Source organism: Mustela erminea, chromosome 17 (genome assembly GCF_009829155.1).
Source record: "Mustela erminea isolate mMusErm1 chromosome 17, mMusErm1.Pri, whole genome shotgun sequence".
NCBI lineage: Eukaryota > Metazoa > Chordata > Mammalia > Carnivora > Mustelidae > Mustela > Mustela erminea.
Genome location: NC_045630.1, coordinates 50,690,845 through 50,762,933, shown reverse-complemented (window position 1 = coordinate 50,762,933; position 72,089 = coordinate 50,690,845). Strand labels below are relative to the sequence as shown.

At 34.5% G+C, this 72,089-nt stretch overlaps 1 protein-coding gene across 1 annotated transcript; it reads left to right on the top strand.

The window, feature by feature from the left end:
- The first annotated feature begins 42,744 nt into the window (after positions 1-42,744).
- RGS21 (regulator of G protein signaling 21) lies at positions 42,745-67,143 on the top strand. Its single transcript, XM_032319039.1, has 4 exons — positions 42,745-42,755; positions 47,843-47,919; positions 52,723-52,889; positions 66,940-67,143. Exons 1-4 carry the CDS (start codon positions 42,745-42,747, stop codon positions 67,141-67,143), a joined length of 459 nt encoding a protein of 152 aa, XP_032174930.1.
- Positions 67,144-72,089: the final 4,946 nt, after the last annotated feature.

Genomic DNA, 72,089 nt, shown 5'->3' with positions numbered 1-72,089 from the left:
AGTTGGATACTAATTGATCCACTACACTGTATTTGTTGATTATGATAGAAATGTTATCATAATTCAATAAATAATAGTTTATATTAATTAATCAGATTCTATGTGCATAAATATATAGGTAAAAAGGTATATAGTTTGTCTTTGTCCAAAATAACAGAAATATCTGACCTCTAAGTTTGTATCTCCTTCTAGGAAGTCATGCTATCATCTTCCAGGTGTTGAGAAGCAAGGGCATTTCCAGTGGAAAGAAGCTGTAGGACTCAGGTAATTTCAGAAATACTGAAGCTGTGTTAAGGAGAGGAGGGACTCTGTTCCAAACTCTGACAACATTCTGGAGAGGCAGGAGATGCTGAAGGGAAGACGGTGAATTCAAACAACTGAGAAAGATAGAATCTGGGGAAGCAAGACTCTTAGCACCAGCAAAGATGCCCAGATCCATGGCATGGTGACAGAGTGTGGCCACACTACAGAAGGCTGGCAATAGACAATGGGCACTCGCCCAGCTATGTTATTCAATTTAAGATACCCTGACTTCCTCCACTCTAGGTACGTGGAGTGAAGGTTGAAAGAACTTTGATATGAATGAAATTAAATTATTCAATAGACCATGGATTGAGGCACTCATTATTAAATATAAATTAATTTAAAGGAAATAAAGAAATGTGATGGCTGTGACAATATTAGGTTGATTTATTACTAAGAGTTGCATTCACAGTATGGGTTGTTTTGGTTTCTATTTTTAGATGTAGAACATGGTGTAGAGACTGGAAAATTTAAGAAGCTTTTGTATTTATACAACTTGTAAGTGCTTTTCACATCCAGATCTCTCTGAATCCACATCCAGATTCCTTTATCCCCTAGTTCTACTATTTCTTCTTTAAATTATCATCACAAGGCTAAAAACAAACTCATAATGGAAGCCCTGAGGAAAAACTGAATAACAGAAATAAAACTGCTAAGTAATAATTGGAGCAGGTTATTATAGTCTGATGAAGGTATTTCTTGTAATAATACAAGAGGTAAATTATTGGTATAGTTCTTACCCGATCTGAACTGAATAAAGACCTACTGTAATATCAACTAATATTCTTAAATTATTGTATTATGCATACAAGTCTTTGAATATTTAGTCCACATCATTTTGTGTGGCCCAAATTTTCCATTATTTTTGTAACTTTACTTTAGAATTATTGAATAATCTCTTTTTTTCAAAATTTTTTGTAACACACAATGATACATTAGTTTCACTTGTACAGCATGGTGATTCAACAACTCTATATGTTAGAGCTCGCCACAACTGTAGCTACCATCTGTCATTATGTAATTCTATTATAATACCACTGACTATATTCCCTATGCTGTTATCATTTATTCACATGACATTAATTCCATAACTGGAAATCTGATTGAATAATCTCTTGATTGTGATGCTTGTGTAGTCCAATATATTTTTAAAAGCATATTTGATTAAAGAAATATTTATATTATTTTTAAGTCACAAAACATAAATTGATCTCTGTGAAATATAACAATATGTCTTAGTGTTAGTTCTTTTTGTTTTTTGTTTTTTTTTTAGATTTTATTTATTTATTTGACAGACAGGGATCACAAGCAGACAGAAAGGCAGGCAGAGAGAGGGGGAAGCAGGCTCCCCTCTGGGCAAAGAGCCCAATGCGGGGCTTGATCCCAAGACCCTGGGATCATGACCTGAGCTGAAGGCAGAGGCTTTAACCCACTGAGCCACCCAGGCACCCCTTATTGTTAGTGAATAATATGCAGCTTAGCTGATTGAAAGCCTTCTCATATTGATCAAATTTCATGTACAAAGTCCGCCAAGATACCAAAGACAATAATATAAATCTCCACAGAACTTTTAAAAAATCAAACAGATTATTAAAAAATATATTATTTGGTCAATTCTGATAAAAATGTGTACTATAATTATTGGCCTTTGGATACAATTTAGAAGAGATAATTTAGAAATTGATAGCTTTAGACATCAGAAAATATCTGTATACCAGGTCAGAATCAATGATACTGATCCTGTCTTTATTTAAAGTTTCATATTTTGTTCATTATTGCTTTTTGTATTAATTTTATTTTTAAAATATTGCATTGAAATATTTATTTTGATTGGTGAGACTTTTTTTTTTTCTGTGTCCTTAAATTTTACACCTGAGACCTCACTCTCCTCACCCTGGCCTTGGTCCTCACCACACCTGCACTACAAATTCTAGAATGTTGATTCCAATGCCTAAAGAAACCATATGAGGAGATAAATATCTATTTGGCCATAAAAGTCTATAAAACGATAAGACTATGCAAAACTGGAGCTAGTGTAATAAATTACATATAACACAGCATTCATTTTTTGACTAGAGACTCATTCTCCAATCTCTCTCCCTCACACACACACATAAATATACAAACTTATTAACTTATTTTTAGAGTTAGCACCAATCTAAGAAGAAACTTGAAATGTTTTGACATATTTTTAAGCTTTTCTATTATTATCCATCTAGGATTTAGAGATTTTCTCAACAATAGTTAACTGAACTATTGATTGCAACTTGTCTGAATATTCATTACTTTTATTTTAATAATTCATTAAAAGTCCAATTAGCATCTGTATTTGGGATTTCTTAGTTAGATGACAGCTGTAAAGTATACCACATGGAATTTTTAACCTTTTTTTTTTTTTTGTCATTTCTATACCTTTTGTTTTGTGATCATGCAAGTACCTCACCAAATAGTAAGTCCGAAGGATGGAATTTGGGAATTTATATAATTCAGTCATATCCTCAGTAATTACCAGGAATCAAGGAATGAGACTTTGTGAAATAGAACATAATGAAAGTCATACCAGGAAAATCATGCCAGGCTTCAAGTAAAAATACATTCTGAGTGTATTTAATCACAAACAATAATACTGCACATTTTTTTTTTTTTAAAGATTTTATTTTATTTATTTGACAGAGAGAGATCACAAGTAGGCAGAGAGGCAGGCAGAGAGAGAGAGAGGAGGAAGCAGGCTCTCTGCTGAGCGGAGAGCCCAATGTGGGACTTGATCCCAGGACCCTGAGATCATGACCTGAGCCAAAGGCAGCGGCTTAACCCACTGAGCCACCCAGGCGCCCCAATACTGCACATTTTATAGCACACTATGATTCACAACTTAGATTCATTTCTTTCACCCAAATAAAAGAACAAGTTTAGAAGTTAAGTTGTGGGTAACTTACAACTATTTTACTCAAGAGAACGCTGGCAGGAAGCCTACTGAAGACACGTTGTCTTACGTTCTCTACAAAATGTGAATCAACATTTTTATTAGATGCTGTAATGCCAAACTGGCAGTTGTCCATGCAGTAGGTTCAATTCCCTAATCTGCAAGAACAGCCCAGCATCTGATAAACTATAAAGATACATAGTCAAAATGTGAGGGTTGAGATGCTCCAAACCAACCACGTGCTGGTCTCTGTATTTCCTTAGTTCTAAAACTACAGGCAGAATTCTAGCATAAAAATGTCTCTGGCTAAATAAAAAATTTTTGTGGAGTGAAGAAGGAAAGCCCTCATGCAGTCTTCTAGCATTAATATTAACACAAGTTGGCTCATGTAGTTATCTTCTTTCACCTTGAAACTTGAGACCCTGAATAGCTGATGGGAAGACTTTCAATAACATGGGGGAGAAAACAGGGGTGACTTCTCCGGGCCTGTCCAGGATGAAGCCATACCGCACATTTTGTCCAAGACAGAGGAGTGACAAGGTGGCAGCAGGGGAAAAAAAAATTATCATGGGTCAATTTTGCAGTTTCGTCAAGGACTAATACTGTTCATATACTCTGGGCAATTAAACCTTCTGGATATTTTCCTTATTAACTTAAAATATGATTTTTATTCCTTCTAAAAATTTTTTTAATGTCTACAAAAGCATTTAGTCTTCCATTGTATCCCCAAGAAAGACACATGGCTGCTTCTCTTTTAAAAATTTATTTCTTCATAATCTGTACTAGATTTTTTTTCTTTTTTTTAATTTATTTTTTAATTTATTTTCAGCATAACAGTATTCATTATTTTTGCACCACACCCAGTGCTCCATGCAATCCGTGCCCTCTATAATACCCACCACCTGATTCCCTCAACCTCCCACCCCCCGTCCCTTCATAATCTGTACTAGATTTAATCTTATCTTGGATGATCATGTTTTATGTAAATTATACATTATTCTCAGCCATGAAAGTTTAAGATGTAAAACTCATCTATGCTCTTCCTTTTTTTTTTTTTTTTTTTTTTTTTGGCCCACAAGTAATATGCTAAATCCTCTCCTTAGTAAAGTCTGGGCATTTTGTTTTTTTTATTTACTAATAACCTCATTCCCAAACTCATTACCTTAAAAGGATTCCCCATAGGCTATTGTAATGGGCATCTTTGCTTGCTTTCCACCATGTCTATTCCATCTCAATCCATTTTATATTACACAGCTGCCATGTTTTCTTTATGAAACACAATTTTACTTACGTCATGTTCCCATTCAAAAACCTTGAGCAATTTCCCATTGTCTGAAGAAAAATGTACAATTGCAGGCTTGCATTTGCAGAGATTTACATTTGGACATCCTGACTTTCCCATCATGTTTCCCATTGTTTTCCCATTCACTATGATCAGGGTAAACAGATTGACTTCTCTACATTTAAAAAGTCTTATACATTTGCTCATAAGATTCAATACTCCTGGAATTTCTCTTGTGACCTTCTTTTATGAGGTAATTACTACTCCATGTTTTAAGACCATTCTCAAACAAATGCCATCTGAAAGGGATGCTTTCCCTGATGCCATGAGATCATTCCTTAGAAATTACAGTGTATTGTTTATAGAATATACCACTTTCAGCCTTTTATCATGGCCATTTATACATTTCTTATTCCTCCCACAGAATTAGAAAATTCTTAAAGAGAATTATTTTTGCTGATTTGTTTTTAAATATTCCAAAGTGCCCAGAATGAAATCATGGACCAGATGTAAATCAAATGGAACTTGGTTAAACTTCTAAAATAATCACCTGTTATATCATACATGAGTTAACACAATCAAAGTGATTTCTTTGCAAATCCTCATAGCATTGAACAACTTATATGTGCTTTCTTTCATTCACCCATTTGTTAACTCTGCATGTTTTGAGAACAGAGTACGGAGCAAAACAATTGTTGGCTTCTAGAAAGAAAGGCAGAAGGAAAAAGAGGAAGGAGAAGTAAGTCCATTAAATTGCCATTTATATCACAATGGTGAAAGAAATGAAATTATATTCTGCCACAAAGCAAGATTCTAGATTCTGCTCACAAACACAAGATAGCAACTAAACGATATACATTTTAAATCGAGATAGACACAATATCTTATTTTTAATATAGAATTAATTATCATAATATTCTAATAAATACATAAGCAGAGATGTTGTTCTTCACCTTTCTCACCCCATGTGAGATTAACATAAACCCAGGATTTGGAAGCAGAGAACAAATGGAAGCAGAGTAGCGGAATGGTCAAGAAAGGCTATAAAGGCTGAATAATAAGGAAAAGTCATGCAGTTAAAAAATGTCTAGAGTCTGAAGGAATAGCATCTGAAAAATTTGGAGAGAGCAAGAAAGGTAGTGAGTTTTTAGAAATGAAGTACTTCCACTGGCCACCCCTTAGAATGCAAAGAAGAGAATGACAGAATGTGACATTATACCAGGGCACAGAACTGGCAGACCTTGGTATTTGTCTATGGGAGGAAAGAAAAGTAAACTACACATCGGTGGGGGCCGGGGGGGCAGGAGCTGGTGTCTTTGTTCGTACAAATGCACATCCAGTTTATGTTCCCATACTCTTCATAGCATCTCTCCAATGAAATATGATAAAACATTAAAGTTCTTTCTTCCAGACAAAAATAAATAAATAAATAAATAAAACGATTTCAAGTCTCTTTCCTGCTACTCATACTAACCTATTACTGCATCTTTTCAAAATGTACATATGCAAAAATAGGATGTCATTTTTCACTTGTTGTATTTTGATACATTTTTATTCTCATATTATTTATCCTCAATAACCTCTTTGGGAGCAGCAATAACAACAAAAAGTTTAGTATGAATTTCTTAGAATAGGAGTGGCTTGGTGTATTGTTAGAATTCCTGCTTTCTTCCAAAAAGGTATTTAAGAAGTCCCACAAGATATATTTCAGTAGTGTTCCCTCAGTTGTCTTTCAAAAGTGGTGCTTCCCTAATTTAAGGGGAAGATAAAAACTAAAGATGAATGTGAAGATGGAAAATTATCAAGACTGTGATACCTGTGACACTACATACATCATCTGGAAGAATTTGCAATGAAATGTTAGTTTTATAGAATGAATTACCCAATTGATACACTAGAGTAACAAAGATATTTCAGAATTCAATGGCACAACCAACTATGAGGCTCCCTTATCTCTCACGTTATCAGTCAAGAGACAGGCAGCTCAAAATCTATTCAGAATCCTTTTTCACATCATCCTGAGATCCTGATCGATTTTCTCTTGTTCCCCAGGCTTGTCACATTTACAATCCAACCAGTTAGGTGAAAAGGGAAAAATCGGAGGACAAGAAATTTTCTCATAAAGTTGTGATCTAGTATTCTTACTTATTATTTCCATTTATATAGTCTTGACCTATTTCCACTAACATGGCTGCACCTATAGCTGCAAAGATAGCTAGGAATGTGCTTAGCTAAACCTCTGGGATTGCATTAACAAAGAAAAGGAAAGGATAGTGGTTCTGTGAGGCAGTTTGCAGACTCTGGCACACAATTGATATCTCAAAAAAATTAAAAAAAAAACTATAGGAAGATACAGCGATGTTCTATAGATGGTCAACATAAATGCATGGGGGATTTGAGAGAAAAACAATCCGAATAATAGTTATATGATGATGGACTCCAAAGCTATTGATTTTTACTGAGAAAAAAGTAGAAGTCACTGTAGCATGCTCTCTGAATATATCAGTGCAGTATGGTTTTCTGACTAAAGAGATTTAGAACACCATGAGCAATGAGAAATAGAATTTAATTTTACCTTTAAAAGAAAACTTCTTATACTGAACAATTGAAGTACCAGAAATAGTGATGCACCTTAGAATCGTGAAAGGGAGATAAATAGAAAAGATAAAAGAAGTACTTTGCATGAAGGAGAGAAAATTGATAGTGCTCGTTATTCCAAAATTGAAAAAAAATTATGTTCTATAATAATGTCTATATAGTAATAGATGATATGCTTAGAACAGACTATGTTAAAGGAAAATTAAGTGTTTGGGGGGAACTACTGTTAGCATTTTGAGACTGTCATGGGTGACTTCCTCAGAAAGAATACTTTCAAAATTATTTTCTTAGTACCTGTGTGAGAGACAAATATTGAGTTTCATGAACCCAAACTCTGATTTTAAGTTTTAAAGATATTACTAAAGATTGTGTGTAAGTCAAAGTCCCCTCGAACACTCACCTGTATCATTAATTCTGTTATAGTCAATGTTTTGCAGACAAAATGAATGTAAAGGATATAATTAGAAACTCAAATCTTAGATTTTTCTCAATCTAATATAATAAATTCCTAGTGTTCTATTAGAGATATGCTACCTCCATACAAGTTAAACAATGATATTGACACAAGCAAATTAATACTATCTCAAAATTTCTAAGAACCTATCCCTTAAATGAAAAAAGGAAAGTGTATATATGTATTAATCATATCACATTTCAACTGAAGTAGTAAAGTCCTACAGTGAAGTTCAAGGACAAGTTTTGCATCTTTTTTTTTAAAAAATATTTTATTTATTTATTTGACAGAGAGAGAGAGAGATCACAAGCAGGTAGAGAGGCAGGCAGAGGTAGAGGGAGAAGCAGGCTCCCTGCTGAGCAGAGAGCCTGATGTGGGGGATGGATCCCAGGACTCTGGGATCATGACCTGTGCTGAAGGCAGAGGCTTTAACCCACTGAGCCACCCAGGCGTCCCTTGCCTGCTTTTCTAATGGGTAAACCAAGCCTCAGAAATGGCTGTACAGTTTCACATCATTCAGAGAGAAGCAGCACAATGAGGATGTTAACTTATGTCTTCTAAGTCTAGTGAAATTCCCACTACATTAGCTTCTCCTACATAAAAACAGTGCTTTCAAACAATGTATCTGCCTTCCCTAGTTTTAAGAGTGTCTCTTCTGTTTGGTCTCCCAACTGCCTTTTGCAGAGAGAAGCTCACCAACTCAAATTTCAGAGAGCTCCAAGAAGCATATTTTCTATGACGGGGTCTTGACCATTAAATTACCTTCACTTTTCTTCTGACAAAATTCAACTTTATTAAGTTTCAAGATGTTGCCCAAGGACTATGGCTAAATATAAGAGAAAGATTTATGCTTATAAACAGTTATTTTTCCTTTATTGTGTAAGAAACCTTAAGAGAAACATCACATCAACCTAGAGAACAAGATAATGAAATTTTAAAATAAAGTATGAGTTTCTCTAATAATCTTCCTTACTTCCATTTTTCAAACATGCGTACATGTGCATGTGTATGTGTGTGTAGTATTCATAAAGTGTATATATATAAATGTAAATTATATGTATATACTTGCATATATAAAACTATTTACATGTAATTTATACTACATATGCGTATCTACCTCCCTTTCTTGCATTTATGTCATTTAGCAACACGAACAAAATCTAACTCTATAATTGTGTGTCCGGGTTTTGAGCAGAGAAAACTAAGAAAATGAATGTGAACTTAATCTCTGCTCCCAAATGCAGTAACAACTCCGTGTCTGAGAATGTTTCTAATATTAACATTTTATCCTCTTTGTATTCATCAACTCAGAACATTTCTTCTAAACAATGTTTTCAGACCATAATATTGAAAAATTTGAGAGCTATGAAGCTATTCAATCCTTATAATACATAAGTTATACACCTATTCATCTCCAGTGTTACCTACAGTGATGAGAAACTCTAGTCATCATTATTAACGCTCCTGACAGGGGGCCATGTTTGAGGAGGAATAGCCTGAAGCTCACGTCCTGAAAATCTGTGAACGACAGCTACAGATAATTATTTACATCCCTTCGATTATGAAAAATGAAAAAGATGTGGTTTGGGGCTAAGGCTAAATTATGTATTTTTTTCTCCCATTATCTTAGATGTAGAACTTAAGCAAATAGAATATTTAAAAAACAAAACTGGCCAATAAACTGAATATAACCTAAGTGCTGTGTGTGTTATTGAGTGAATATCATGCTAAAAGAAAATGAAAAGAAAATGTGGAAAAAGAGTATGAGAACCTCATTTTTAAATAGAAAGACTCTATTGCTCATTATTCTTTTAAGTGTTATTACAGAAAATATAAAGAGTCTGTATTTGGGCAGCTAGGTAATAATTCTTTCCAAAACACTGTTGGAAAGAAAGATGTCACTGTTGGGAGTGACATCTTTTGCAAAATCCTTAGAGAAACATTCTTCTCCAGGGAGTTAACAATGCTGCTAATGACATTCTGATACATATCTTTGGGTACACATGTGTATGCAATTCTCTTGGAATTATCAGATCATAGGCTTTGTTTTGCATATGTTCTGCTTTACAAGACACTTCCGAACAGTTTTCCAAAAGGGTTGTAACTACTGAACTTCCGCCAGACCTGTGGGAGAGATTCTGTTGCTCTGCAATAGTGCCTACCATTTTTTTTTTTAAATTCTAGTCATTGTCGTGGGTGTATACTGGTTTCAATGGTTACTTCTCTGATGACTAATATCGATTTTCATCTTTTCACATGTTTATTGGCCATTAACATATTCTCTGTTATGAAGTGTGCTTGCCTATTTTTTTTTTTGCCTATTTTTTCTTTTGTCCCCCCCTTTTTTTTTTCAGTTGAGCTAAATGTTTTTTCTTGCTCTGTACAAGTTCCTTATATGTTCTGCATGCACATCTTTTGTCAGGTTATATATTGCAAATATTTTCTCTTACCCTGTGGTTTGTACTTTCTTTCACTCAACGAGTTTATGAAAATACATTCATACACAGACAAGCATTTCATATGTAGGAGAAAGAGCAAAAAAGTTCTCTGCATGACAACAGATAACCAGAAGTAAGAAAGAAACCATGTTAAGTTCCTGGAATATAGTAGGAGCTCAATAAATATGTTTTGAATTAGTCAAGAGATGACAGCATACATTTCAGTTCTATTCAATGAAATTTTTATCCAAATATTGCTTCAAAATTTTGTTCAACACAATGATGGCAATTTTCTAAGGGAAAAAAATCATGATTAAGAAGAATTTTTAACTATCTCAGAACTTTGTGCATTTCCCACTGACCAAAGAAGAGAAGCATGACCTACCCTTCCCAAGAATTATAAAGAACTATTAGCAAATTTTTAAAATTATTGGTCCAGATAAATATACCATGCAGTATTTTACTTCTAATATTATTTCTAACTAAAGAAAATGTATTTAAGGGAAAAAACAATGACGGTGTAAAAATAATAAATAGCAGGAAAAAAATTTTAAAACAATTGTTTCCATTGGAAGTGTTAAAGGCTTTAGAATGATACAATTTCATGCTGAATTCAACATTCACAATTATGTTTAACAGATATAACATGGTGAATACTCCATTGCCATACAACCATTTATAATTGAAAAAAATATAAGATTTATTTGCAAGCTTCCCCGGACTGTGTTCCTGGATTTGTTTTTAAATAAGTTGCTTGAAACTTCTATAAAAATCTCCATAGCAGACATGGAAGTGAATAGAGCACTATACATAAGAACAGTTTCTCTTACTTTTTAAAAATTACTCATTTGGAGAAATATACATAAATCTGTATAAACAAAGTCAGCATTTTAAAAAGTCCTTTTAATTTTGTGAATACTTCCTATAGCTCTTAAAAATTTCAGTAGTTGGCAATCAATTAGGGAATCTATTAACATTTTCTATTGTCAACTCTATCATGTCATAAATATATATTGCTTTTCAAGGTGAAATAATAAAAAAGGCCATTTAAGGAATGATCCATTCCTCTAAATACGAACCTTTTAACAGTGGCATAAAACTAGTACATCTCCAATAATTTCACTAATATGGTCAACCACTGACATCTATTGGTGAAAATAAGCAGACAAGGTTTGGCTAACTTATAAATTCACTTAGGATTTTTTTAATGGCTCCAATTTGAATATTAATACTTATTTAGAAACCAATGTTAGGGATAGTTTGGTTAAGTTATGTAAGGCCACAGGAGACTTTAAAATCTTTAGCCAGAAAAACTAAAGTTAAGAGTTAGTAGGGGCCTAAACAACTTTTATGTTTTTCCCCTCTTAAGATTATAAAAGAGAGAAAGCCATGTTGTTGTTATAAAGAAATACATCTGGTTTTAGATTTGGAGAAATTTATTTTCTAATTTGTCAAAAGGTTAGTGAAGCGCAGAAAACACATGGTATTCTTAACTTTAAAAGGGGGGGGGTGCGCCTAGGTGGCTCAGTGGGTCGAGCCTCTGCCTTCAGCTCAGGTCATGATCTTAGGGTCCTGGGATCGAGTCCCACATTGGACTCTCCACTCAGCGGGGAGCCTGCTTCCCTCTCCCCCTCTGCCTGCCTCTCTGCCTTCTTGTGATCTCTCTCTCTCTGTCAAATACATAAATAAAATATCTTTAAAAAATAAAGAAAGAAAGAAGAAGAAGAAAAGAAAGGGTGTTTTTTTTTTTTTTTTTTTTTTTTTTTTTTAGAAAGGGTGTCTTAAATTTTCAAGCAAATTAGGTCGAACTTTCATAGCTTTTGTACATTTTCATGGGTTTTTCCATGTCTTTACTCCGTTCTTTATTCTTCAATCTCCTCCCCCACAAAGACTCTTATTCAGACACTTGTCCTCCATATTTTATAACTTGAAGACAATGAAGTGTTGTCAAGATGCCATTTTACTAGCAAGAGTCTGGGTATAACATCATTGATTTATGCATTCAGCAAATGCCTTTTAAATGTCTCTACATACTATAAACTGTTTTAGGTTCTCTGATTCCAAAGTCAACAATACAGACAAAAATCCCAGTGTACTTGGAGTTTTCCACTCCAGTAGTGAGAGAGAAGAAACATGAAAATAAATAAATAAATAAACAAACAAATACATAAATACATGTCATAGTTGGCCAAGCAGTGATCAGTGTTATTTCACGTATGGAGAAAATAATACGGGGAAGGAAGATAATGGTAATTAGGTGCGAGAGAGGTTTCAGCCTGCATGACCTGCTACATGTAGCTGTCAGGTAAAGCCTCTCTTGATATTTGAACAAACCAGGTGAGGCAGTAAATCACGAAGATTGCTAGGAAAGGAATGTCCAGAAAGAGGGAAAAGCAAATATGAAGATGCTGAAGTGGAAAAGCAGCAAAGATGGGATGACTGTGACTTGGAGGGGCGAGCAAAACCTTGTGTAACAGGAGACCATGGCAGAGAGGTCATGGGGGACAAATTCTGTAGGGACCTTCAGCTCACTGTAGCGCGTAGTTTTCAGTCTAAGTGAGATGGAAAGCCATGGGAAGGATTGAGTAGAGGAGTGATGTGGTCTGACTTACTTTTTCAAAAGGTCACGTGGCATGCCAGATTGAGAACAGAGGGCAGAAGCAAAGGAGATCCCACAGAGAAAACTGTGTGAATCCGTGGGGAGCTTCTTAACACGATGGTGGTGATGGAACTGAGGGGTGGGGGGCGGTGAGTAGATCTTGGAAGTAGAATCTTGGACTTGGTAACTGAATAGAAGAGGAATGTGAAAAAGAAAAAAAGGAGTCAAAAGAAAGTCTACAAAGCCGAAGTTATTCCTTCTCTGCAAGTACAAGAAAAAAGCCCTAATGAAAGAGCAAGGGATTGTTCTTTCCTTATTTGTGCTTAAATATGTGATAGATTCACACAAAGAGTCTGATAACATTCTGAAATCATGGGCATTGAATTCCTTCTTTCATAAGATATCTTTGGCCATGGTGGCTGCCAGTGAAAATCTATTATTATCTTTCCAGGTATATATCAGACACATAACAAAACACATCATTTCAATTTATGATAATTCTAGAGTATTAAATTGTTCCCTGTGGCACTTACCAAATCTGTTTTCCAAAAGCCCCTTCCTCAAGTCACAAGACATTTATTATTAGAACTTCAGTTCCATTTGACTATAAAATTACAATTAATAATACTTTCCAGGAAAACATGACTTCCTGATTAATCAGAGTAACCGTACTCTACCCACATTCAGATTACGAGAGGACTACAGACATTCGATGGTGACACATTTTAATTCAACGATACCTATAATTTGGACACTTGATTTGTTTCAAAGACATTCTCTTGGCCAAGTTACCTGATACCACCTCTGCATCAATTACGAGATCCGGATATGTAATCAGCAGCTCCACATGAACACGCTCTGGGTGGCACATTCTAATTTCCTTGTATTTCCTCCAACTCATTTTGTCTATCTAAAAGTGGCCATAAATCCTCTTGTAAGCTATTACTCTCTCCACCCACTCTATGCAAACCTTTTTAGGAAAGTTCTTAAAAAAAAAAAAATTCCATCCTTCAAAACATTTTCCTAAAGTTTTTGGCAAAATAATTTGCATTCAAATACCTATTTCTTCACCATTCCCTTTGTATGTTTTCTTTCACAACATTGTTTCTTAGGTTTGCTCCTTGCAATTTTGATCACTGCATTCATTGTAACTTCATGCACTTACATTATTCCATTCTAAGTGTAGTTACCTTGGAAATAAAGGTCCTTTAAAAATAAAATCTGTTACTGTCTAACATAACTCAAAATGTAGGTAGCTCCATTTAAAACTCTTCTTCGGGTGTGCTTGTACGTGAGGATGTGCACCCGCATTCTTATGGGGAGCTTTAAAATTTTCTTCTTTTCTTGGTTCTGACCTTCCATTTTCAATATCCTTTGCTTCTCACTGGATTGTGAATGTGCCCTTTCCTTATGTCTGAAAATCTTTCAACCTTCACCATTCATTCTAAGAATCAGCAATATGTTATGTTTTTATAGAACCTTTCTTCCAGGGAACAGAGAGTGTTTCATATATATTACCACATTCATCCTTAAAATTTCTCTCACAACACCCATAGCACCGGCTAAACTATGTCTCGGTTGAAACCTCAATCCGTATCTTTAGTTCTTCCTTCCTTGACTGCTTTTCCTATAAACTCTGTAAATCACATTTTCAGAATCCTGCATCTGTAGAAAATAAGCATAATTCCATCACTCAAATGACTTTTCTTTCTAACCTTGTTCTTAGGATTCACCATCTTTATTTCAAAACTTTACCACAGTCTTTCTGGTTGGCATTAGGCTACTAAGGTCTCCCTACTTGTCTCTGGAGTTTCTCTCCGCCCTCAGGAAAGTGAAATACGCTGAGTGGATAACATGCTGCATCCGCTCTTTTCTCAACTATGTCACTTCTCTTTGCTCTAAATTACAATTGTGTCACTTTCAAATTACTTTTCTTTTTATTTTTTTTTTTTAAGATTGTATTTATTGGACAGAATGAGAGAGCACAAGCAATAGGAGCAGCAGGCAGAGGGAGAAGAAGCAGCAGGCTCCCGCGCAGCAGGGACCCCGATGTGGGACTCCATCCCAGGACCCTGGGATCATGACCTGAACCAAAGGCATACACTTAATGGACTGAGCCATCCAGGTGCCCCTAAATTTGTTTTCTCTTCTTGCATGATTATAAGTCAAAATCCAAGTTTTATTTGGTTTTTAGGTATATACTGAATTCATGTTTTAAAATGCTGGTCCCTTGGTAGTAAGAGTTAGAATTTGTTACTGTTTACTGTGAAGCAGTCATTTTGGTTAATGCCCAGGTGGATTACCTTGTTTAATCCTTAAAATAAACATAAAAGCTCAATTGTATTTTCTCTAGATTAGTGATAGAAAAACTAAGGATTTATAGATCTACGCGTGTGTGTGTATGTATAACTTGTCCCTGAATGTATACCTGAAGTGGCTGAACATGGACTTGGACTGAAGAAGCCAAAACATATCACTAATTATCCTTCTACATTGTCTCTGTACAGTTAACTATCTCAGGTTGAAAGTTTTAAGAAAACAGCAATATCACTTTTTTCAGACTTCATCAATTATCTATAAAACACTGTATTTGAGGACCAAGGCTGGGCTCAAACTGGTTTAGAAAGCCAACCTAAAATCTCTTTACTAGATAAGGTTGTAGTACTCAAATGTAAACATTTTTTCAGACTTAAAATAAGCCATTATCTTTAATCAGGCTTAAAATAATTAAATACCTTTGATATGTATTTTTAAATGAATAAAACCATTAGAGAGAACTTAAGAACAAAGAAATAGCCTATAGAAGGTGTGCCTCCTATTTTCATGTCCTGAGCTATTCAGTTCCCTGTTTTGTTTTGTTTTGTTTTTCTTAGTGAGATGGTTTACTTATATTACTTAAAGCTAGTCTGTTACAAATGGCCTACTGCATTACATGACATCAGCTTTTCCCTTTGATGTCTTAAATCTGAGTACTTAATCAGCATTTTATATGCACTGGTTTCTTTACATGCTCATTTCTCTTCAGTCACCTTAGGAACACAAGAACCATGTTAAGGATACAGACATTGAGACAAAAGCAAAAATTAACCTAACTTTAAGGATTGTTTGGGAAAAGCTAATGGTTGTACTAAGTATTTTCTTTTACAGATGTATCATATTTCATTCTACACACATAAGACATATTTAACAGAGTAAAGAAAAATGCCAAATGAAAGGAATATGAATATATTCCCTCAGCAGTGTAATTCTTAAATAATATTATTTAACTTGGAAGTATGTGAGAAAGGAAAGAAAGAGCTAATTATTTGAACTAAACCCTCAAAAGATCAAGACTAAAAATGTGACAAACCAATATGTTTATATTTATTTTCTTCTAATTATTTATTTATTTATTTTTGAGAGAGAATGGGGCAGGACAGGGGCAGAGGGAGAGAGAGAGAATCTGAAGCAGGTTCCACTCCCATTGTGGAGCCCATTGCGGGGCTCAATCTCATCACTCTGAGTTCATGACCTTGAGATCATAACCTAAACTGTAATCAAGAGTCGGGTGCTTAACTAAGTGAGCCATCTAGGAGTCCCTCTATTTAGTTTTTTGATGTAATGTTAGTGTTATAGCAGATTTTCCAGTACTACAGCATCATCTTCCATAAATTAATCATCAATGCCTCTAATTCCTTGCCTAGGAGGGCATTAAAAATGATCTCACTACAGCAGCTTTTTATTGATACAAAAAAAGATCCAAATGATTTGGCAGATGAAATGGCTATCTTTTCCTCTCTCTCCACTTCAAGTGCATCTTCCAATTCATTCATTTCTTTAAAAAAAAAGTACTACGGTGTAACAATTTCCCTTCTATTTGACTTGACAAAGATGGTGTTGATGCATTAAAAATTATTTCCTGATTAGCTGAAACCATAAAAATAATATGTAACTTTTAAGCATTTTAAATGACTTTCAGGTAAGCTTTGAATCATTGACACTAAAGCTGATGAGCCAGGCAGATGTCAAATGAAAGATAAGTTTTCCATGCGAACATGTATACCATATGAAAGTCAAGCAAATGCTGCTTTCAGAAGAAGAGTAAGACTTGTTTTTGTTTTGTTTTCTCAAATTACCTTGTTTCCTCAGAGTACAATTGCAAAGTAAAGTTTTACATATTTTTGACTGAAAAATAATTTACATATCACAAGGTAAGTGACCTCACAATGCAAAGATTTCAGGACACTGACATGTTTAGGTACCAGGTTATTAAAAAAAGACACTCAGATAGCCAAGGTTATTGTTGAACTTGATTTACTATACCCTAGGTAGAAATATCACCCAAATCCTTCACACTAAAACTAACTAAAATCTAAATACCTTGAGTATGGAATGGATTCAGTGGTGTTTAGATAATAAACCTGACTTCAAAAATAATGCAGTTATATGAAGGTTATTCAAGGGAAGAAAAAATATATATATATATGATAGGGAATATGTCAATATAGAAAAGTTAGCATCTAGAAAAATATTCATCTAAAAGAAGCACAGATTCTTTCATCCATTCGGTCAAGAAAGAAGAAATCAAGAGAGCAAGAAGGAAAGCATTTTCCTCTGTATTTCATCTATGTGAGTATAAAGAGATTTAACATTTGTTATATAAATGAATTTGTTAAAGATTAAAATGATGGCATTTAAAGAAAAAAATGCCAAATATTAGATCCTATTCATCAGACTCAGCAAGTTTCGCATCATAAAAAGAAAAACTTTTACAAGCTATTCATTTGGTAACATTTGCACAAAATAATGTATTGTCACAGATTGTCAGTGAACTGACACTGTGCCAAGTAGCCTTTGATTCAAATTTGTAAAAGAGTGAGAGGAACAAAGGATATCCAACTCCACAGGGAGAAAAAAAAGAGACAAGACATAAGATCATAGAACCCATAGAATTTTTGAAGCCAGACAGAATGTAAAAAACTATCTCATCCTTCTCCTATATCCTATATCTTTTTAGAAAAGCAAATAGAACGAGTAATAATAAGACTTTACTTGAGGGCTGATTACCCTGCTCTAAAGTAATAATTATATAAATAAAGAAAATGTAAGATGTTATATATAGCACACAAAAGCATATTGAATATAAAATTACCCCTCCTATTTATAGAAAATTGAAATAACTTAGGCAGAACTTGAAATATCCTTTCAAGTCTTACCTTTACAATGTTTGAAGTTTAAAGATATATTTAGATTAGTATTTTCACCATTCTTCAACTATTTATTTTAACAATACTTTTTAAAAATGCATGCTCATACCATCTTGAATAAAATTATGTCTTATGAAATATTGCACTTTTTTCAAGATAGTTTATACATTTTTGATTTGGAATTTAGGAAGATTTTGGTAGTCAGTGTGCACATTCTAAACTCAAGAAGTTTAGAATGTACTATATTTGTACATTTACTAGTGTATGATTCATACTAGTATATATATGCATGTTAGTGGCTGGCACCATGCTCTAAAATTTATGACATTAAATGCCAACAGTTCTTTTCCTTTGTTTGTTTGTTTCCGTTGTCTCTAATATTACCATATTGTAAAATGTCAATAAATATTAATATCTCCACCATATATCTGCTTTTAAAAGAATTCAATGTCTTACTATTTATAGGCACTGTCAAAATATAGTATTATCTATAAAACATAGTCATTAAACTTAAAAATGTCAAGTATGCCTTTGGGTTGTTAAGGGGACACTACAATTTTCCATTTGATTTGAAAATAAATCAAGCAGCCACAGCATTCTCAAAGTAACACTATTAATTACTTTTGCTAATTACCTCTGAGCCAGATAAATGCTTTGTGGGGAAAGACTAAAAGAGTCTTCTATGTGGTTTGATTTGAGGGACATCACGGAATTTCACCCTATCAGCCTGCCTCTAACTTTACCCGTTCTTGGGGCTAGACTCTGACCTTCCCAGAACAGCAAAATCTGTCAGAACTTTTGTGCTGAGCTCAAGTCTCTTCTGGTCCTTCTGTAACATTGTCCTCTCCCAAGATTAATCTTCTGGTGGAAATAAGGGAAGAAAGGCATTTCTAAAAGAAGAGACACTCTTGTTCCAAATGTAATTTACTTCTAAATTTTGGCTAAGTTAGTTTTGTCTTTACTAGTGAGTTTTATCATTCAAGAGACATTTTATTTTTATTTTTTATTTTTTTAAAGATTTTATTTATCCATTTGACAGAGATCACAAGTAGGCAGAGAGGCAGGCAGAGAGAGAGGGGAAAGCAGGCTCCCCGCTGAACAGAGAGCCCGATGTGGGGCTCGATGCCAGAACCCTGGGATCATGACCTGAGCTGAAAGCAGAGGCTTTAACCCACTGAGCCACCCAGGTGCCCCTCAAGAGACATTTTAGAACCTAAACTGATAGGGACTCATTACTATCTTAGCTGCTCAAGCTTAGAAGAAAAATTATCTATTGAAAGAATATGAAATTTTTTGTTCAACAATTTTTTTGGAAAAGGAATTTTGAAAATATTTCTCCCAAGAACTCATACAGACTCTTAATTCCCTGTCATAATGACCGTAAAGACATGCAGATCATTCTCATTTAAAGGTAAATGGAAGAGAGAACCAATGTTTTAACATAGTCATGGTGTCTATCTTTACACCAGTAAACCAAGAAGAGGACAGATTTCAAGCTGTCTTAAGAGGACAACAAACTGGGGTGTCTGGGTGGCTCAGTGAGTTAAGCAAACTGACTCTTGGTCTCAACTCAGGTCATGATCTCCGGTTGTGAAATTGAGCCCTACACTGGACTCTGAGCTCAGTGCGGAGTCTGCTTCAGATTCTCCCTCCCTCCTTGCCATGTTCTCGCTCTCTGCCTCTCAAATACATAAATTAAAAACAGAAAAAAAAAAAAAGAGTACAACAAACTTTTTAACGTGAAAACTCATTTTCAACATTTTTATCAATTTAGGTTCCAAATGTTTGTTTTCTAGGAAAATGAATCTCAATTTCGTATATAAAATATATATATATTCTACTTGTGCTGCCTCCTATAGATTATTTAAAAATAAGAAAGGACAGCATACAGAATTTGGTATTTGGAAAGAATTTCACATGAACCTTTGCTAAGGTTGATTATGCAGATGATTTGTGAAAATGAGATAAACACCTGGGTATTTAGCAAATTTGCCTCAATCTTTTTATTTTTATATTTTTAAGAATGGATTCATTAAAATGAGACATTGTGGTTTAGTAAGAAAAGCATGAGCTTTGGGGGCTGATCACTATTGAGTAAAGTTTTCACTCTGCCAGTGATCAGTTTTAAGAATTGAGGCTACTTTTCTGATCTGTTGGAAAAGTCATTTTAGCTATTTCAGAGAGCATCTACATGCATAAAGCTGATTCTTGAACATAAAATTTCTGCTACAATGCATCACACACAGTAGACAGTTAATAATTGGCAGTTTCTTTTCCATTTCCATTTTTACTAGAGCTTTATAACATAGTATGTTTAACTCTTTATTACACAATATATTCCTTATTATAATGCAAATAGCGTTTATATTCATGTATTAGTTGCTGAATTATTCTGCTTAAGCTATGTCCTAAGGTCAAAGTTGAGACTAGTGTAGTCCTTATGGAGAAAGCCATCTGGAGTGAACTGTAAAAGAGCTGTACATTGCTCTAATTACTACTAAATGAAAACAGTGCGCTGAAGGACCTAAGCTTGCTAGGGAATCAGGCAGCGGACTGTGAGCCTTGTAATCCCAACTATGCCATCCTGGTAAGATTACTCAACTCTCCAAGCCTCAGTTTTCTTATCTAAAAAAATGTGATAAAGAGGAGCTGTTGGAGGATGCTCAGTTGAGCTGTACCTGTGGTTTCTGGGAGGTGGAAGCCCTTGAGTATAGGGAAGACAGGGTAGACAACCCATGAAGTCTATCACAGCAGAGAGAGGCAAAGAACACGTAGCAACTTTGATGGATCTTTTAAAAAAGCACAATGCTGAATGGAAGACATTAAGAAGCAGAAGCACAACACTATTTAAAATACATGCATACAAAATAGCATTTTGCTGGACTAGATACACATGAAATGTTTCACATTACCATGGTTGAATGAGAAGCTGAGCATCAGAGGAGAGCATATAGTAGAAACTCAGTAAATGCTAATTATTTAGCCCAAACCATAAAAAAGTAAAGAAAAGTGAGTGAAAGAGACTGTTTTGTAATAAAAGCTCTTTCTGGTAGGAAAAACATTTTCCACTTAAAACAAGGGCTACAAACAGAGGACTAAAAACTTCATCAGAACATATTTATGATTTACTACATTGTTAATTTAATTTCCTACTGCCACATTAGTAGTTTAGGGAAAAAAAATGAGAACAGGAAATAGCATGAGAGGAAAGAAAACAAATTTAGGATTAGCTAATTGACTAAAGTACTGAAAAAATCTTTTCAGCTTGGCTGATTTTAAATTAATTATTTGTATGCTTTTAAATCTGGCTAGCCAAAAAAATCATAAAGGCTAATTACAATGCTCAAGGATTTACAAAGATTTTAATCTCTATGTCATTTATAAAGCCTGTAATTAGCATATTTTCAAAGAATAGACTTGTATAGCAGGTAATATTATCATGACTCTGTCTTTAATTCATTTGATTAAATAGCTAGTTTTAAATTGAAGTCTCACATAATGAAGAAAAAATCCTAATATTTAAGTTTTAAGCTAAGGATTCACATTTTAAAAATAGGTATATTAAAGTTTACTAATAAAATCAAGTTAATATTCATAACAAAATTATTGTATTCTGTTAGATTTAGATTTCTATTGAACCCATTTTTCTACTAAGCAGTTATTTAGAAGAAGAAGGAACAATACACCTTGATTTTCCAAAAGAAATAAACTCTTCAAAACTGTCTGTCATCTAATGAAACCACCGATTTAATTACTTTTCTCATTCTCAGGAACATAAAATGATCTAATTTATAATTAGTGTTGTATGACAAGTGCCTAATAAACTTATAATAATTTGACATAAGGACCGAATTTTCATTGGAACTAGTGGAAAGTTTCATGAGTTGAGGCTTTACTAACTGCCAAGCATATTGATGAAATCCAAGTCTAATAAAAATATCATCCTGATCTTTGCCATTTTCTAATTAGAACTTTAGGTACTAAACAATAAAAATATAATATATATAATATATAAATAATTAATGAAGTTATTGACTCTTTATCAAAAGGAACAAATCCTTATTGATTTTATTTTTATGCCTTGTTACTGCTTTTTTATTAATTATTTGCATATTCATATAATACAAACATGATAATAAATTGACAGATGAACAGTATAGCTGTACAATTAGTATAAATCAAACTATTTTCTCATAAACCCTACCTACACATACTGATAAAATAACAAGAGCCCAAGTCTGAGGATTATAATGTGCTTTTGAATGTAAATTCTTCATTTTCAGTACTTGGAACAAATCCTTCATTTTGTGTAGCACATTATATTACTTTAGAATGGAAAATCTGATTCCCAAAACAACCAAAACACAAACCTGCACCCACACATTCAGATTATAGCAAGTAAATCTTTTGTAATGTCTCATTTTTGAAAAGGAATTTAATGCAGATTTTTTTATTACAATGTCTTTGTAATCAGACAATATGTTCCCAGGAAATTAAAAGTGGAACAGCTAATCCAATATCCTGCCCCTTGCAGGGGTCTACAACTGATGCTTCCAAGACAGTTGACAATCACGAAGACATTCTCAGATTCCTATGTAGGTAACTTGGCCATAACATTATATTTGCTTCTTTTAAAACCTCGTGATTCATTTGAATATAGAAACATAACGTTCAAATACATTAGATCAATCATAAATTTTCTATCAGCTGAAGAAAACTCTCTCACGGCAAGACAGTAATCAAACTAGTTCATCGAAACCTCGGAATACCTTTTCCCATCTCTAAACCAGTATTTCCTTCGAATGCCACACACATGATCTCTTTAAAAGAAATTGATAAATTGGTCATTCTAGTACATATACTTTTAATAGAACATAGGCTTTTATTTTTTTTCCAAATATTTTCCTATTCTGAGTTTGAATTCATAATGATTCAACCACTATCTATGTAACCAATAAATCTTATTTTCAAACAAACTTGCAACTGAAATGTTTGTCATGATTTTTTCTATTCCTTTATTCATTGCCCCCTCCATTTTGCATCTCCTAAATCAAGTGTCCTTAGGGCAGTTCCTGGTTTCCCAGGGTCTCCCACCAATACTCCTCTCAGCCCAGGGTCTCATAGCAGAGCATCCCACTCAGACCCCCAGCACACTCTTGAAATTTCACTACCTATTGTGCTTCTTTTTTCCTCTTCTATACCTACTGTCCCTCCATTAGTATATAAGGAATGATTAGTTAATCTAATAAATTGTTTTAAACTAAGTTTTCCATAACCGCAGTTAATTTTCTCTATCAAAATAAGTGTTGTGTAAATGCATTGTGGCATTGTGGACTGGATCCTGAATCAGAAAAGGGCAAGCAGTAGAAAACCACATGACATCTAAATAAACATTGGGGTACAGTTAACAGTAATACACCAATGTTGGTTTCTTAGTTTTGATAAACATACCAAGACAGTTTAATATGTTAAAGGAGAAAGAGCAGAATGGGTTAAGGAGTCTCTATGAACTCTGTATTAACTTTGCAACTTCTCTGTAAAACTAAAATTAGCCCCAAATAAATAGTTTATTTTAAAAACAAATGTTGCATTTTAAAATAAGACTTCAGGGACGCCTGGGTGGCTCCGTTGGTTAAGTCGCTGCCTTCGGCTCAGGTCATGATACCAGGGTCCTGGGATCGAGTTCCGCATCGGGCTCCTTGCTCGGCAGGGAGCCTGCTTCTCTGGCTGCCTCTGCCTGCCTCTCTGCCTGCTTGTGTGTACTCTCTCTCTCTATCTCTGGCAAATAAATAAAATCTTTTAAAAAAATAAAAATAAAATAAAATAAGACTTCAGTGGATGAACAAACATAAAGAATAAAGAAGATGGAAATTTCAGGTAAAATGATGGTGTTGCAAAGAGAGAAATGAAGGTCAGTCACTCCTCACTTTACCTCATAGAGGGAACTGCCTCCTTCTGGCTTTGCAGAAGGGTTGGCGGTGAAGGAAACTGCATTCATTTGCATGACATCTGGTCAGGCCAGGGCATAATCTCAGATTTGTTTTTCAGAAAGATGAATCTTGTTGCATATAGGGTGTGGCCTCTACGAAGGCAAGAGAGGACACAGGTGAACAGTTAAGGAGATGCTGCAGAAATGTCAGGCAAAAGCTGTCCCAGACTAGAGCAAGCAAAGAGAAGGAGAAATGCTGAATCAAAAGTTATTAAGGAAACTACACTGGATATGCTGAGAGAAAGGGAAGAATCAAAAATGATTCCAAGATTTTTTTTTTTTTTTGCTTAGGTCACTGAACAGATGACAAAAAAAAAAAAAAAAAAAAAAACTGACTGGAAAAGAAATTACAGGAGAAGGAGCCATTTCGATAGAAGGAGGCAAAGATGATAACAGTGCACATGCTTATAAGGTGTGGAAATTTTAAGTAGGGATGAAAGGATAAACTCAGGAGAAGGGTCTGAGCTGAGATGAAGATTTGAAAATCATCAACCTGAGGGTGACATGAATGAATTTATTGAAGATTATGCAAATAGTTTTTGAGATAACCCAAACAGATGCACATTTAGAAGAGAAAAAGTCAAGTGCCATGCCGTAAAAGTACATAGCCTAGAGATTATTAACCAGGTTATTTATTAAGGTGATACACAGCCGAATGCTAAGGAATTTAAAAAAAAAAAAAAAAAGTAGCTTGTAGAGAAAAAACGGATTGTAAAAACTAATTTTGCCTCATGTAAATGTTTATATCACATTTTCATTATTTATCCCTGAGAAATACCATAATTGATAAAGAAATTTAAATATACAAATAGATAAGTACAGATAGAAATGTCACACATGTAATACTTATTAACTGTTTTTCACAGACACACATTTATTTCTCTGCAGTCATAATGTTAAAAAATCAGCATAGAGAGTTTTCTTTAATATGAAAAAATCTGTAAGTTCTATGATCAGCAATATATATAGTTACATTTTGGTTAAAATCAAGTTGGTAAAAGCTAAGAGGATGACAAATTTTACAAGAATAATTCTATAATTATCTATTTAAATAATTTTCTTGCAAGGGGAGTTATCACTGCAGTGCAATTATTGGTCTACAGTTGGTATAATTCCCCCCTCATTTAGGTTTCTCTGTAAAAGAGATTTATTTCACAGAAGCATAAAGCATTAGCAGTTGCACTTAACAGAGATTTCATGTTGCACTGGTTGTGAAATTGAACTAAAAGTCAAAAACATGATTTGCTGTTCCCTTTGGAATAGTACTTCATTTTAATGAGAATTTCACATTGGGAAAATGGAAATAATGATTACATTGCACTTGGAAATCTGCACATAAAAAAACAAAAGTATTCACAGAGGGATATATATACATATATTTTAGACCTCTACCCACAGAAAAAAATTATATTGGCTTTATCTATATTTATTAAATACTACTTATCTTTTCTACTTAAATGTTGAAAGGTAAGTTATATTGAATCTCACCAAAAGTAACCCTACAAAGTTTATTCTATACCAACAAATGTCTCAGTCACAATGTAATTTCAACTCAGAAGCTGAATTGAAATAATAAAAAATGGGCATTTCTAAAAATAGACTGGAAAAGTGAGACTCCTTAAGCTATGAAAAGCCATTTCCCAAGAGAATAAAGAAACAAGCTGCAAAGTGGGGGAAAATATTTGCAAAAGACATACCTGAAAAAGGATTGTTGCCTAAAATATACAAAGAACTCTTAAAAGTCAATAATAAGACTTATAATAAATAGGCCAAAGGTCTTAATAGATACCTCACCAAAGAAGATATAAAGATGGCAATTAAGCATATAAAAAGATGTTCCACATCATACATCACCAGGGAAATGCAAAGTCAAACAACAATGAGATGCCACTACCACTTCTTAGAAGGGCCAAAATCCAGAACCCTGACAGTATCAAAGCTGAGAAGGACTGGAGCAGCACGAATTCTCATTCACTGCTGGTAGGAATGCAAAATGGTACAGCTACTTTGGAAGACATTTTGGTGGTTTCTTACAAAACTAAGCATATTCTTACCATATAATGGGACTCTTTGATATTTACCCAAAGGAGTTGAAAACTTACATGCACACAAAAGTCTGCATGGCTGTTTATATCCACTTTCTTTATAATTGCCAAAATTTTGACACAACCACGATATCCTTCCCTAAGTCAATGGATAAAATGCGGTACATTCACATCATGGAATACTTTTCAGCACCGTAAAAGAAAGAAGCTATCAAGTCATACAAAAACATGTAGGAAACTTAAATACATATTACTAAATGGAAACAGCCAATTTGAAAAGTCTACCTACTATATGATTCCCAATACATGACATTCTGGAAAGACAAAATTATGAAGATAGTGAAAAGATTAGTGGTTGGTGGGAAGCAGGGCAGTGGTGAGGAATGAACAGTCAGAACACAGATTTCAAGCGCAGTGAAAATACTCTGTATGATACTATCATGGTGGACACATTTCATTACACATTTGTGCAAACCCATGGAGTGTATAACACCAGAGTAAATCCTAAGGTAAACTATGAACTTTGAGTGATTATGATGTGTCACTGTAGATTCATCAGTTATCATGTGTAACATATATAGCACTGTAGTAGGGATTGTTCATGAGGGGGGAGGCTATGCATGAGTGGGGACAGGAAGTGCACCAGAAACCTCTTCCTTCTTTTCAGTTTTGTTACAAACCTAAAATGCTCTAAAAAAATAAAGTTAAAAACAGTTTTTGATGACAGGGATGAATTTTGACTCTTCTGCCTTTAACTTGCACTGTCCCTGAGACTGTAGGTATTCTGGCTTGACTCTCTTCCTATTTTAGTTTCAAATTACCTTATAATACCAAGAATTTTGCTCTAATGAACTGAAGACAGATCCTGCAGGAAGGATATTGATCTTTTTAGGTTATTTTGTAGAAAAAGAAGTAATATGCTATGTGGAAGATTGTAATGAAATTATTGTATCATAGAGATAAAATATGACTATTATATCACTAATAATTAATACTCAAGGGTATGTGCACTGTAATTAGTACAATTTAAGTGCAATGAATACGGAATGGCTGTTGTCTATATGGACTGACAAATCTGGATAGGCTTTAAAGGACAGGATTTTGAAAAATGCTAAGCATGACTTTAAAATAATGATATTCTGGGACTCCTGGGTGGCTCAGTCAGTAAACATCTAACCTTGCCTCAGGTCATGTCTCAAGAGTCCTGGGATTGAGTCCCATATCAGACTCCTTGCTCAGTGGGGAACATGCTTTTTCCTCTGTTTGCCATTCCCCTTGCTTGTGGGCTCTTTCTCTCATGAGACAAATAAATAAATAAAATCTTTAAAAGAAAGGATATAATAATGATAGTCCTCTTTATTTTATATCACCTTATGGTATAAAAGTGACTTTAAAATCCATTAACAAGGTTATGAGATAAGCAATGGCATTGTAACCAGAGTTACAAAATTGGATATGGAAAGGAAGAGACCACATTAGACTCCCCAAAAATGTTTAAGGGAAACTGGTTTTCAATTTTAACTCTATACCTTACTAGTTTTATGATCTAAGTGAATCATTTTCCAGACCTAAAAAATTATAAGTATTGTTAGTAACTTTTGAAATTATGTAAGAGAAATAATTCTTTAAATACCAAATATGTGTGAATGCTTATTATTTTTAGTTGTATTTCATAATCAAACAAAATCAACCAAAAATTTCATCTCTACTTTGATGAGTAAAATTCAATAATTGGCAATGTGAATTTTTTCCCACATGCAAAATGAAATACAAACTTCCACATTTTAGAAAATGAAGGCATTTTCTAAAATTCTAAAATTTCTAAAATGATGTAGTCCCGTTGAAATTAACACTAATACCATAGGCAGTTTATATGTATAATATACATAACAACTACTTTTTCAAAAACAGTATTTCTCCTAAGGCTCAGAAATGATACCTGGACATGTCTATATATCATTCAACATTTAAGTCAAGAAAAACATCAAGTGTGCCAGCCACTGGCTCAGAGCAAGTGAATGATGCCAATAAATAGATATACTTCCCTGAATAATGACAGACAGTAATAGGAAAGACAGTAAAGTCAAAAGAGCTCTCCACAGAGTTCATTTTTTTTTAAAGATTTTATTCATTTACTTGACAGACAGAGATCACAAGTAGGCAGAGAGGCAGGCAGAGAGAGAGGGGAAAGCAGGCTTCCTGCTGAGCAGAGAGCCCAATGCGGGACTCGATCCCAGGACCCTGAGATCATGACCTGAGCCAAAGGCAAAGGTCTAACCCACTGAGCCACCCAGGCACCCCATCTCCACAGAGTTCTTGCAGACACAAGGCTCTAGTAACCCTTGCTTCTGTTTTAGAGTATTTTCAAGGATAGTAGGAGAATCAAAACTTGTTTTGTCTTCTGAGGAAATGGTTTTTACAGTAACTCTTTCCAGAAAAGTTTTCCAATGACTCTTTTTAACAATGATTCTTTCAAGCATTTCCATCAAAAAATAGTAAGAGAAACTCTGGCAACGCATAAACTCCCTTTTCAATTTGCAGCAAATCATAGAGATGCTGTTAAACATTGTAAAAGAACTGGCTTAAGAAGTTGTTAAGAGTCAGCCAAAAAGCCTGCAGCCTCAATAAGGAGGTGGATGGGCATTACTAAATGGTAGAGGGCAAGGTGTGCAAAGAAACTAAATGCAATCTAAAATAAGCAGAGCCTGGGAAAATGACACAGCCTTACAGAGAAGGTTAGAAGACTGACTCTCTCAGCAGCAAGCAGATCATATAAATTCTAGGATGCAGGAAACTGAAAAATAAATTAAAATCCCGAGTTTTATTTAATTTAAATAATTAACTGTTCATTTGGGGAATATAGAAAATCAGTTATATCCTTAAATGATCAAATGAAGAATAAATACCTTGACAGAAAATTGAGACTGACCTCAACATCTGTAACAATAGAGTATTTATAATTTCTTATGAAATGCTTATTATTTTTAAGTTGGATTGCCTAATCAAATGAAAACCATGAAGATTGTCTTAAATTAGCAAAGTTCAAGTCGTTAGCAATGTGACTATATCTCATATGCAAAGTAAAAATGTAATATTCTCAATTTTTAAAATAAAGCCATACACAATGATGTAGACCTATTGAAATGAACAGATTCCATATGATATATACATATTATGTAATATACTATTTATTAATTTATTAGATTGGAGGTATAGAAATTAAAAATAAATGTTAAACAGGATCATTATCACTTACCTGAAATTAGTTGGTTTTATTACTGGTAATGTGCTTAATAAATTCCATTAATAATTTGTCTCTATAGTTCTTTTTTAAATCAAATATATTTGCAAGTTCCAGATAAGAATTTCAACAAAACAGAACAGTTTCACTACTTATGCTATGGCGTTTTATCACTTGATTCAATCAGAAATGGCAAATGCTTCAACTCACTTCAAAAGTGAGTTGAAAAATGTGTGTAAATGCAAATTAGTAAAAAGACAGGAAAGAGTAAAAAAATGGTATCATGCTCCAAACCCCCCAAAAATCTACGTATACCGATTTCAACATTTGAATGGGATTAGGTGCTGGAACTTACTTATTTAAACAGCAGTATTCTAACCCAAAGGCAAATTCCATCTTGCAGGTATGTTCATGGCGAGGTAAAGTAACGTTACCTTGAAAAGCTATTAAAGGAGGACATAGAGTATTAAAGTTATTTTTAATTCCATCTTACTTATATTTATACCTCATGTTATTAATATTCTATGTCCATCAATTTTGTTATGTATAAAGTAATGTGCTAAGTATTGAGAAGGAAGTCAAAGCTGAGTAAAAATGTATCTTCATGGATAAGAAATCTATAAGGGAGAGAAGACATGCTCCTACACTAGCAGTATGCAAGTTAAAAAGTGATGAAGCATCCTATAGATGTGATGGAAGTTCAGAGCAGTAAGAGACCACTGCTAGCTCTGTGGTTGAGAAATGGGAAAGCATGCGAGCCAAATTTTAATTTATGGGAGGAATTTGGAAAATTAAACATGATGAGGTTAAAGCAAATCTAGAGGGAGTTTAGAGTCTGGACAAAGATACAGGATAGATTAATGAGAGTTATGTGGGAACAAAAATAGTTTTCCTAAAGTACAACCCACTTTGAGACAATAAACTTTGGAAGAAAAAAATCTAGAAAATGGGGTCAGAAGCAGATTATGGAAGATGAAGAAAGTCGTCTTATGAGGTTCACACATAATTTAGTAACAGAGGGGTAGAAACTAGGACAGAAAACAGTGAGATCATATATGCTTTCAGTAAGCTCTTCTATGATATATGGGATGATTTGGAGAGAGAACAATCTGGAGAGAGCGAATCAGTGGAGACAGAGTGTTAGTCTTACTAAAAAGTGAGGGCGTGGGATTGGCAGACCCGGGGAGCTATAGTTAAATGTGAGATATCCACATGACATCTGACAATATATTATCTTTGTGTGAGATAACATTAACGATACTGTAAAGCTTACTTCAGAGTGACTGAGAGTATAGTTTCGTAATGAGCAAATACAAGGAATGAATGCTAGAGGATGGAAAATGAGGAAATCAGTTTGGACACACTGAATTTGATGACCTGAGGGATAACCAGGTTGAGGTGTTTAATAACTGGTAATGTGGCACTGAGGCTTATTTTGATAATTAACAGGGTAATTACAATATAGCAGATTATAGTATTGATCCCTGTGTATAAGTTGTAATAGCCTATACTTATGGTTGATGTACACTGTTTGGTCATGACAGTCTCTTTAATAAAGATTGAGTGGTAGAGTACATGTAGCCTGGGTATATAGGAGCTCTGCATTCTTGTTTAGATCTAGCTGCACACGGTTGTACAAATTTTGCACAACTCACTTTCTTCCCTTCTACTGGATCAAGAAGCTATAGAATAATTTTTTTAAAATGTATTGTTTTAAATAAACTGATTTTTCAAGTTTATTGAGTTGCACATGATGAATAGGAATTATAGACATTTAAGGTATATACTTGGTGTTTTGATATATGTATATATTGTGAAATAATTACCACAATCAAGCTCATTAACATAACCACGGCCTGACATAATTACCATTTTCTTTCTTAGTGATTGGGTGTAGTAGGAATCTGTAAGTTCTACCCTTTTAGCAAATTTCAAGTACAAAATACAGACCATAGTAACCATGCTGTATATTAGATCTCCAGAACTAATTCATCTTGCATAACTGAAACTTTATACCTTTTACCTAACATGTCTCCTTTTTCACCTAAAGTCCACCCCTGGTAACTGCCATTCTATTCTGCTTCCATAAATTTGACTATTTTAGATTCCATGTATAAAATAGATCATGCAGTATGTGTCTATCTATGTCTGCCTTATTTCACTTAGCATAATGTCTGAAGTTGTTGTCATAATGTCCGTGTTGTCATAAATGGTAGAATTTCCTTCCTTTTTAAGACTGAATCAAAATCCTGGCGTATATGTGTGGATATAGATATAGATACAGATAGATATCACATTTTCTTTTTTCATTCATCCTCCAATGGACACTAAGGTTGTTTCCACATCTTAACTAATGTGAATAATGCTGCCATGACCTGAGAGTGCAGATATCTCTTCAAGACCAAAAGTTTATGCCCTCTGGATATATATCCAGTTATATCAGAGTTTATTTTTGAGAAACCTTCATGCTGTTTTCTGTAATGGCTTTACCAGTGTACATTCTCGTCAACAGTGTAAAGGGCTCCCTTTTCTCCACATTTTCATCAACACATGTTATCTTTCTTTCTTTTTTATTTTCCTAACAGCCATCCTAACAGGTATGAATTGATAGCTCACTGTGGTTTTAATTTTCACTTTTTGATAATTTAGTAATGCTAAGCACCTTTCCATGTACCTGTTGGCCCAAATATATAAAACAGTAAAAAGCATAAAGGAATTTATTGATATTAATATAATCATAGTAGGGGACGTTAATATGCCACTTATATCAATGGGCAGATCTTCTCAACAGAAAACAAACAAGGAAATACTGGCTTTGAATGACACACTGGACCAGATGGACTTAACAAATGTATTCAGAATGTTCCATCCTAAAAGAGCAGAATACACATTCTTTTCAAGTGCACATGGAACATTCTCCAGAATAGATCACATATTAGGTTACAAAACAGGCCTCGACAAGTACAAAAAAGATTGAAAACCTACTATGCACCATTTCTGACCACAATGCTATGAAACTAAAAGTCAACAATAAGAAAAAATTGGGAAAGACTTGGAGGTAAAACAACATGCTGCTAAACAATGAATGGGTCAACAAGGAAATCAAAAAAGAAATGAAAAAAATACATGGCCATCTGTGTGTCTTCTTTGGAGAAATCAGGTCCTTTGCCTATTTTTTAAATTGGATTACTTTTTTGCTGTTGAGTTGTATGAGTTCTTTATATATTTTGGATCTTAACCTCTTACCATATGTATGATTTGTAAATATTTTCTCCCATTCTGTAAGTTACCTTTAAATCTGTTAATTATTTTCTTTGCTGTCCAGGAGGTTTTGGTGTAATCCCAGTTTTCTGTTTTTGCTTTTGATGCATGGGCTTTTGGTGTGATAACCAAAAAATAATTGTCCAGACCAATGACAAGAAATTTTTGTCTATTTTTTATCTAGTATCTTTTTTTAAAAAGAATTTAAGTAATCTCTATACCTTATATGGGACTCAAATTTACAATCCCAAGATCAAGAGTCACATGTTCTATTCAGTGAACCAGACAGGTGCCTCTTCTACTAGTTTTAGTGTTCCAGATTTTATGGTTAGGTTTATAATTCATTTTGAGTTGATTTTCATGTATGATATGAGAGAAGGGTCCAATTTCATCCTTCTGCGTGTTGGTATAAATTGTTCAGAAAATTAGACAAATTTAAATACCTAATTGGTAGCCAATACCTAAATACCTAGTTGGTAGGATAAAATTAAGTCACAGTTATTTGGCAAATACCTAAAATCATCAAATTCCATGACAGGGTAGAAAAGGTATAATTATATAGAAATTTAAAAATAATAATAAAAATATTTAATATTTTAAGTAATTATTTAAATTAGATGCAGAAGAATCTATAATTTTTGTTGAAAAATAAGAGATCAAAAATACATTTATCCCTCTCCTCAATAGAAAATTTTTTTTTAAAGATTTTATTTATTTGACAGACAAGAGATCACAAGTAGGCAGAGAGGCAGGCAGAGAGAGAGAGAGAGGAGGAAGCAGGCTCCCTGCTGAGCAGAGAGCCCGACGCAGGGCTCAATCCCAGGACCCTGAGACCATGACCCGAGCCGAAGGTAGAGGCTTAACCCACTGAGCCACCCAGGCGCCCCTCAATAGACCATTTTGAAATAACATTAAAAGAATAAATATTATATATACCCACAATAACAAAGATATCTGGAGAAGGGTTTTGAGTCAAAAAGAACTTTTTAATTTGGAAAAGTTCTTTGATGCAAAAAAAATTATTGATATAGCAGACTTAGACTAATGTTTCACAATGGAGAAAAAAGGTCAAATGTAGAAGTGAAATTCAATATGTTCGTAATCTAATTAATAAACTGAAGTACAGAAAGAAAAAAGCAGAATTAAAAAGAATATATTGAGGGGTAAACACCCAACTCTTGATATAGCTCAGCTCATGATTTCAGGGTTATGAGATTGAGCCCTGTGTCAGGCTCCACACGGGAGTCATGGAGCCTGCTTAAGATTCTCCCCCGCCTTCTCCCACTGCACCTCACCATCCCCTCTCTAAAAAAAAAAAAAAGAAAAAGAGAGAGAGAGAGAGAGAGCGTGAGAGAAAGAAAGAGAGAGAGAAAGAAAGATTGATTCTCAGATCTGAAAAACATCAAGCTCCGTATTGAAAGCATCAGTCATGTGTACAGTTCAGAGAATTTAACACACACACACACACACACACACACACACACACCCCTCAAGGAAAAGCATCAAAATATTAAATAATGTCAGCAACAAAAAAATATAAATAAATGTGAATTACATGGGATTAGTCACAGCATCAGGAGGAAGGCAGACATTGGAACAATACCATCAAAATTATAGGGGAAAATGAGTTTCAATTTTAAATTCTATCTCAGACAAACTAGCAATTGTATACCCATTAGCAAAAATAAATAAATAAACCTAGACCTAAACTTCACACCTTAGGTAGATATTAACTGTCAATTGATCATATTCTTAAATGTAAAATGTAAAACTCTCAATTCTTAGAATATGAAAGGGGACAATGTTTAAGACCTAGGATTTGAGAAAGAGTTCTTAGAAATAACATGAAAAGCACATCCACAAAACAGTAACAACAACAAAATGATGCATTGGACTTAACCAAAATTAAAAACATTTGCTCTTTGAAAGACACTTGTAAGAGGACAAAAGAGTATTGTAAAACAATATTTGTAAGCTTTGTATCTGACAAAGAACTTATATGATATACTATATATATATGTGTGTGTGTGTGTGTGTATATATAAAGACTTCTAAAAAACTCAACAGTTTAAAAAAAATAGCTAGTGTTCTAATTAGTAAATGAGCAAAACTCATGAAGAGATACTTCACAAAGTGGCTATCTACAGGGAAAATAAATACATGAAAAAATGTTTCCCCTCACTAGCCATAAGGGAACTAAAATAAAACCATGATGAGTTATCATTACATACCTATTAGAACATATAATATAAAAAACAGTGACAAAACTAAAGCTGGTGAGAATGTAGAAATACTGGAACTCTCATAAATTGCAAGAGGGAATATAAAATGTTAGTCTCTCTGGAAATATTTCATCAGTTTCTTTAAAAATATGTATGTGTATGGGGCGCCTGGGTGGCTCAGTGGTTTGGGCTGCTGCCTTCGGCTCGGGTCATGATCTCAGGGTCCTGGGATCGAGCCCCGCATCGGGCTCCCTGCTCCGCAGGAAGCCTGCTTCCCTCTCTCTCTCACTCTCTCTCTCTCTGCCTGCCTCTCTGCCTACTTGTGATCTCTGTCTGTCAAATAAATAAATAAAATCTTTAAAAAAAATGTATGTGTATGTATGCATATACATATATACATGCATGCACATATATACACACTTACCAGATGACCCAGCAATTACAATCCTTACTATACCTTCCAGATAAATGAAAACATGTCTACATAAATAACCTACACACAACTGTTCATGACAGCTCTATTCATAGTAGACCAACAACAAACAACCAAAATGTTCCTCAGTAGGTGAACAGTTAAACAAACAGTGGTACATGCATACTATGGAATACTAGTCAGAAACAAGAAAGAACAGGCTATTCACATACAACTTGGATAGATCTCAAGGACATTATGCTAAGAGAAAATAGTCCATTTCTAAAGGTCACATACTGCATGACTTCATTTACATAGAACTATCAAAAGACAAAAAATGGAGAGAAGAGAATAGATGAGTAGTTCCCGGGAGTTAGAGATGATGCAGGGAGACTATCAAAGAGAGAGATGACTGACGAGCTGGAAGCGGTGGTTACAAGAATCTACACATGTGATGAAAGGACAGAACTATGTACTGTGTATAAGAGTGTCAGTTTTCTCATTTTTAAATATTTGTGTTTATTTATTTATTTTTAGAGTAGGGAGGGGCAGAGGGAGAGGCAGAAACTTAAGCAGGCTTAACACCCAGCATGGAGCTCAGTACGGGGCTCCATCTCACCCCCCACCCGAGATCATGACCTAAGCTGAAATGAAGAGTCAGATGCTTAACTGACTGAGCCACCCAGGTGCCCTTCAATTTTCTCATTTTGATATCGTGCTATAATTTTGTAAGATGCAACCACTGAGAAAGACTTGGGAATATATGAGACCTCTCTGTCCTATTTTTATGATTTCCTATGAATCTATAATTATGTCAAAATACAAAAAGCTTTAAAAAGGTAAATAAAACATATTGTATGGCTTAAAATATAAGTCAAAATTATATCATTAATTCTGTGATAAAAATGAACTGCTTTGACATATGGCTCTTTAAACACATTGTGGTTATAAAAAGATGGACTCCCTGTATATATAACACTGTCTTTGGGTCTGCATGTCCTTTACTAAGCTAGGCGTTATTTTAAGACTCATCAAAGTGTAGTAGAAAGCATATTTGGATTTAAAGAGATCCGAGATTCTATCCAACATCCAGAAGTTGTTAATTTAAGAAGTTTACTAACTATGTAATCATAAGTAAAAATCTCAGTTCATTTTCTGAACTTCGGTTTATCATCTTTAAAGTGAAGATAATAAATAGTGATTGTATAGTTTTGTGGTCAAGAGAAAATACAATTTATAAAGTGATTTCTACCAACATTATTCCATTTTAGTTTTAAAATTGAATTTGTCTATGTTGGAAGGAACTTACATCCCTTCACAGAACAATGAGTATAACCTACTTTTATAATTGTATCATGACAGGTTACTTAATATATGTTTGTTTCCAATTTAGAAACTTCATGAAATAAAAAGAACAAGCAATGTCTAAATTCTGCTGCAATATTTGTAGGAAACTGAGGATCCCCCCAAAAAAATTCAGGGAAAGACAAATGCTGAAGAGGAGGAGATGGAACAAAAACTGAGCTGCAAACAGATACTAGGGATTAACAATGTACTGCTTATGTGTGTGTATTTAGCTTGCTAAGACAGCCCATGTAATAAAGGGCATAAAGTATGTGAAATAGCTGTAAAATTTGCAAAAGAAAAAAAATTTGCAAAAGAATATGTGCTCTCTACCCCCCCCACACTTCCTTTCCCTTCTCCCACCGATTGGGTTGATGCTAGGGTAGCACTTCTTTTAAAATAAATCAGAATGTATATTCTACTTACATCATTACAACTCTTGAACCTGCCTAATGAGTTTGCACAAACCTTACTTTTAAGTTTTATTTCATATAGTTTTCCAAATAAGTATTTAAGACCATATTAGGACCTATACCTAACAGAATTAAGGTAGGATCCTGAACAAATCTGTTCATGTTATTCTCAAAGATGTGTCTCCTACTTAAAAAAATAATAATTTTGTAGGTCATCATAACAATGCCTGATGCATTTGTTCTTTTAAACTTAAACCAAATATTTTCACATTGAAGGACATACATAACTCGAAATTTTAAATTATATGGAAGTAAAGAACATAGGTTCTGGAATCAGTTAAACCCATTTTGAGTCCTTGCATGAATCCATACATTAGATAAAAGGACAGAACAATGTACCCTGTGCAAAAATGTTGATTTTCTAATTTTAAAATTATTTATTTATTTATTTATTTATTTATTTATTTATTGTTTATTTTTAGAGTGGGGAGGGGGAGGGAGAGAATCCTAAGCAGGCTCAGTGCCCAGCATGGAGTTTAATTCAGGGCTCAATCTCACCACGGTGAGATCGTGACCTGAGCCAAAATGAAGAGTCACTCAAACCGAGTGACTTTTGGGAAAAAGAACTGACTTTTTCAACTTGTTTCCTTACATATTTAATGAGAATCTTAGAATTTGTGGAAGAATGAAATTAAAAATTCTATATAAAGCTATCTGCAGTATATGGCATATAATAGAGGCTTACTACTGGGGATCACTCTCATTCACTAGATTACCTATTAACCTCTTTCTCACTCTTGTTTGTTTTTGTTTTTGTTTTAGTTTTACATGTACTTTCCTACCATATCCATCTCATTTAATTCCTTCTGTAAATACTCACTGGACATTCTTCCAGAACAAGGTACTATGCCATGTGCTTTGAGATGTTACAAGGTTCTCTCTCCGATCCAGACAAGAAAATAAAACTAGGACACAGTATTACAGTAGCAAACAGGCTATTAGTAACTCTTGCAGTGACTACTTTCTGAAGGTTATTGGTAGGATGGTCTTTGGAGAACACCAAAGGTTCCTAAGAAGAAGGAACTTGTAAGCTATGCTTTCGAGGTATTTCAGAAGACAAAAAATGGATAAAGAATTCCAAGTGGGGAAAACAAAAAACAAACAAACAAACAAACAAAAACCATGCACAAGATAGTTCAAATAGTTTCCCTAATGTTATGCTAAGGATTTTGAACAGACCAAGGAAACAATGGGAAACCAGTGAAGAATTTTGTTGCTCAGCAAAGTACACATTGTACCAGTATCTAGGTTAACAACTGTGTATAATATCCTTCTGTGAAAAGCATATTGTCTAAAAGTCAACTGATTGAAAATTAATGTATATAAGACATTTCTGAATTTCCTGTAGCCAGTCTATAAGTCAAACCTAAGCACCGCTGATCAGAAGATTAAAAGGCTTAAGTAGTCAAGAAATGATAAATGATAAATTCAATGGAAGACAGTACTTCTGTCTGATTCCCGGCAGTGCACATATTTGATGACTTCCTGCCTTCTTTATAATGTTGAAAAGAGAGTTCTTAAAGCAGTAATCTACAAATTAAGAGAAACTCATTCAGCCTGTCAAAAAATTAAATGGTTGAATGTCCCTAAGTATCTAGCCAATATTTTACTCACACCTGCTATAAAGAGTGAAGAGTTTTTCTTCCCTCCTTCCTCCTCTGTTCTAGGAAAATAATTTCACAAGTTTAAAAGTTATATATATATGAATGTATTTTTTATTTATAATACATATTTTTGTATCTATGAAAACAATTATTGTGGATGGGTAAATGCTACATTATGAAGAAAAGAAATGAAAATAATCTTGTCATGTGTTAAGGAAGAAAGGTGACTGACTTGGTGAGAATTTTATTTGCCTCTTTCCTTTTTTTTCCATTCTGGCTAACTAAAAAGTAGAGAGAGCCAAATTGTCCTTAGTCAGAGTTTGGATTTGGTTGAAATAATATAATTAATATTTTTTCATTTGTATCATGCTTGGGTAATTGATTCTAATAGTAGATAATAAAATAAATAGAGCTGTTGTTTTACAAAATAGTAAAAAATATTTTATGCTGTGCTTGAAATATATTTGGATGTACCAGAGAACTTTAGGCACACATCGTGTGAATTGTGTTTCATCCTTTCTTTTTAAGGATTACTGCTCTCAAATACATGGAACACCTTAGCATCTTCTCTCTGTTGTACATTTTAAAAAGCTACAATGTACAAAGAACTAGTCACCTCAATATGTCAAAAAATTCCACTACTCAGACTGTGGCATTTTATTCCCTATCAAAATGTCTTGACTATTTTCCTGGGCCACAAAAACTGAACAAAGTATTTTTGACCAGAGATGTATATAGATTCCAGTGCCAATTGTGTTTTAGAAATCATATTACTAATTTTATTAATATCTCTCATGACAGCCACCTCACCTTGCATGTTTTTGCATTGAATAGGGAGTGCCACCAGATAGTAAAGCAAATAAGTTCAGCTTCGGAGAAAAGTCAAATGTTGCTGTGTGTACAAGATGGGAACACAGAAATTTGAATGTGAAAGAGAGAAGTCAATTAAATGGTCATTTACCTCTATGTTGTTAAAAATCTCAGTTAGAGTAAAGAAAAAGTGCAAGGAATCATTAAACAGTTATTATGAAGACTATGTGATTATTATGCAGATTTAAACATTTTTTACTAAAAGAAAAGAGAAAAGCTGATCTTTTGATTAAATAATACTTTTAGCTCTAGTCATTTCAAACTATCCAAATTTAATTTTAATTAATTAATTTAGGTATATGAATCCATTAAAATGTAAAACGGTATTTAACTTTTAAAACATCAGAGACATTTTTGCTTGCGTCGGAAAGCTTGTTAAACTTCTAAAGTACTTCACTTTACTGAAGCAGATGTTTCTTTGACTATCAGTGACTTGGTATTCTAAGATAACACAAAGAAAGTGCATTCAGGACATATAAGATGAGATGTGACTAGCAAGTAATGTGACTGATTTGTCAACAAGCATACTAAGGACTAAACATCCAAATGAACATCGTATTTCTAAGCAGCCACTTTGGGAGATCAGACACATTTCAGTGGTGTTGCCACTGCTCCAAACATTTCAAACTTCTTTAGAATGCTCCCAGAAATAATTTATGAGCCATACAAAACTCGGGCTCATTGCTTTATAAATTGCACTCATATAGCGTAACTTGAAGCAAAGCAGAATTGAAAAATAAAATTTTCCCTTTTGTTTACAAAAAGAAACTTACATTTCTTTTTGCTTTTCCTTCAGACCGTCCCCCTCTCAAGCTCGCTCTCTCTCATTCTCTCTTTCTGTCTCTCTCACAGATAAATTAATAGCAAGTCTTAAAAAATAAATAAAAGCTTGTATTGCCTTTGAGTCGGCTGTCAAAATGCTATGAGCTCTGTCCGACAGGAAAGTTAATCAAGCATGTCTAATAAACATTCTCATACCTCTAAACTTTCTTTTACTTATTGACTTCGCCAAACCTGCTTTTCTTTTGTTATTACTGTGATCACTAGTGGGAAGTCCGTCTTTTCAAAGTATGAGCTTTGAAAGCTACTCCTTTGACACTCCCTACCCTATCCCTTTATTTTCATTCTTCCATCCCTCTCCAAATGCTCTTGACTTAACCTGACCACCACCCTATACTTCGAATACCCCCACCTTCCTGTATTTGCACATTCTCCCAATTCATTGCACACACAACTCATCATCTAATATTCCAAAATCACCTGCTTTATACTGTCTGATGAACTTTTGTAACCCTATGCCACCTATCACAATTTTTTGTACAATATAAAAAAATTTTTTTTTATATCCTTATACAGAAACCCCCATTGATTGTATGATAGTAGTGTTGTCTGTAAGAGTCCCATACTACATCTTAACTATGGTCTGTGAATACCAAATGAGGCAGAAAGAAATTATTTTTCTTTAAAGATTTTATTTATTTGACACAGAGAGAGAGAGAGATCACAAATAGGCAGAGAGGCAGGCAGAGAGATGGGGGGAAGCAGGCTCCCCACCAAGCAGCGATCCCAGTGCAGGGCTCAATCCCAGGACCCTGAGATCATGACCTGGGCCAAAGGCAGAGGCTTAACCCATGAGCCACCTATGTGCTCCAAAAAGAAATTTTTAAAACATATATAAACAGCACTCTCTAAGTAAGACTCTTTGGCTTAGTACCTTTCCATTTAGTCTCACATGATAACCTGTGAGAAAAGTACTATCTCAATTTCAGTAGCAAAAAGGCTCAGAGAAGTCAAGATGACTATTCAGCAGGAAGGGTTCGTGCTACGTAGGAACTCACTGCTCTACTCTCAAAATGTGTGTCCATTTTAATCCATCCTGTCTTCAAAGGGACTAAGAGGTGATGATATTTAGCATTACAATCTTTCGTCAAGATGTATTGAACACAATAGGGAAACATTCAGCCCAGTTTATTTACTCAATCTGCTCCTTTTCTATGAATCCTCATGTTGATAAATAAAATCCAATTCTTAGTTTTTCCCGAAAAATTAAAAGAAATTTGTAAGAAACGAGCAGTGTATAGTACACAAATAATAAGTGCATGTTGTGTGGAAAGATGTGGGAGAAGGAGCATGCTTGCTACTGCATTGAACTCAAAATAGAAATTTACAGTTTTTGTTTTAAAGTTTTAATATAAAATAAGCTGACTCCCGGCTTGTATTTCTTACAGAGTTAGCATGGTTTTACCAAGAGGGTCTTTAAATTTTGACAGTTTATTTTTCCAAAATGGATTTGTTCAAATATATATTATAAAGTTTGTACTTCATTATACACCCTCAGCAAAACAAAAAGTCTAAATATGCTTAATGATTCCGTTTTTGCATAACATAAGAACATTACTTAATGGTGCTTGAATTAACAAAATGAATTGAGCTAATTGATGACACCCCTTCTTAATGATACACTGACTTTCTGAGTCATCTCTTCTACTTCTGTCAGTCTCATTAGCCCAGGGCCACTTGCCTACCAGGTGCCCTCTGGCATTTCTATAGATCAACTAAATGGGCCTGCTTCAATGCTAAGTCAAGGAGAAGCAGATTTTTTTGCGGTCTTCTGACTCCTTTCTTTCGTCCACCCTGAAAATCATCAGTCTTTACTCAAATTTACTTTGCGGGTCATAAATATATACTGGTGGAATTTTACTACTGAAGAACTCTGTTATATTGTGATAAAAGCTTGATGAAGCACCGGGTTACATGTTCAACACTTTGACTACAAATAAAAATACCAATATATGGACTTTATTTTAAAAATATATTCAAGCATTATTACCTTCAACATCAGCATTGCATTAAGAAAAACTGGCAGAACATGCCATGAGATTCGTGGTTAAAAGAAATAAATGTGTGCTATTAAGCTATAAAAAATACATACATTTTGAAAAAATATAATGCCTTGTACTAGAACGTTTTAGTCCATGAGTAAAATTGTAAAAATACTTAGACACACATAATTGTTGAAGATAAGTGTATTAAAAGTAGATTTTTCCTTGGACTTTCTGCAAAGAACAAAGGGGAAAAAATGATCTTTTAGACAGAAGAAAGACCTAAAGGTGAATATTAAATTTTATATACGTCTCTTTCTGAGTTGATTTCACCTCATGTGAACAGTAGTTGTCTGGTGAATGGATGTATATGAACTTTAGAAACCAAACTTTCAAATGGAATTTATTTCAGCTATGCCACAGACTCCTAGAAATGTCACATTTATTCAAAGAGTTATTTGTTACTTAGAAGTTTAAGTGTTTTGACCAGTGAAAAGTTAACAACAAAACGAAAAAAGCTGAGCATAGCATGATTTAAAGAATGCCAATTTGTAACCCAGGGGAGAGGTATTTGCATACTAATTGTAATGTTCCTGCTGTCACATTACCTTCAGCTTGAAGATCAGTCAGAAAAAGAAATTCGGCATCACCTGTGACAGTCAGACAGTGGAACGAAAAATGCCAGTGAAGTGAGTTGCTGTTTAAAGCTATTTTTATCTCGGAAGATGTACAAATGAAACATTTGAGCCTTCATTAGTCTTGATGTTTTATTTCCTTCATTTATGATAAATATGCTAATTGTTGTCTTTCTTGCTGATTTATTTTTCCCCTTTCTCTATTGATTTCTTCTTCTTTTCTAAAATATGTCAACAATTCATGACTTGCTTTTGCAGTTAATTGTTTCATATTTGCTAAGATAAAGGAAGGTTATGCAGGGGAGAAAAAACAGTAAGCTTTTTTTTTTTTCTGAAGCTTTCCAAAATTATTAAATGTTGGAGTTTGTGACAAAAGATATGTATGATCCTTGCAAAAATTATTCATTATTACAATATTTATTAAGAAATTTGAAAACAGATATTAAATGCGGGGTAAGTTAGCAGCTGTCACTTCCTGGAGCACATGGGCTCCTTGCTTGAATTTCCCATTCTCCAGCACACTGCTAATTGAGTGTGAAGAGCTAAGTTGTTGGATTCCACATTTTTTGATGCAATACAACTGGTTCTAGCTGGCACAATTAGCAAGATAACTGGTAGCTTTCACGCAGTTCCCATCTGGCCTGGCTCTTCTCCGGACACATAATATGGGGACTGCTGGCCTTGATGGCACTCGCTTAATGAAGGAAACAGAAAGGAAATCAGCCAAAACCCCATGAAACACTAAGTGCAATTTTGGCTCCAGATACATGGTGAATTTTCATGGCAAATCATACACATATGAAGTTACTCTGATTATGCATCACAATTATACAGGAAATGCACACGCACAAATGAGAAGAGTCAGACAAAAGCTCTGTTCGAGTTACAACCAAAATCAAAGTAAGAAAGAGAGAAAAAGAAATGATAGAGTGGTGCATTATCCACTTACTTTAGGGACCATGTATCAAGTAAAATTTAGCCAAGTCAGCCACCTTCTTTTTTTCCCCCAATTTGAATTCAATAGTTTCTTTCTTAACATGTATACAGTTGCATTTTTTAAAACATAAGACATATTTCTCACTCACATCTAACATGAGAACTGTCCTATTTTCATTTGATATTTCATTTTCATTTGACAATGAGATTTCAGAATCTATCTTCTGAAAACTTTCTACTAAGTACTCGATTACTGCAACTTAGCTATTATTTACAGGAAATATTATTTGTGTGAAATTCAGTAAACTCTATTACAGGAAAAGCATTTTTGAAGTATTTATTATCAATATTCCAAAACATGAGCAAAGTATGAGCATATGCGTATTGACTCATTCATTCTAGGAAGAATTGTAAGAAGAGTTTAGGTTATAAGGAGACACAACTGTGTTTGAATTCTAACTGCCCATTAGTACATGCAAGATACTGCACCAGTCATTAGCATCTCTGAGACTCCTTATTCACTGGTGATGTAGGATTAAAACAGACTGTCATTTGCAAGATTAAATAAGATAAAGTACATGACCTGCCTAACACAGTGTGGTATAGACTATGAACATTTAATGCATTGTTGAACATTCTGATGCTAGGAAAAATATTATTTCTCTTATTCATATATAACAATAATTTATTCTCCCACAGAATTATAAATATAAAATCAACCCAGAACTTAAAAATTTGAACAGCTAATTAAGAACTTATTCTTTTAAATAGTTGCATCTTGACTAGCTCCAGAAAAGTGAATACTGCATTCCCACCGGCCCTTCCATCATATCAGGTCATCAAAATCGAACCTTTCAAGTCAAACTTGAAATTGGTTAGAAAATAGTGAATTGAGAGCACCCCAGGATTTATCACACACCAGCAGGGGTATTTCTTCAGAGAGCTGAGGGGCTAATTTTTCTTTCATGATAATGGAACATCTTGGGGGCCTTAAGAAATACTAGAACATCCAAGTATCTCTAATTCTATTCTAATAATCTCTAGCTATAGAAAATAATATTCTAATATATCTCTCTAATTCAAAACATTGACATTCTTCTTTTGTGCTGGGTTTTACATTATTTCCCACATTTTGTTTACTTCTTGTGTTTTAAGGTTTTCCTATATTAATGAAACTCACAAAAATAGCTACAGTTCATTTAAATGTCTCCATTCCTAAAAGACTCCTTTACATCTGATAAGGACTTCCCTGAATATTCCTTTTGCTTTTGGTGTAAGCAAATTCTGGCTCTCCCTGAATGACATGACTTGCCTTGATACCTTCCAGAATGGATGTTGTCCATTTCCCCTAATTTCACCTCCCCCAGGGGTGAGAGAGAGGTCCATGGTCTGTCGCTCCCCCATGATAATTTCACATCCTGCCTCCTCTTCCTTCCACCATTAATTACACCCTTTGAAGCTAATGCAATTCAGTTCTCACGTTCAATAACCTTAGCATGGTCACCTACCACCATCTTGAAAGCCATTATTCTGCTTCCATTGAAGGTTTTAATACTTCAGTCATTCATTCATTATTTGATTATATATGTTCCACAATGTTTTTGGACCAGACATACTGTTCTTGGTAGTGGAAAATTATTATGCCTGAGTTTTTGCGTCCGAGAGACCACCAAGGAGCCAAGCACCGATGCGATCACACGAGGGTTTATTTGACAAGCTTAAGCATGGGCCCAAGTATACCCCATACAGAGGAGTAGGGACTTGGACCCTGAGGTGACATGCTTAATCTTGGGCCCAAGTATACCCAACACAACGGAGTAGGGATTTGGACCGTGAACCAGATTACAGTCAGAGTTTTTAAAGGCAGAGTAGGGGTGGACTCTGCGGTGGGTGAGGACAAGGGGATTATGGATGATGTAAGTCTCCAAGGACTTTTGGAAGCAAGGTCTCCAGGACCTTGAGGGGCTAGCTATTGTTGGGAGAAAGGTTATTTATTACCAATAATAAAAATCTTCTCGTGAGACCCTTTAGATGTCTATCAGTGGGCCATATACTTGGGAATGATTCTCGACACTATCTTGGAGGTTTAGAGATAAAGGAATTGTTAAAGTAGACTTACAGGATCCTGGTCAGACCTGTCGGGGTAGGGTGTCGGTCAGGCTAGGATTGTCCTTAGCAAAATCTCAAGGTGAGGACAGTTAAGTCCCCAGGGGAGAGCCACTCTGTCTGTTTCAAGGGCTTGTCAGTAGGTAAGGAATTTTAATGATTTTCTTCTGTCTCTGTTTCCCACATCAGCTAAACTTGAGGTGGGATGGCCTTAATTTTCTCAGCCTCCACAAAATAACAGTATTTATTCCTATCATCAGAGATCTTACACAATAAGGAAGTGTATGTTCATCTCCGAATCCTTTCTGTCTACATTGTTTCTCAGGGTTTTTTATTTTTGTTTGGTTTTCTATGTGCTTTTTCTGGTGGCTGTTCCTCGCTCAGAATTGTTGTACAGTGAGGCCAGGCTTGGGCTCAACACTCCTCAGTACCCTGTTCGTTAACATATATTTCACTCATACTAAGTAGTTCGCAATCTGAGTACTCTGTTAAAGTACTCTTCAAATAGAGACATTTTTAAACATGTGTATTTTAAGTGACCATATGATAATTTTAGCAGTATTCAATAGGACTCCTTACAAGACCTAGTATTTGAATCATGAAATATAGCATAAGCTTATTAGTATAACAGGTTTTATAGTGCACAAAAGCTCTTCAATGTAAATTTAAATCTAGGTTTGGGTCCCCTTCTCCATTAATGAAAATAGGAATTGAACAATCTAAATTATTTAAATGTCCATTAGAATGAAAAAACTACTATTTAAAAATGGTTTCATGGAAAATCTTGTGTGCTAAGATTTAGCAAATCAAGGGAGAAAGGAGTATCAGCTGCCCACCATCAGGGAAGAAAGTTTCAACAGGAAATGTAAATAATGGAAAGTAGTAAAATGCATCTCCAGTCACACATCTTCCTCTATGTGTTCTCTATAAGGACACCTGTTATTATCTGAAAACACAATCACATCTGCAACAGCAGAAGGGAGCACAACAAACCCCAACACAAATAATAAAAATGGCAGCAAATTACAAGAAGTAACACAATATAAAAGTATGGATATTGCTTCACATAGCATATTTAAGATCAGTCACCTTGATATGCAAAGATTGAGTTTTATAAGAATGACTCAATATGACACTGTCTCTATTTTATCATCAATCATTTTAATAAAAACTTTCAATTAGCTCATCCCTTTCCATAATAAGTAAGTCATTTGCACATCACAGCTATGTAATCTTAGTGTTTTTTTTTTTTTTTTTCTGGGTAGCAGATGCTTTCTATGGATGGGAGCTTATCTCATCAGGATCTTAGTTTATTAAGGCAAATAATGCATGATGTACTCGTATCTCAGGAAGTTTATATCTTAAACCTGATTTACCATTTCTACATCACATCCCCAAAAGTATACCTTCTTCAGAAGACTTAAGTCTATAAATTTTTTTGACTGCTTTGGAAAAGATATTACTCTGTCCTGACAGATTGCTAGATTTAAATAAATCATTCCAGAACTGGAGGCATACCAGTCTAAGGAAAAATAAAGCCTGTCTCGAAGTGGGGCAAAGGTTTCTCAGAACACTATAAATAAACACTTTTAAGATCATCACATATTAGTAATCCTTAATTGAAACACTTCAAAAACTTTTTTGAAATACTTAATTATAACATGGATAATTTTATATACTGTGAAAACTTAGAAAATAGTTCATTTATCACTATTATTATCATGATAAGTTTTGGGGAATAGACCAGAGTAATGCCACATAAATTAACAATCAATATATTTACAGTTGAGAAGAAATTCACTATACTTCTTAGAACCACGATCAATCTCTCTCCTATGCTTTTATTAAGATGTAAGAATTTGCAAATATTAATAAATTGTAAGCTAGATTAATAAATAATTGCGGATGCTGAATTATATCCCACTCTATGTTGCTATTGCTGTCCACTGTGGAAAACATTATACAATTTTTGTTGACCTTTTGCAGTTTGATTAATGGCGCAAAGCTCTTTTAAATTATGTCATTCAACAAATACATATAACTCAAATATTACTATAGGTTATGGAAGAAAAAGATCACAATGCTATTGTCAAGGGTAGATGTTGTTTCTACAGGTCACAAACAGCAGAAACAATGGCGTGGTCTGAAAATATGGACACACTTTTAACCAACCAAGGTAAGATCTGATGAAGCTAAAAAATAAAATGATTAAAAGTAAGTCTTTAAATTCTGAAAGTTGTAGTCATTATAAAATATGAATTTCATCAATATTTGAAGCATAAGAGTCCCAACAGTCACACAAATCTAGGTGGAATATAGGTCCTAAACCTAAGTGGCATTAGGTAGAACCTAAAATAAGACATGATTATAGAAACTTCAAACATTGACACAAAATGAAAATCCCAAATAGGAAGTAAGAAATCTGTCATTTTCTTAGACTCATTATCATTATATATATATGTACATATATATGTGTGTATATATATATCATTATATATATATTATCATTATATATATAATGAAAATCAAATTACCTTCTGAGCCAATATTAAGTAATATAAATACATATACATATACACACATGTACATATTAATACATTTAAACTTTTTTTTCCACTAAAAATTAGAATTGCAGTTGAGATAAATGTTTTTAGCCTGAGACATGAATATATATATATATATATATATAGAGAGAGAGAGAGAGAGAGAGAGAGAGACTATTCTTGTTACAAGCTGAAAGAAACATACAAACTATTAAAAAATTGAAAATTTAGGGGCGCCTGGGTGGCTCAGTGGGTTAAAGCCTCTGCCTTCAGCTTGGGTCATGATCCCGGGTCCTGGGATCCAGCCCTGCACTGGGCTTTCTGCTCAGCGGGGAGCCTGCTTCCTCCTCTCTCTCTCTCTGTCTGCCTCTCTGCCTACTTGTGATCTCTGTCTGTCAAATAAATAAATAAGATCTTTTAAAAAAAGTTGAAAATTTAAATAAATCACTTGTTTTTTTCATGTCTTGAGGCTAAGAACAGTTTTTAAGTATTTATTTCAACTGAAATTATAATTTTTAGTGAAAACAAAAACATATTTAAATGTATTAATATGTACATGTGTGGATATGTATTTATATCATTTCATATTGACTCAATAAGGTAAGCTGATTTTCAATAAATAATAACCCCAAAATTTAATTCAAAGTAGTCATTTGGAACTTCTGTTTCTGTTATAGGTAATTCTGTTTTGCAGCAGTTTTATCTCAGTTGTCTCTCATACAGGAAAAAAATGGCTCTGCAGAGCCATGTATTAAAGAATGTTTAATAATTAAAATCATTGATACTAATCAAATGGAATTTCTACTTCAAATTTACAAAGTAAATATCAGAATATTAGAAAAGTTTAAAACGTAATAAAGTTGGGTGAATTCTTCATAGTTGTTTATTCACATGCAAAATTAAATTGAATTAGACAAAACTATTTTGTTTTTATAATTCTTAAATGATTAATTCCTAACACATAGACATAAAATAATCCACATGACTCCTAGAATTCAACTAAGGACATATACTAAGGCATCAAAGATATGAAATTGCATTTTTGTAAGTTTAGAAAGGCATGTTTCTTTTTTACTTAAGTGTATAATGAGTGGGACAGATCAGGTTTACCAGAAACCTGCAGGTGGTAGGGGAGTAGGGAAGCTCTAGGGGACAGCGCCACAGAACAGAGGCATGGAAGATGTTGAGCTGAAGACAAATGGTCTCATCTGCATATCTCCTGAGCTTTTCTATTTCATGCCCACATAAAGTAGAAGAGTCCTAGTTTCATTTGAGTAGATGTTTGTTTTTTTGCTTTTTACAACACCAGAAAAATAGCTTGGAAATTTTTTGAACAGCTAAATAACTCACCAAATATGTTTCTCGTCAACTTGGGGATATGTCCTGTAGGTACTGTGCCTCAGCTCTCATGTAAGTTTCAACACCTAGGGCTTAATCCGTTTGTCAGCCCCGGTTAAGCCTAACCAGTAGCCATTCCATTCTGCAGAGAGTGCCCTCAGAGACCATCATTTTAATTGCATGTAACATATTATTCCAAAGTCCCATGACATCTTGTGATCATTCATATTGTATATAGAGAATAGAAGTATAGTTCAATAAAATAGTGTGTTCAACACCGAGATAACTAGCTCATTTTAGCTGTTGATTCTATTTCATTGTGTCCCAAACTGAGTGATAGGAGAGGACAATAGTTATTATCTCCAAGTAGTCTTTCATTAAAATTGCTGAATGTGAGAAAATAGTAAGTTTCTTGATCTCTAATTTCTCATCACTCGGGGATACATTTAGATAATCCTCATTGGGAGGAGGCCTCACATGCCTTAACGACACACATGTAAAATACTGTCAGACAGGAATCTACAACATTCTTTCAATACCATTAAAGTGTAGTTTGTCCTCTCTATAAAATAGATTTCAGCATAAGTTCTGTTTTGAACCCTCAAATTCATCATCGTTCAGACAAAACTCATGGAAATTTTAACTGAATGTTATTAAGAGGATTTTTATAACCTAAATTTGTGTCACAGAAGCTTCTTGGATGTATTTTTAAATGCAATAAATGTGTAGTTAATTGAATTTTTTATAGTGTTCACATATTAACGTCATCCACACTCTCCAATATTTCTACTGAGAATTTTAATTGGTACCTGATAACCTTTGGTAATGACTTGTTATTTCAACTCTATTTCAAATAATAAAAAAATATATTAAATCTATTTTTAATTTCCCAGTGTTTTTAGATGCTTTTATCTGGCTCCCTGAAGCCTTTTCTATTTTCTCTTACTAAAATCACTTTGCTTCCCACCTGCAATAAACTGCAAATAGCTGACTTTGGCCCCTTTTCCATAAACTTTCTCTTAAAATTTTATTTTCCACAAGTTTATTTTCCCTTTCCCCTGATTCTCCACAAGCTTAGTCACCCCTACTTTGGAACAAGAAGGGATCAGAACTCTGCGTATGCAGTCAGGGAAGAGCTGCTTTGAGCAAATGGCAGGTGGAAGAGAGTCTCCAGTGTTTTGGAAGGCAAATCCTTCCCAAGGCAAAAGCACTGATGTATATTTTCCTCCTCAGAGAGATCCACAGTCTGATTTATAAACAGATACTCACCTCAGACAGGTGCAATCTGTGAAACCAAATGATACGAACTCAAGGTACTACCTTAGTCCATTCAATTGTGGAGATGTAATAATGACCTTTCTAACCTGCTATCTAAGTAGAGGCACAATCCTTTTTTAAAAATATATATATTTATTGCATGTGACAGTCAATACTTGTGCTACCAAACCCCTCAAAATTACACTATTTTAAAAATTCCTGATGTTAAGCTTAAATTTTCATTAGTCAAGCGAAGACTCATATATTTTTCTCACTCTCAATTCTCCCCAATACTTTTTGTGTTAGAAAAATAATTAGATAACCAAATTTTTTTTGTTCCATTTTTGTTGGTTTGATTTTCTTTTCTTATTTAAATTCAGTTAGCCAACCTACTCATCCCTAACTGATTTAGCAAGAATTACCTTCTTCAGTGAGCTCTAGATATATTTTTTAAAGATTTTATTTATTTATTTGACAGACAGAGATCACAAGGAGGCAGAGAGGCAGGCAGAGAGAGAGGAGAAGCAAGCTCCTCGCTGAGCAGAGAGCCCGATGAGGGGCTCGATCCCATGACCCTGAGATCATGACCCAAGCTGAAGGCAGAGGCTTTAACTCACGGAGTCACCCAGGCGCCCCAGCTCTAGATATTCTAAAGAATATTTCAGGGCACATTTTGATGAGGAAGGTAAAGAAAGGAACAATATTAATCTCAGATAGGAATAATACCCATGTAAATTTGGCTGAAAGTCAAATAATGGGGAGAAATGGGACCTAAGGGAATCAGAGGCTGCAAGCACTACCGGTTGTTATTAAATTTAAAGGAAATTACATATACTAATTAAGGCAAATAAGTGGTCTAAAGTTTCTGGAGAAATGCATGCTCAGAATACCTGGGAGCAGGAGAACAATACAATGCACAGGCTAAGTTAGAGAAAGTAGTATAAGGGAGAATGGGCGACAACAGTGTTTTACTTAAGGCAACGCTGGAGAAAAGCTCATTCACTTGCTTTATTGACTTAAAATTGCGTATCACCACATAGAGGGGAGAAATAGTCACACCAAGTATTTTGCTGGTTACTTTCTTGGTCTGGAGATTTGAATTTGCCGATGTATTCACTCAAGATTAACAAAATGTCAGTCCTCCCATCTTTGCTTTGAGCCCAAATGCACATAATCTAACTCTTGAGCATCAAATTGTTTCCTCACCAACTCACAGCAGCAAAGCTATTCTTACTCTGAAGTCAGTATAACATCATTACTTGTTTTGGGCTTAGTTCATTGGGTATAGGACGCTAAGCCCATGGATTTCCCATGAAGTTACCATCATCAAGACTTTCCTCTAGACACAACTTCTTGATATTTAAGATCTAGAAAGAAAAAGTACAGTTTTTCTTTGTTAATGGAGCTAACTGGAGAAATAGAGACAAGAATATTTTATATTTATGGGGCACCCAGATGGCTCAGTGGGTTAAGCCTCTGCCTTCAGCTCAGGTCATGGTCCCAGGGTTCTGGGATCGAGCCCCCCATCAGGCTCTCTGCTTGGCAGGGAGCCTGCTTCCTCCTCTCTCTCTGCCTGCCTCTCTGCCTACTTGTGATCTCTCTGTCAAATAAATAAATAAAATACTTTAAAAATATTTTAAAAGAGAATATTTTATATTTATGATTATTGATCCGAAATAAGGTTTCTAAACTTAAAAACAAAAACATACCACTATATAGAGAGGGATGATAAATATTTGCCACTGAACACTCAGTAAATGCTCATATTATACAATGTATTCCTGTTGATTATGTATACTGCACTGCCTGATATACAAAAGTTTTCCTTTTATATTTTATAGCTGGTTTGGATGCTTTTCGAACATTTCTAAAATCAGAGTTTAGTGAAGAAAATGTTGAGTTCTGGCTTGCCTGTGAAGACTTCAAAAAAACAGAAAGTGCAGAAAAAATTGCTTCTAAAGCCAAGATGATCTATTCTGAATTCATTGAAGCTGATGCCCCTAAAGAGGTGAGGAAAATACTCCAGGATAGTGACTACTCACCTGCTACCAAATCTGCTCCCAATTATAAGACTTAATCCATCTAAAGGGAAACAAATTGTCACTATGTATTCAAGTAGAAATGTCGTAAACTCCAGAAGAAGTGCCTTTAAAATGATCCTATCTTTTACTGATTCAGCAAGTATTTTTCAACACCTACTATGTGCCAGATATGACCAATATTTTTGTTTCCTTAGCACAACATACAGATTCCTGAAAAATTGTGTTCATTATCTCAGGTTAAATCACTCTCAAGTTTACCCTATAGAAATGTTACTTCAATGTGTTCTTGCATTTCAAGTTCACTTTCGTTTTCCCTTTTATAAATCAAAATGGAATAGAATTCTAGAAGAGAATAAGTTATATAAAAATTTAGAATAATATGTGAGGGAAAATAGGACTGTTACCGAACCACATGAACTCTTCATTTTTAGTATTTTGGATGTCCACTTTATGGCAGGTAATATCTTACTTTCCAAAAGAAGCATTTGCTTACCTTTATTTCTTTGATAGTAAAAATTAGCCAAAGGTATGAAGCAATGTTTCAGGACCCACCTGTGCTGCTTTAAGATAAGGAAAGTAGAAAGGGTCTTAGAGAGAAACCTGGAATGACTGGTAATAACTCCCCCCACAAAAAGTGTTCAATGTATGTAACACCTCATTTATATTTGATTTTATTTCCAGAACCAAACCATGATCATCCTCATATACCCTTTAATATTTAAAGTTTAAGTGATTTATAATTTAAATGATTTCAGTTCCTCACTGAATATATCATATAAGCACGGCATTTTAATGCATAAGTACTAAACAGAAAGCTACATGAATGACTAGTACCGAACATGAACTACTAGTACAAGTCTTCTTTCCTACAGAGGCAAAAACACCAATTTCCTCCTATCCTAGGGGATAGTTATTATATTTTCTGACCCAAAATTAGGATTCATGATGTGAGAAAGGTTATTACACTTATGGGGACAAAAAAAAGAATAGGTGAAATGAAAACACTTTCAGAAAATCTAGGACATAAAGTGGCTGTATCAGTAGTTCAAGTTTTAATTGGACATTAATTACTATGGCATACATTGGCTAGTATAACTTTACAGACATATGAGCTACTAAAGCATAGCTCTAAATTCACGAGGCGGGGGCGGGTGAAGAGTGAAGAATTTTAACTGCTGTGAAGCTATTTCAACATTCATTTCCCCGTCACCATCTAAGAATCAATAAATAATTCTGGAAAATTGAAAATATAGTATATGAGATTTGTCAAGTTGATTAATGTGTCATTTCCTAAAAGGGTTTGAAATCAGCTCTAAAGATATCCTATTTATTGTGATATTGATTTGAAAGCCAGATTTTTTTTCTTCTCTATGAATTCAGCTAATTAACAGTGATTGTTTTAGAATAATATTCTCAAACATTTTGCATGAAAAGTCTTCTAATAAGAAATGTCGTCTTTTAATTATAGCTCAATTAATCTTACAATATATAATATAGCTCAATTAATCTTACAATATATAATAATTTATCAATTTTGACAAAATAGCTTTGTTTATCTTCCTAATATTTTCTTCTAAAATAAACTTATGTGGTAATAATTTAAATAAATAGCACAGTTATTATTTTAGCATATAAAAGTTTTATGGCTTTTTATACTTTGTCCATCTAATTAATTTGACCAAATAAAATATAATTAAATTTATGGCTGCTTTTCAAGTAATAATTATATTTTCTCTTTGAAGTATCTAAAAATGTTATTATCAAATATGACAAAATTCACTGAAAACAAAGAACTGTGTAGATGTACATTTGAAATAGTCATTATCTTTCCTATTATTTGCCATTAGTTGTTTCCAATTCAACAGATTACTAAATTTCACCTTCCCAAATTACTAACGGGCATTTGCCTCTTATATTATATGTCAGTCTTCAAGGTATTTCTCTGTCCATCAGCTGTATATTAAATATAATAAAACTGTGGGTATGTTGACTCATTAAACTGAGTGCCCGTCCCCACAATGAAGTCACAAAGCAGGAGAGACTGACGTAATAAAACCAGTCAAATACACAATAAACAATATAATAATAATATAATAATAAAGCCACATTTGAAGTTCATTATTAGCACACTGGAAAAGTGATTAAATCTGGAGAGTTAAGGGATGCATTTTCTGGATGACTCACACATGAAAAATGTATGTCATGAAAAGAGTAATATCAAGACGTAAATGAAGAAAGAATATTTCAGATGCAGGGCACAGTGAAATCACATGGAAGTACAAAGCTCCCTAGTGTTTCCTGAAAGTTACAAACATTTTGATATGGCTAATGGAAAGTGGGGGGGGGGGTGAGGTTGGATGGGCAGTAGTAAAGATAAAGAAAGGGTGGGAAGTATTTTAGATTTATCTAGTAGGCAAACTTATGAAGACGAGTTCATATATTTGATATAGAAGTGGGAAAACATGATTTTCACCAGTAAAAAAATTAATTAAAAAAAAATTAATTCAAGAGTGACATTTATATGAGAATAGTCTCCAGTTTTCCATATTTGATTATAGTTATATAAGTGACTCTTATAAAGAATCAAAACTGGGGCTCCTGGGTGGCTCAGTCATTAAGTGTCTGCCTTCAGCTCAGGTCATGATCCCAGGGTCCTGGGATCAAGCCCTGCATGGAAATCTCTGCTCAGTGGGAAGCCTGCTTCTCCTTCTCCCACTCCCCCTGTTTGTGTTCCCTCTCTCGCTGTCTCTCTCTCTCTGTCAAATAAATAAATAAAATCTTTAAAAAAAAATTAAAATTCCTTAAAAAAAAATTACAACTGATCTTCTTGGTAGAAAATCCTACAGTAAAGAAGAATGGCAAAATCATGTTATGCAGATGTCTATTAACTCCTATTTAATTTCTCTTTAATTTCTTGCATCTCTATTTCCTCATCTATGAAATTGCTAGCGTAACTTAATTTTCAATTGATGCAATTAAACAATTTATAATTAGATTATAATAAATTTACTAAACAACCCCCGTCTATAAATTGACAGTACTAATGGTTCTCCCTTTCCTGTTCTAACAGGCAAAGACAGCACACTGAACAAAACAACAAAAATTGAAATTTTAGGTCTTGGCGAGAAATGATAATAATCATAACTAGACTTTATGCTCTCTCTCCCTTACAGCGTTACCTTTTCTCTAGTTTCTACACTAATAGTGTGATATAGTGGAAGACTGGAAGTTGAGAGCTATCTAGACCTAAATTAAAATCCTGTAATCTTGTGGTGAGCTGTTCTCTCTCTCTAAGCCTCAGTTTCCCATCTACTCATTCACCTATAAACCAAGCACATAACAACCACACAGGACACATGAGAATGATGAGTAAGATCACATGTCTATGGTTTGTATCATGTAATCCCTTTCTTTTTTTTAAACAAGTCTCTATTAGGGCTATAGTTTCAACCTGAAAACAACCATTATAAAAACATGTTAGCAAATCACTAGTTTGAGATAAAAAAGAGCTACTCGTTGAATGGACTATACCTAGACAATTTCAGAAGAAAATACTGAGGAAAAAAAGGTATAAATATAGCCAGACATTTTAACTAAGTGATTTAAAGATGATAAAATTGTTAGGCAAGCGATATTTTTAATTTTAAAAAAGATTTTACTTACTTATCAGAGGAAGAGAGACAGAGCACAGGTAGAGGGAGTGGGAGGCAAAGGAAGAAGCAGGCTCCCTGCTGAGCAAGGATCCTGATGTAGAACCTGGGATCATGACCTGAGTGAGCCACTCAGGCATCCCGACAAGCAATTTTTTTTTTAAGCAATTATTTTTTAAAGTGCCTCTACTTTGTACACAATAAGAACCTGTAAGTGTAAAAGAAATTCTTAAACTTTCAGGTATTCATCCTTCAATTTGGACCACTCATTTCATAATATTTGGAAATTTTAAGAAAGTAATTTTACTTGGTTTCAAGAGAATGGAACTCTTCAAAATATTTTAAATAATATTTTCTTTTTTTTAAAAATTTTATTTATTTATTTGACAGACAGAGATCACAAGTAGGCAGAGAGGCAGGCAGAGAGAGGAGGAAGCAGGCTCCCTGCTGAGCAGAGAGCCAGATGTGGGACTCGATCCCAGGACCCTGAGATCATGACCTGAGCCGAAGGCAGAGGCTTAACCCACTGAGCCACCCAGGCACCCCGAAATATTTTCATATTACTAAAAACACTGACAGATTTTAAATATTCATGTTATATTTATCTCACTTATGTATCTTATATTTGTGTCATTCTTTTTATTGAAAAAGAAATTACTCAGGATGGAAAATATGTGATTAGAGAGAAGAATGTTTATGCTTATGTTGGTTTTCATTTTGAGATAGTAGAAAATGTCCCAAATCAGACAACAGTGTAATATTTAAAATTATATAAATTCAACTGCATATTATCACCAATCCAGGAAAATACATTGGCAGTTTTTTAAGTCAAAGAATATCAGTATGAAATATTTAATTCTTAAATGTATTTATTAAATGGGACACCTGGGTGGCTGACTCCATTAAGCACCTGCCTTCCTCTCAGGTCATGATCCCGGGGTCCTGGGATAGAGCCTGGCATTGCTGCTATTGGGCTCCTGCTCAGCAGGAAGTCTGCTTCTCCCTCTCCTTTTGCCTCTCCCTACAGTCTGTGTGTGTACTCTCTCTCTATCTCAAATAAACAAAATCTTCTAAAAAAAAAAAATAAAAATGTATTTATTAAATGTGAAGACACCACAACTCATAAAACAAAGAAGAAACTATAGTCACAGGGGAGAAGGTATCTTCATGGGTGCAGGAGACTTCTTAAAATATCTATGTCTGGTGTTTTGCTTTTCTTTTTAAGTCAGTATAATGTTATTTGTTGATATTTTATTTCACATCAGCAAATACTCATTCTGTGTCTACTGTTCATCCCTTTATAAGACGAAGTATCTCCGTGGAAGGGCAGCTCAGTTTAGGCAGGAGAACAGATTAAAAAAACGCTGAAGGATAATGCAATATGTTGTGTGAACTAGGCAGCTTGATAAGGAAATGCAAGAAAATAAAATAGGTTGAAACTACGGTTTGGCTCCAAAGAAACTTTGAAGCGAGTTGGGTTAAAAAAATGAAATTTATGGAACTAGGGAAAAATAGCAAAGCAACAAATGATTAAGTGAAAAAAAAAAGTTACAGAGGGAACTCTTTGCATTATACCTCGAAGGATATAATGATTGAATAGTAGTGAGATAAGATACTGAGATAAGGTCTTTATTATAAATAAGGTTAGCTTTAAACAGAATCCCAAAGAAAGGAAATAGATATATGAATTATTGGTAGAGAGAGGCCCATGAAAATAGGCATTTGGAACCATGTCTTGATATTACTGTCATGCCAACTTTGTCTTCTCCATCTTAGATTCGAATGTTTTCTTAGCATTTTTAATGCCACTTCCACCAACATGTTGATGTTTTTGTCTGGCCCCACAAGTTGCTGCTTATCAACAGTGTCCCCCAACTCTAGGATCATCTCCAGATATAATGAGTTTGCCTCTTTATTAATTTCCTAATTTTTGTACACTGATCATGAAGTGTCTCGTATATGCCAGCAACCATACTGGAGCAGATAAGAAAAAAGACAAGAGTCCCTGATTAGGTAAAGCTAACCATTTTGAGGGGAGGACTCCAGTTAAAAAATCATTAACAATAATCTTTGATGAGAGTTGTGGTAGGAACACAGGTGATATATAGCATGCAACAGGAAAATCAATTTCTAGGGGGGATGAGGAAATGTATCTCAAAAGAAGTAATACATGAGCTTTGACCAGAAATGGGGGTAGAGAGGGAATTAGACATAATGGGAGAGAAGGATAGGAAAGAAAGACGAAGAGGAAGTCAAAGCACCAGGCAGTGCCTAGAAGGCTAGAACAGTTGTGAAGGAAGCCTAGCACAGTCTGTGTCAGAGAGCAGACTGAAGGAACATCACCTCCTGGATGCCAATAATTTCTTCTTCCTTATTTATTTCACCTTAAAAAGCCTCTGAAAATGTAAGAGAGAGAAAGAGGAGAAAAAGGAGGTAATCAAGAAGCATGAGAAGGAGGAGGGGTAGGAAGCAAAGGGGAAACAGAGCTAAAGAAACTATAAGTGACATCTCTGCATGATGCTTTCATGTGGACTATTGTATCTGATCATCATGGGCACTACCTTAGGGAGGTATTATAATCACCCCCATTGCACAGGTGAAAATGATCTGAGCCCTAGAGAGAAAATAACGAGTCCGCAGTCATGATGATACAACAGATCATGAGAAGAGAGGTCTACAGCCCGTGCTCTTAGGTTCCAAATTCCATTCTCTAGATCTACTATTTATTTTAAATGTTTGTAATAAAGCTGGGAACCTTGATGTTTATGCTAAAGGCAAAAGCATAAAATTATCTTGGCACACAGCATCTGTCTTCTTTTCTATCAAAAGCTTTATTTCTCTTCTCATATTCTCTTTAATTTGTATAAAACTTCTTAAACCACCAAGTTTAGATTCATTATGGCATGAAGAGGCGAAAGAGTTGCAGGAGTACTTCTTCTAAATAATTTGCAGTGTCATTTTGGCCCTCTGAAAAACAGGCTGCTACATTTTAACTTGAAAAGAAAACACTCAGATGTTTTTCCAATTTCCATGTGTCTCTGTGCTACTGAAATTAGTCTTAGATTAGCATGTTTGGGTTGGTGAATGAAACGAGTCAATTGGACTCCCTCTCAGCTATCCAGATAACTTTTGCTTATGTACATCTATTTTTAGCAATCATATGCATTATCCATATACATTATGTCCATCTATTTTTATCAATTTATGTGATTGCATGTGTTATCATTTCTTCTGCTTCCTTTGCCCGATTTGAGACATTAATACTACCTCCCAACACGTGTCACTGATTTGTGTCTCTAAAACCGATAAGGACAAAAGGATCAAGTCCTGTGCAGGGATGGATTCCTTCTAGGTGTTACAAACTCTGCTATTCTCAACTTTAATAGCCACCCTTGAGAATATATTTCAGGATATTCATTTTCCTTTAATAATGTCAAAAATGAAGTAATACAAGAGGAGTTTGTGGTGATTAAATAGAACTATGTAACCAAAAACATGACTAGAGGCGGCTTTAATTTGAACAGTAATTTCAAGCTCTGTTGTGAATGAGGTCTAAGACGCCACCTGCTCTGTTTTAGTAAGGTGCTTTCCATAGGCAGGAACACTCTCTGTGCTTAACGACAGTCTCCTGCTCCACTCGACTTTCTAGATGAGGAAAAGACTATCTAATTTGAATGCGAGAACACAATTGAAAATTTTCATTCAAATTATGTAAAAATAGAGAAAGCGGAGTAGAGGGTCACGGGAAAGCCAGCTGGTACCCTTTAAAATGTATTCTTCCTGATAAAATGATTTGTGGAAAACTAAAAGGATTTAAAACTGCTGGCATAATAAGGGGGACTTTGGCTGCCATATCTGAGGGTTAACAAAATCCCATGAGTATTAACAGATTCTGGGTCTTTAGAATAAAACTGTTTTTAAACAACTGCCCCAAACATCATTCACAAAGTAGTCATTTTAATGCAGTGGATTGCTTTCATTGTCACCTATGTCAAGGCCTTTTCAAAAGTGACAGAATTTAAAAGCCTCTAATGGTTGTGATGACATCTCTGCTGTCAGAGATTCAGTAAGAATCACAATACTTTTCTGAGACTGACAGTGTAGCGGGCTCAGATATCTAAGATAATTCATAATCTTTTGAAAAAATAAGCAAAAGAAATATTATATTTCTCAGAGTCCTTGAAACCGAACTCTGTATCCATACAAACAAAATGCAAGTAGCTATCATATTAGTAAATAATGTGAACTTTATTTCATTAACTGATACACTGTTTAGCCCAGCCTCTTTTTTTTTTTTTTAAGATTTTATTTATTTATTTGACAGACAGAGATCACAAGTAGGCAGAGAGGCAGGCAGAGAAAGAAGGGGAAGCAGGCTCCCTGCTGAGGAGAAAGCCCGATGTGGGGCTCGATCCCAGGGCCCTGGGATCATGACCTGAGCTGAAGGCAGAGGATTTAACCCACTGAGCCACCCAGGCACCCCATAGCCCAGGTTCTTGACCTAAGAATTTGACCCTCTCAGCATAGTCGGAGCTTCCCCCTAGCTCCCGAGCAGTTCAGGAATGCCTCAATATCCTCCAGCTGGAGAGGCTCCATCTTTAGAAGTTCACTTCCTGATGGGGACCTTACCTTTGGTCTACTCCAAGCGCAGCATCTCCTGCCTTACTTTTTGAGATAAAAATTTATCCATGCATCTTCTGGTAGAACCCAACCAAAAATTATAGCTGATATTTAAACAAAGTAGAAGATGCAGCTCACAGGCATGCCCCCAGAAGTGATTTTTTTTTTAAGGATTTTATTTCTTTATTTGACAGATGGAGATCACAAGTAGGCAGAGAGGCAGGCAGAGAGAGAGAGAGAGGAGGAAGCAGGCTCCCCGTGGAGCAGAGAGCTGATGCGGGGCTGGATCCCAGGACCCCAGGATCATGACCTGAGCCAAAGGCAGAGGCTGAGCCACCCAGGCACCCCCAGAAGTGATTCTTTTAAATCAATCAATCTATCTATCTATCTATCTATCTATCTCTGTATTTGAGACCTAATATTTTCACTATTTTCCCAGTTCACTGAAATTTCAAGGGATTCGAGAAGAAAAGACAAGACACTTTCTATAACTTAATTCTCATACTCACTTATATTGACTTCTCAGGGGGCATTTAACAAAATTGATCACTCTCTGTTAATTGAAATACTGTCTTCAGTTGATTTCTAGTACTCGATTTCCTCCTTCCTTACTGACTGTATTTAGCAATCTCTTTTACTGTTCTGACTCATAACCCAACAGAAACTATAATGAGGGAAGGCAATCCCTTTCATTTTCTGCTCACATTCATTCCCCCAATAATTTGTCTGGTTCCATATTTTTAAATATATTTTTATTTTATTTATATATTTGCGAGAGAAAGCACGCATGAGTGGAGCAGGGTTGGGGCGGGGGGAGAAGCAGGCTCCCTGCAGAGCCGGGGCTCATGACCTGAGCCAAGGCAGACACATAACCAACTGAGCCACCCAGGCGCCCGTATTTTTAAAAGGGCAGCTCAAACTTAACAAATTCAAATCTGAGCCCTGATCTTCTGTTCAAAACGTTCTTCTACCTGAGTCTCCCCATCTCAGTTAATGGCAACTCTGTTCTTCTATTTGCTCTGGATAAATAATCGGTAGTCATCCTTGATCTACTTCCACCCCATCAGCTCTTTTGTGATCTCATTCTTCAGAATACTGCTAAAATCCAGCCATTCCTCAGTATTTTGTCCCTCATCCTAGAGCACTATGCAATCACAAGTTTCACCCATTCTACTTTCTAGATATCTTTAAAAGCTATGCACTTCCCACCATTCCCTGTGACCTTTCACAGCCAAATTCACCATCACTACCCACCTGAACTTTTCGTAAGGTTTTCTCATTTTTTTACATTTTTTTTTAAAGATTTTGTTTATTTATTTGACAGGCAGAGTTCACAAGTAGGCAGAGAGGCAGACAGAGAGAGGAGGAAGCAGGCTCCCTGCTGAGCAGAGAGCCAGATGTGGGACTCGATCCCAGGACCCTGAGATCATGACCTGAGCTGAAGGCAGAGTCTTAACCCACTGAGCCACCCAGGTGCTCCTCATTTTTCTACCTTTTATCCACACCCAGCCATTATAACACAGGGCAACCAGTGTTAAGTAAAAATTCCTTAACAGAACTATAAGGTCCCACATAATCTGGTACCTTCATTCCTTTCCAGGTTCTTGCTTTTCCTGTTCTCAAAATCCACTGCGTTCCTATTGGTTTACCTGCCCATGTGCAAGTTCCTTCCTTAATCTATCTCTTCGTGATAATAATTCAAAGATCTGCTTACTATCTCATTTCCTTCAGAAAGCATATTTTTTCCTTCGGATTATGTACAGAAGGAAAAGACATGGTAAAACTAGAAATTACAGAATTTGGGAAAGAGATTCCATTATAAAAGGCTAAACAAGAGAAATAAGAGTGAGAATGAGGGCACCTGGGTGGCTCAGTTGGTTAAGCAACCGCCTTTGGCTCAGGTCACAGTCCCGGAGTCCCGGGATCGAGTCCCACATCAGGCTCCCAGCTCCATGGGGAGTCTGCTTCTCCCTCTGACCTTCTCGCCTCTCATGCTTTCTCTCACTGACTCTCAAATAAATAAATAAAAATCTTAAAAAAAAAAAAAAGAGTGAGAACGAAAAAAGCCATTGTGAAATTACAAAATAAAAGGGAAATGAGGGGAAAAAATAGAGAGATCAGAGAAATAAGAAGTGTCAGAGATGATTCCTACATTTCAAGCTTGAAGAACTTTGGAGAAAAATAATGACATTTATACAAACATGTGGGTGTCATGTTTTGTCACTGACATTAAGCTGAATTGCCAAGACACAGCCTCATAAGACTATTAATTATCTCCTGGGATTAGTGTATCTGCTCATCAGTCAGCTATCATAGCTGATGTTGGCAGTTCCTTGGTAGGAGAACAGACAAGTCAGAGAAATGAGAGAGATAAATCAGAAGTACAAGCTTCATCTATTTTAATAAATAATATTAATTATATGTTGGAATAGTTCCCTTTAAAATTTAAATGTGATTTTTTTTAACAAATAAAGAAACATTTTTTTCACTTTATTTATGCAGTCTGTATTTATGGAGTCCTTACATAGCACAAGGCATAGAGAAGGAGGCACAAAATGTAAATATGATCTAAGTAACACAAAGTCCTTTGACGGGCCCAAAGGAAGCAATCCACAAGTAAACTTCACAGGGTAGATATTACTTGAATGTAGGCTCATGGGCATAAAAGACTGTGAAAGACTTGGTGAAGAGGAGTGACTTTCAGGTGAGTAGGATGGTATGAAAAAATGTTCATAGGTGGGAAAATACCAGGAATTTGAGGGGGGGTGTCTAGCTTGGTAAAAATACAGGGCACACATAAAGGAGAAAAAAAAGGGAAGTTAGGACTCCATTGTAAAAGCCATGAATGCCAAAATCAAGGCTTTGAACGTTTTAAATAGGAAATGTGGAGTTATTGGAGGTGTTCAGTTCTAATTAAAATAATAATAAGAAGCCAAAACAGGCACACCAGGCACCAGGCACACACCAGCCCTCCTGTGAATGAAAACTCCCCGCAATGAGTGAATGCTTCAGTGAGATAAATTTCTATATTTACTATTACGGGGAATACAAAGTTAAGCAAATTGCAGATGATGTCTTTTAGTAATTAATGGTATAGTTCAGTTGTCTTCTTATTATTTCTAGTAGAAAAATAAGCGCTCCTTATACTGCACTTAAGTGCTACAAGCCTTGTAGGCAAATCTCATTACAGGAACTTTCTTTCTCACACCCTCTACCCCAGCTGTCCAGACATGTGCCTTTTCAGAACATAACCAATTGTTTCTCGCATCAGAAACTTGGCATTTGTTGTTTTTTTCTGCTAGAAATGTTTTTTTTCCCCCCCACACTCTTAGAGGACTGGCTTCTCATCCTTCAAGTTTATTTCTAAAATAATGCTATTTACTTAGTTGTTGGTTATCATTTCCCAAGTGTAGAAAGCATTTGGTACATAATAACCACAAATAACCATAAATATTTGATTTAGTTGTTGGTTATCATTTCCCAAGTATAGAAAGCATTTGGTACATAATAACTATAAATAACTATAAATATTTGTGGAATCAATGATTGTAAGGATCACTTTATTTTAATTCTCATAAAAAAAACTCCATCAGGAACTACCTAGCTTAATGACGAGGGAGCATTGCTCGGAGATATTAAAAACTCAACCCGGGTGACCAGGGTACTAAGTGTTAGAGCACAGATGAGAAAATTATCCCAAAGTCTTTCCACTGCCCTCCACCATCTTCTTATATAAAGAAGGAGATATTGATTCCAGATTTGAGGCCTTCAGAGAGTTGTAGCGTTTAGCCTGGTATTTTCAGAGAGGACGTAAGAGGATGATCAGAGAAATAAAGGTGCAAATGTGGGATCGCTGAACAGCTGAAATCCCTCAAGAAGGAAGACATCTGTGAACAAATAGTGACCTCTTTCTGGTTCTTTCCAAATTAAAAGTTTTTTCTTCTTCTCTTCTTTCTGGAATAATAATATTAAAATATTTTGATATCACTTATCTCATTTAGTCCTTGAAACACTTTAAGATAAAGGTTATTACTCTTCCCTATCATACCATGGAAATGAAAGATTAAAAGAAATTATAGAATGTCCTTCACTCATATGAATAGCAAGTAAGTAGCTGAGGAAAGGTTTGATTATAGGTCTGTCTGCCTCTTTTAACCTCAATTCAATAAGCACAAATTGTCATTTGTAGTCTTTCTTTCACCGGACCCCTAAATTATGGAATTTTTACAATCTCCGCATTTTGCCAAGAGACATTTTAATTCCAGTCAACAAATATTTATTGATTGCCTAGTATGTGGCAGATACTCTGCTAAGTGCCGGAAAATAGAAGGATGAATGAAATGGAGGGAGCACCTGCCTTCCTTGAGTTTTTAATTCTAAGATTCAAATCTCTTTTGCACTTCATGAATATTTTTGATTTAAATTGGACACCCTGGATGTGAAATTTTCTGCTTTGCAGAGTATATCCTGGAATATGTGTGGAGTTGAATAAGCATCTTCCAAGGGTTTGGGGCATTTTACAGATTTGCTGATGAATGGTGTGTTCCAATGTAATAGATCTCTCTTAGACCTTGCAGAAGATACTCATGTATGATAGTTTTTTGGGGACAAGGATACACACACACACACACACACACATACACACGCATATACAGGTATACTTTGTGGAAGGCATGGGAGTCATTGAAGAGGGGGATGTTATTTGGGTTATTTTGGCAAACAAAAAGAAATACAAATTAGAAATACAAAAAAAGAATGTTGTATGGAAAATAGAAATAAAAGTATAGAAATACAAAAAAGAATGTTGTGTGGAACACAAGGGGAAGTATAGAGAATGGGAACGTGTTGGTAGTAGCCAACCTGCTCTATCCTAGTAATTGTTCTGCCTATGGAAAGTATATTATTGGTATTAGGTTTAAAGTACTAGAAAAAAAGGATTTATGGGAAAATATATTTAAAATCACGAAATACCTTGATTTTTTGCCTTTGTTATTGTTTTATAATCTCAAAATAAGGCTTTACTTCTCTTCTCTGTCAATGCCAACCCTCTCAAACTAGGAAAAATAATGATTTTTTTTTAATTTTTTATTTTTTATAAACATATATTTTTATCCCCAGGGGTACAGGTCTGTGAATCACCAGGTTTACACACTTCACAGCACTCACCAAAGCACATACCCTCCCCAATGTTCATAATCCCACCCCCTTCTCCCAAACCCCCTCCGATTTTTTAAAGACATTATTTATTTATTTGAGAGAGAGAGGTTGCACAAGAGAGAAATAGAGAAAGTGAGAACCAGCAAGGGGAGAGGCAGAGGGAGAGGAAGAAGCAATCTCCCTTCCAAGCAAGGAGTCTGATGTGGGACTTGATCTGAGGACTTGATCATGACCTGAGCTGAAGGCAGACACTTAACCAACTGAGCCACCCAGGTTAGTTTTTAGCCTCTGATTGGTCTCTTTGCAACCAATGTGCCTTAGTTTGCTATTGGCTCCTTCCCCAAATGACCACCTTTCTACTGTCCTCCCATTAAAAATAAGAAAAGATCACACAAAGAAAGAGAAATAATTATACCAAACGTGTTCTGCATTCCGGGGGGGGGGGGAAGTATGACTTTTTCTGCTGTTTTGCATCAGATTAACTTTGTGTTTAGAAAAGCAATTCAAATAATATGCGCATCTACCAACTGTATAAAAGACATATTCCTTGAGTAAACTAATATAATGATATGCAAACTTATTTCCACAGATCAACATTGACTTCAGTACCAGGGACCTCATCTCAAAGAATATTGCAGAACCAACTCTCAGATGTTTTGATGAGGCTCAGAAGTTAATCTATAGTCTTATGGCCAAGGATTCTTTTCCTCGATTTCTAAAGTCAGAGATTTATAAGAAACTGGTAAATAGCAAACAGGTTGGAAATCATAAGAAATGGTTCCCTTTTTTGTAGAGAAGGTAAATGATAAACTAATAATCAGGTTACAATTTGGAGAAAAACAAGTGACAGGAGAAATCAACTTTTAATCACCATACTCAAGGCTAAAATTGTTTAAATATATAAAAACAAGTTTTTTTAAGGTTTAGAAAATATTTTTTCACTCCAGCAGAATATATATACATATATGTATAAAGCTTTAGGTTTTAAGTCATTTGTTTAGAATTTTTCATTTTATCAGGTACTTAGAAATCTCCTACTAGGAGAGTACAAGGGAGTTAATAGAAATGTAATACACTCTTAAGTCGTAAGTGGATATTCTCATGACATTATGAATTCAAGAACTATATATCTTCATGTTGCTGAGTGGGAGCCTATTTAGCACCATATACATGATTTTAAATACCATTTACATTGTTCAAAACCTTACTTCTGTAAAACAATAAATTCTGCACCAAAACACAATCCTCCCTTTAGTGTATTCAGCTATGTCCTTTTAATCAAGATCTGCCACATAATAATACGGTGATTATCTAAATTGCCATGACCCTCAGATTAATTAAAAAGAAAATTACAAGAATGTGTGTGTGTGTGTGTGTGTGTGTGTGTGTGTGTATGGAACACTGTGGATCAAATTTTGTCAAAATACATCGCCTGGTTCAATTCAATGGCATTCAATTCTAGGTATTTGCATAGAAAGAGCTCTGAGGGTGCAGAGGACTGATTTTCTTGGATTTACAAGAATATAAGGAAAGAGAAGGAATGAAATATATAATGAACTGTGTAATCATAATTTTCCCACAAAATAAAAAATTATTGCATTATCTACTTGAATTGGGGGGTTAAGTATCTGTTTACTCATTCAGTACTGGAACTTGTTTATGAAACTCAAAAGAAATTTTCAAAATACATTTTTGAGATGTTCTTGAAATTGTTTCTTTCTATGTATAACTATGAATAGTTTAATGTCAATATGAGAAGCTATAAAGATTCACAGATCATCTATGTTTCCATTTTATTTGTAAACATTTATATATTTTTGTTAGTATCTCTGATTTGGGGATTATTTCATTATTTAAAAATAGAGGACATATACCATGGCTTACTTCGTGTTTCCACAAACTGTTCATTTGATAGACAAAACTTTGACTCCCCTTTGTCATGAAATATAAACACTTAAGCACATGCAAATGGAATATTTCCTGTATATTTGCAAATTCTTTAAAGGAAAGCTTCACACAAACTGACTGTGAAGTATTCAGTGCCACATTAAAGGGACACTTAGTGAGAAATCGCTACATACTTCTCACCATTTACTCTGAAGTTTCCAACCTTAAGCTAGTCTCTCTTTCAATATGAAATTTAAAAATTATTCCGGGGGAGGGGGTGGAGATGATTCCCAGAGATGAAAAAGAATAAAAAAGACTTTACAAGTTAGAAGGACACTTAGAAGTTAAAAATCACATCCTTCCTTTTAGACACACAACACAGGAGCTCTTTCCTTCAGTCTCACAGCTGGTAAGCATCAGAGCACTTTCTCCCAAGGTGCCACACTGCCTCTTCCCACAGCAGCCATGGCGACTCCTTTCCTGCTGGAACTGCGTTGACTCCTGGCAGAAATACCCAGGCACTGCTCCTTTCCCTGAGTACTCAAATTGTTTTTTTATACTCCGTGTGCAGCTTTCTTCTTGTTATCCCAGAGTAAGAAAAGGCTTAATGCCTGTCTCTCAGGTTTTCCCTAACAATGCAGAGGAAGCCACAAGTCAAACTTACCTACCCAGAAGTAGGAGATGGTTGATAATGAGTAAAAATATGGTAGGTGTCAAAACACCTTGTTGAAAAATTGGAAGCGGAATGACCCCTAATTAAAGAGCTGTGCTTTCCTCCCGCTTCCCTGACTCCTTCCCCATCCCAAACTATAATTGTAGGTTTTCTGATTTAATAGGACAGAAGAAGGAACAATGGCAAATTTTCAGAATTTTAAAAATATCAGGTTTTTGGAATACTTGGTAGTAAGGATTTTCAGTAAAATATCAGATATATAACTTCTACATGTGGCTCTGTGTATGTCTCTTTCACTCCATATGCTGTTTGATTTTATCAGTTATCACTGATGAGTGATCTTATCAATGGAATTTTTAAATAAAAGAGATTAGCTTGCAAAAAATGAATAACAACATTAACATCTCTGGTAAAATATTTAAATATTCATGAGTATATCATGGCATTTTCTAAAACTATGTCATTGGCGTTAAGAAATGAAGTGCTTATCTTAAAAGCTAAGCTAAGCAGTAGAATGATAACAGAATTACAAGATACTGATAAGGATATAATCTTCAAATTATGAGTTTTCTCAAGCACGAGGTTTTCCATTTTCTAACAGTTCCTACAGAATATATTTTAAAGCAATTCATGTTTGACCTCTATTAGGTCAGACTAAAAAAATTAAGTTATGTATTCCTTAAAAAATCTTAGCTTTTTAAACAATCCAATATGGAACTAGGATTCATGAATTTAATCAAAACCCCTTTGAATATACTTGACTATCAAATAACAATAATTTATTAATGATGATTACTTCTTCCCATAAGTCTATGTAAATGTGGTTTCTTAATATTTGGTAAGAAAGGCTCTATTTTGGCCTCAAAATCAACAGTCTTGTTTTTTGTTTGTTTGTTTTTGTGTTTTGGTTTTTTTGTTTTTTTTTTTTTTTACTAATACTATATTGTAAGATTCTAAGACCTTTAGGGCATTGCAAACATGAGGTAGTGTCAAATTTTATCATTTCCAAACTTTTAAAAATTTGTCTATATATAGAATTCACTATACTCACCTTCAGTGTTTTACTGTTCTCTAGAGTTTTCCTAATTTTTTGTGGTGCAGTAACTATGTGTGTCTATGGTATTCCTGATGGAAGTACTATTGATATAGTAAAGGCAGAGAAAATTTTTTTCTGTTTCCTTTCTTAGAAACTTAGTATCATCTTGGCTTTTAAACAATAGTAGCACTCTGGCCCATAACTTTGGAGAACAGGTTTGATTTCTTTCCTGGAATTTCAAGAAAAGTTCAAATCCATTATTTTGCACTTGAAATTTAGCTTGAATTGACTTTCCTTTTCAGTGGATGCTGGCCAGCTCATCTTCCCAATCATATATTTCCTAACATCAGCAATCAGTATGAATCATTGTTGCAAAACCTACCAAAAAATGCATTCAGGAAAAAAAAAAAAAAAAAAGAAGGTTCTTTTCCTCTCAAGACAAAAACATACTATTTGTTCTCACTATCACTAGTACATTCAAGTGCTATGCATAAATTCTACTTTGGCCTTCACCCACACAATTTCTATAATAACACAAATTCTATCTAATGTGGGCCTGATTTGCTTCCGAACAATGTGGTCATGTAATTTATTTCATGGTGATGCCAATTAATTTAAAGTGAACTTTTCACAACCATGTGAAAAAAGGTGGATTTTTTCACAATAACAATCAATTATTATACAAATAAAGAGTCGCTTTTTCTATGTTCTCTTACTGTTTTGTCAGATCTGCCATTTCATTTTAATGGGACATCATCAGGAAAGAATATCAAATGACAACTATTTACTTTAGCTATGTCATTTCAGAAGAATTTTTATAGTTATATACAATTACTGTTTATATTGTATGTCCAACTATAAAATGCATATATGTAATTAACTCTAACAATAAATGAACAGATATTGGTGTGTTTCCAAGTATAACAGAGGTGGGAAAATAACATTTTTTAAATGACCTCATTTCTTTGAGAAACCACATTATTTTTTTCTCCTTATTTTAAGATGCAAAAACAGGATTGGATGTCTGGTCGAAGAAGAAAGAAAAAAAAAACAAAGTTTAATGAGGTTATTGTTTAGCCGTTACATATTTATGCTTTGTATTATGTTATATCTAGATTAAAACCAGCTATGAATATTTCTGAGAAAACCAGCTTGTTGAATTCATATTCTTTTCTTGAGTAATGAGCATGTAAGTAACTATTTCAGGATATCTCACATAAAACCTTATTGCATTGACATATTTTTATAAATAAGAATTTTGAATTAGTAAGTTCCTTACAAATATGATGTATTTTTTTGTTCTAATAGTTTCAAGTTTTTGTGCATTTAGGAAAATAAACTGTAATATTTGGATCATTAATTTGCAAATAATGATGGGTCAGATACAAAATATAATAAATATCTGGCTCTGTTTAAAAACTGATTTAAACAGTTAAAGTTTTCATAATGTAGATATATTAAATATTCTTGCATTTTTTCATATAGCTTTTCATTACTATGTCTTATTTTTAAATTACTCTTTTAGGCCTTTAAAAAGTAAATATTTTTGTTCATGATGCTTCTGAATTACTGTTTTTGTTGTACTTTCCAAATATGTCATGTTTACCATGAAAATGTAATCATGAATGCAAAATCATAAGACTGGTTTTCTTTACTTCTTATAAACAGGAAACACAGGAGAAATTTTTATTATTTAGTAGGAAAAGTGGATCTTAAAATTAATCATTCAAAGCAGTGTTTGTTTCATATCCGAACATAAATCTTTTACAGGATCATACAAAAATCCATTATTAAAAACCAAGAGCACTTCAAGGGAGATTTGAATGTGGAATTTATGATTGGTTGATTACAAATTTGTTTTAAAGTGTTGTTTATTGTCCAGAAATTCTATAGATTCTTTTAAAGGATTTTCTTTTTGCTAGAAGCAGTCTTTTAAAATGAGTAAATAAGCCCTAACACTGGATGGTTAAAGATTGATTGGAAACTTCAAACCATGAGCCTTAACTGTTTGTTAAGCCAGATAAAAAGCCATTTTCCCAAATGTTGTTTATATATTAAGTGGTAGAAGTCAATGGAGAGTAAAAAGTATCATTAGGTAGTGATTTTAAGTACGCTTAGAACTTCATTGAGAATCTAAGGTTAT

Bases quoted from the DNA above. Each gene is read 5' to 3' on its own strand.
- RGS21 (XM_032319039.1), top strand. The intron at 47,920-52,722 runs GTAAGATCTGAT...TATATTTTATAG, and splicing joins CACACTTTTAACCAACCAAG to CTGGTTTGGATGCTTTTCGA. The intron at 52,890-66,939 runs GTGAGGAAAATA...TTATTTCCACAG, and splicing joins AAGCTGATGCCCCTAAAGAG to ATCAACATTGACTTCAGTAC.